The 72089-nt window shown below is 44.8% G+C and overlaps 1 protein-coding gene and 1 long non-coding RNA gene across 2 annotated transcripts; one reads left to right on the forward strand and one right to left on the reverse strand.

The window, feature by feature from the left end:
• Positions 1-14380: 14380 nt before the first annotated feature.
• LOC109769382 (ATP-dependent Clp protease proteolytic subunit 3, chloroplastic) lies at positions 14381-37180 on the reverse strand. Its single transcript, XM_020328129.4, has 5 exons — positions 36813-37180; positions 35610-35724; positions 23261-23436; positions 14979-15074; positions 14381-14893 (listed from the first exon to the last, which is right to left on the reverse strand). Exons 1-5 carry the CDS (start codon positions 37068-37070, stop codon positions 14615-14617), a joined length of 924 nt encoding a protein of 307 aa, XP_020183718.1. The 5' UTR covers positions 37071-37180; the 3' UTR covers positions 14381-14614.
• A 1847-nt stretch (positions 37181-39027) lies between these two features.
• LOC120976654 (uncharacterized) lies at positions 39028-41187 on the forward strand. Its single transcript, XR_005772722.3, has 2 exons — positions 39028-39312; positions 41005-41187. It is a non-coding gene; the product is annotated as an uncharacterized lncRNA (long non-coding RNA).
• Positions 41188-72089: the final 30902 nt, after the last annotated feature.

The following is a 72089-nucleotide window of genomic DNA, read 5'->3' on the forward strand; positions in this document are numbered from 1 at the left end:
GTTTTTCTAGATAAAATTTCAACACTACAACTTCTTCGAAAGTGAGAGGTGAATGGAAGGTTATACATTGAAGAAGTGGGAGTCGACCTTGAACTTTGTGTTCATGCCCATGGACACGATGTAGATCCTACCATAGAAGCTTCTTGTAATAATAACTATTTCGTTGATATAATATCATCTGGTATCTGTGAACTGATCCTATGCAATCGTGGTTTCGACCATATTTTTTCTTTGATCCCATTTCTCGGACAAGTTAAAGCACTTGTCTTTTGCAAGTCAATACACCAGTCCAACCTCTACCTTGATCTACAGTCGAGTATTACCCTCTGGTATCTCGAGTATATCTAAGAACTGTGTTGCATCTTATGAGTCTCCATCAGCTATTATTTCTCACCGATTCCAATTTTTTCATGGGTTCTGAGTTGTTAGTCGCTCAAGAACACCGGTAAGTGAACCGATTCCGCACTCTGGTTCGATAACTCTAAGTAATCTTCATTTCTTATGAGTTTAATAATTCTTCAAGTCATTCCAAGCCAGATCTGCCATATCATTATCGTGCTGTTTTTAACTGTGCTACCTGGTCCTTAATCTCGAAGCACAACTTTCGACGGTGAGCTAAGCTTACATCGATCTTCCTTGTCATATCATTTCACCTTGAACTACAAGCTTGATTTCGAGTTTGTGTCATACCCATGGTTTCAATAACTTTTCGCTTCACCATTCCGTTGACTTGATGTCATCGCCGATCGGTTACATCTTCTTGAAACCTCTCGCCAAATGTGTCGTGATCATCATCAACATTCTGAGGTCTTCCAAGATATCTATCGAATTCTTGATGAGAAATACCATCCTTGCCCTCGATGATTTGTGTTTGTCATCGACCACTTTATGGCCTTCCCTCCAACACAAACTTGTTCGTGTTCTGTGTTATACCTTGAGTTCCTTGCTATCCAGCATTTGTTCTTCTTTACCTTGGAGTATTACCATCTTTTATGTCAAGAATGTCATGAGGATTACTCCAACTCTTAAGAATTCTTGGTATAAGTGATACTTATCACCATCACCATTCTTTCTTGGTCCCTGTGTTGATTCCAACAAGTGAACGATGTTGTTTGGATTCTTTCCTTCTGGCAACCCTATTGCTTTGAAGTTAATTGTCGACATTTCATTCTTAGACCATTGGTTATCGAATCACCATTATAACATCGGTCATGCTACCTAAGCCCATATTTCGGGTGCACCTTTCAACCAATGTTTAAATTGGGTATGTTCTCCTCGAGCATATCCCCTTATATCAATTGATCTGACAAATGTTATCTCTTTGTTCACATGATTGTGGAAATCCATCTTTTGGAAATCTCAATGAATTGTCGTTTAGTTCATCAGCCACCCTCTCATCCTATCCTTGGTTTACTGATGAACTCTTGTTTCGGAACTCGCTTCCGTGGTTCATTTTCGAGAATCTTATAATGTCTTCTCCTCAAATTGTCGCACCTTTTCTTCTCAAGCATCCTGAGTCTGACATATCCTGACACCAATCATATCTGAATCTCGAGCAGATATGATGGTTGGAACTCTGTCCAAGAGTCATAACATTGGTCTTTAAATGACCCGATAAGGTGATGTCATGCCTAGCACACCTGACCAGAGGACCTAGTGTTATAGTTTCCTTTTTAACAAGGTTAACCATTTTTCCATGAGGAAATTGAATGCCTTGTTTAATAAGTTTATCCTGATGGATCCTTCGTGTATCCGAAGTCCGACCTTTGCTTGAAGACCATGTCAATGCTATCTCGAAGCATGTATGTGGTACTCCTATCATCAATAAGAACACTTGAAGCACAATGCTAAATTTTCTTAATCAAATTATCCAAACATCGTTGTATGGGTAATGTCATGAAATTTCTTCCCCCTTTCCTAAAGAGTTTTCTACATTATATCCTGTCATGGTTATCATGCTCTGCTGTCCTTGGGAAGGATATACCCTTGAAATATGTGTTTAAACACATTTTCCTTTCCATTGTTCTGCTTAAACCTGATAATCATATTTTCCTTTCCATTGTTCTGCTTAAACCTGATAATCATATTTTCCTTTCCATTGTTTGGTTTAATCTTTCTTGTGATCTATATGATCTAAGCAGTAATATTCTCCTACTTTTGTAAACACCTTGGTGTACAATTCTGTCACAAAGACCCTGTTACTTTTGTTGATGACATTCCGGTAACCACTGATGGACGAGAACTTTGCCTACTGGTCCGCCTCGTTCAACGAGCGGGAAAATGGTTCTCTTCGTCCCTCGCCCTTGGTACCGACGTTGTTGCCGACATAACTGACAGGCTACCCTCTGACATGCCTTGCTTGCATGATCACGCAAGACGTCTCCGCCTTCCTACTTTTAACCCACATGGTGGGCCCATAACCCACAGTTCCACAGGATCGAAACCTGACTCTCCTGTACACCTTGTTACCAAAGTTATTCCTAGAGCTTGACTTTGTATGTAGTTCACGGGCCACCTGCCTAGTGATCTATTCTGGTATCAGACGCAATACTTATTCCCATTGCTCTGAGCCCCTTTCACATTTTCGTATCAGGCAACGAACGATTGCCTATGCACTTGAAACTTCTACATTGGACCTTCTTACTTTGCTCTCGATAATTTCTTAAGTTTCAATTCGAGAGTTACTTTTCGCCACCTTCCCTAATGTTATCTACCGGATAAGCAACCGTGGAGAGTTCCATTCTTTCGAGTTACCCCTTATCATTTTACGTAAGTACGATGGAGTTCCCGAAGAAAGGATGTCGACTTCATCATGATGACCTGAAGCAGAGAAATGAAGACATCAACGTAATGGATCGACCTCTTCGAGAAGAGCATCCAAGACCAAGAAGACTCGTTAGAATTTCGTAACCAGAACTCCCCCCCCCCCCTACACAACCTCTTAAATCTCGGGACGAGATTTCTTGTAGTGGAGGAGAATTGTGAAGCACGGATAATTAAGCTACAGTAATCCCTTGCTAATGGTGGCACGTCACTTCGATTACTGTTGCTAATCTCGCGTTAGTTCGAAACCGATTCAAAGTCAAATTCAAAATCAGGCAAACATCAAAAGTTTTCAAACCATAGAACTAAAATGTTCGGATTGTGCCAAATAATGCATAGGTAATTATGATAGAGAACCCACACTTTTATAAAATATTTAAATAATAAAAGATGAATAAAACATCAACAAAACTATTATTTAAATGCTTTTAAATATTAAACCGTTACAAAACTATTTCTAGTTTGGGTAGAAAATTGATGTGGCATTGCATAATTGGTAACCCCAATTTAGGTGCCACTTTGGTATATTATTGAAACTATAATAGATGGGAACAAAAAAAACAGAAAAGTATAAATAAAAGGAAAAGCCAAGGGAAAAGGAAAAGGGCCCCCTGGCCCAACTGGCCCAGCTAGCCGATGAACCGGCCGGCCCAGCCGACGCCTCCTTATCCTCCCCTGCCCACTACCAAACCCTAACCGCACCCACTTCCTCCCCCACGAACCCCACTCACTCCTCCCTCTGCCCCCGATCTGGATCGGGAAAACGGCCCCCCGACCCCCATCGCCTCGACGTGCATCGCCGCCCCACCGCGCCTCGGTCCTCCACCGTGGCGCCACCTCGCCGCCGCCGCACCTCCCGGCCTCCTTCCTCTCCCTCGTGCACCGCGTCGTCTTCCCCGAGCTCCGCGCGCACTCCGTCCATGGCCGCCTCGACCTCCCGCCGCACGTCATCGTTGTCGGTCTACTCGCCTCCGGCCACCTCTCTGACCTACCGGCCTCCCCGAGCGCTTCCCCGACTCCTCCCCAGCACGCTGCCTAACCCCTACAATCATGATGCGAGCCACAATCCGTTCCGCCCTTCTCCCCTGCTTTCGTCGCCGTAGGCCGAGCCCCTGGCCGCGCCCACTGCCGCCCTGTCGCCGCACACCTTGGCCAGTGTCTGCGCCCGAACACGCCCCTGCACCGCGGTCGCCGCTTCCGACTGCGTGCGTCGCGCGCCCCTGGCGCATCCATGCCACGCGCCCCGCCGTGCCTCTTCTCCCCCCGCTGCTCTGCTGCTACCGCCGCTCCCTCTGGCCGCTACTGCCGTGCCGCCCCGCCTCAACCGTTGCGTGCCGCCGGCCCCGCCCGACTGGCCGAGCTCCGCCGCCTGGCCGCGCGCCCGCGTTGGGGCCAGCACCGTGCGCCCGCATCGTTCAGGCGATGCCTGAAACCCGCATGCCCAGCGCCCGTGAGCCTCCCCCAGAGCCACTAACTAGGAGGCCCCACCCCAGAACAAATTAAAAAAAAGAGTTAAAATAAATAAATTAGTAATTAATTAATCCTAATTCACTAATCTAATCAAAATGAATTAACCTAATCATTTAGTTAACTATTTAACCATGTTTAATTAACCTATGACTATGACAAACGGGCCCCACGTGCCAGGGTTGACCTAGTCAACCTATAGACCTGCTGACATCATGCTGATGTCACGCTGACCCAATAATTACCTTTTCTAATTAATTAAAATCTATTAATTCCAAAATTGAATTAAAACATTAAAAATTAATATAAAATAAACCGTAGCTCGGATGGAAAAACTTTGTACATGAAAGTTGCTCAGAACGACGAGACGAATCCGAATACGCAGCCCGTTCGTCCGCCACACATCCCTAGCATAGCAAACACGCAACTTTCCCCCTCGTGTTCATCTGTCCGAAAACGCGAAACACCGGGAATACTTTCCCGGATGTTCCCCCCCTTCGCCGGTATCACCTCCTACCGCGTTAGGGCACACCTAGCACCGCGCATTGTCATGTCTTCCGTCGTCATGCTTATGTTTGCATTATATTTATTGTTTCTTCCCCCTCTTCTGCCGTTAGACACCAAGACCGACGCCGCTGCTACCCAGTACGACTACGGTGTTGACGACCCCTTCTTGCCAGAGCAACCAGGCAAGCCCCCCCCCCCTTGATCACCAGATATCGCCTATTCTTCTCTATACTGCTTGCATTAGAGTAGTGTAGCCTGTTACTGCTTTCCGTTTATCCTATCCTGATGCATAGCCTGTCCTTGCTACTACTGTTGTTACCTGTACCTGCAATCCTAAATGCTTAGTATGGGATGCTAGTATTCCATCAGTGGCCCTACATTCTTGTCCGTCTGCCATGCTATACTATCGGGCCGTGATCACTCGGGAGGTGATCACGGGTTTATACTATATACTTTATACATGATTCATGTGGTGACTAAAGTCGGGTCAGCTCGTGGAGCACTCACGAGTGATTCACGGATTGGGGGCTGAAAGGACCTTTGTCCCAACGGCCCTCTGTGTGGATCTTTGTGGCGGAGCGACAGAGCAGGTTGAGACTACCTAGGTGAGAGGTGGGCCTGGCCCTGGTCGGCGTCCGCGGTTACTTCAAAATAACACGCTTAACGAGTTCTTGGTATTTGATCTGAGTCTGGCCATTTGGTCTATACGCACTAACCAACTACGTGGGAAAGTTATGGGCACTCGACGTCGTGGTATCAGCCGAAGCCTTCGTGACGTCAGCGACTGAGCGGCGCGCGCCGCATTGGACCGTAAGCTCGCGCTTGTATTAAGGGGGCTAGATCCGCTTCCGGCCGCATTCGCAACGTGCAGGTGTGCAATGGGCGATGGACCCAGACCCCTGCGCCATAGGATTTAGACCGGCATGCTGACCTCTCTGTTGTGCCTAGGTGGGGCTGCGACGTGTTGATCTACCGAGGCCGGGCATGACCCAGGAAAGTGTGTCCGGCCAAATGGGATCGAGCGTGTTGGGTTATGTGGTGCACCCCTGCAGGGAAGTTTATCTATTCGAATAGTCGTGATCTTCGGTAACAGGACGACTTGGAGTTGTACCTTGACCTTATGACAACTATAACCGGATACTTAATAAAACACACCCTTCCAAGTGCCAGATACAACCCGGTGATCGCTCTCTCACAGGTCGACGAGGAGAGGATCGTCGGGTAGGATTATGCTATGCGATGCTACTTGGAGAACTTCAATCTACTCTCTTCTACATGCTGCAAGATGGAGGCTGCCAGAAGCTTAGTCTTCGATAGGACTAGCTATCCCCCTCTTATTCTGGCATTCTGCAGTTCAGTCCATCGATATTGCCTCTTTACACATATACCCATGCATATGTAGTGTAGATCCTTGCTTGCGAGTACTTTGGATGAGTACTCACGGTTGCTTTTCTCCCTCTTTTCCCCCTTTCCCTTCTACCTGGTTGTCGCAACCAGATGCTAGAGCCCAGGAGCCAGACGCCACCGTCGACGACGACTCCTACTACGTGGGAGGTGCCTACTACTACGTTCAGGCCGCTGACGATGACCAGGAGTAGTTAGTAGGATCCCAGGCAGGAGGCCTGCGCCTCTTTCGATCTGTATCCCAGTTTGTGCTCCCTTCTTAAGGCAAACTTGTTTACTTATGTCTGTACTCAGATATTGTTGCTTCCGCTGACTCGTCTATGATCGAGCACTGGAGGCCCCTGGCTTGTATTATGATGCTTGTATGACTTATTTATGTTTTTAGAGTTGTGTTGTGATATCTTCCCGTGAGTCCCTGATCTTGATCGTACACGTTTGCGTGCATGATTAGTGTATGATTGAATCGGGGGTGTCACCCCTGTAGAGCACCTTTATAATCATCCAGTTACGTTGTGACGTTTGGTAGCACACAAAGTGTTCCTCTGGTATTCGGGAGTTGCATAATCTCATAGTCATAGGAACATGTATAAGTCATGAAGAAAGCAATAGCAATATACTAAACGATCAAGTGCTAAGCTAACGGAATGGGTCAAGTCAGTCACATCATTCTCTAATGATGTGATCCCGTTAATCAAATGACAACTCATGTCTATGGCTAGGAAACTTAACCATCTTTGATTCAACGAGCTAGTCAAGTAGAGGCATACTAGTGACACTCTGTTTGTCTATGTATCCACACATGTACTAAGTTTCCGGTTAATACAATTCTAGCATGAATAATAAACATTTATCATGAAATAATGAAATAAATAATAACTTTATTATTGCCTCTAGGGCATATTTCCTTCACATCTATCTTTTCGTGGGTGTGTCTTCGTGTGCCACATATTGCTATTGGTCTACTTGTTGCATTTGTGAATTTGCAAATCTTTTTCAACATTATTGAGTCTTGCTAACATTCGCATCAAATTATATGCCACCATCCTCACCAAGATCCACAAAAGGCTTTATTTGTGTAGGTGTGAGAGATTGACGAGATACGGTACCAATTGTGTTATTTCCTTGTTACATCATTGAGTGATCTTTGATCCGTTCTCAACATCGGTCAAGGTACATTTGGTATAGTTCTTTTCTTTCTCCCACTCACACATTTACTTGAAATGTTGGATAGGCCAACTACTTCTACCAACCCACTCTTCATCGAGCAAGACTAGGACCCAAATACCTACGTCACCAAGAACCACCTCTTCGGCGCAGAAAGGCTTTGCATCAAGAACAACAAGCCTTGATCGACCGCATTGACAATCTCGCCACCGACTTGCGACATTTCAAGCAATGTACAAGAGACTACTTCAACAACAAGCTTGACGAACAAAAACAAGAAAGCAACACAAGAATGGACGAGATTCGTGCCTTGTTGGTCAACCGGTCTTCTACCTCTTCGTGATATTCAAGATGAAGTCACTCAAGTCTACATTCCTCCGACACCATCTCTGACTCAAGTACACCGACATCGAACACTCTTCATCGAGCCGCACACCACGACCGTCAAGCAAACCGCAATCCTCTACATGGCACCGATCCTCAAGAGCAACTTGTAGAGCAAGAACATCAGCATCGTCAAAATCGAGCTACCCTCGAGCAAGCATAAGAAAGGCAACGCTTACGCCGCCAAGAGGAAGAGCGGGCGCGCCAACACCAAGACGCACAAGATGCCGAAGCACAACGTCAACAACAACAACGGCGTGAAGCTCAAGCACTTGAGGCGCAATGTGCCCTCTGAGACACAAGTCGCGCCATCGCCGCACGCAACTGGCATACTCGTGAGCAAGAAGAAGCACTTTGCGACGAAGTTCAAGAGAGGAACTATCAAGCACGATTGCACCGACAAGTTCCACGAGATCCTACACAAGCTAGACAAGAACCACAAGTTCGTCAAGAGCAAAAAGACAATGTAAATCCTCCACGCCAAGAGCAACTAGAGGGCAACAATCCTCCGCGTCAAGGGCATCATCACCCCCGACCCCAACACAATGAAGAGCAATGCTATGGCAAGCTCAAGTTCACCATGCCCAAGTTCTCCAGAATCAATGACCCCGAAGAGTACCTTTCATGGGCATTGAGGGTTGACAAGATCTTTCGTTTGCACAACTATGAGGAAGAGAGGAAGATCGCCATGGCATCCCTTGAGTTCCAAGACTATGTCCTCGTTTAGTGGGAGCAAGTCATTGAGCGCTGAGAAGCAAGAGGTGAACCACCAATCACAACTTGGGATCAAATGAAGGATGTCATCAGAGCGCGCTTTGTGCCAACATACTACAACCGCGACCTCTTCAAGTGACTACAACTCCTCAAGCAAGGAACAAAGAGCATTGAAGAATACTACAAGGAAATGGAGATTGCCATACGAGTCAATGTCACGGAAGATGATGAGCAAACTATGGCACATTTCTTGAATGGACTCAATCATCCTATCAAGAAAATCGCTGACTTACAACCTTACTCCAACCTCATCGAGCTAGTGCATCAAGCTACCAAAGCGGAGCGACAAGTGCAAGATGACTTCAAGTATGCCAAGTACTCTTCCAAGAGCTACGACCCCTACAACCAAGCTTCAACGACTCCACCAACTTCTACCTCAACCAAACCTTCTACAAGCACCGGCGACAAGTCAAGTTACAAGAAAACGTCGACAACCTCAAGTCATCCTCCTACTACGAGCAACTTCAAGCCGACAGCTTCATCATCTACAACTCCACCGGATGAGACCATCAAGACAAGTTCCATCAAATGCTTCACATGCGGCGGCCGAGGCCACAAGTCCTTTGAGTGTACCAATAAATGCACCATGATCCTCAATGACGATGGCACATACAACTCCATGAGTGAAGGGGAAATGGAAGCCCTTGAGCATGTGGCTATGCACCGGCAAGTGAACGAAGATGAAGATGACCAAGGCCATTGTGACAATGATTCGAGCCCCGCTCTTGTTGTCTCCAAGGTCTTGACACTTCAACACCAACAAGACGAAGACCAAAGATGCCATATCTTCCACACAAAGGCGGGCATCAATGGAAGGTCCGTGAAGGTCATCATCGACGGAAGAAGTTGCCATAACTTGGCAAGTGAAGAGCTATGTTCCAAGCTACAATTGGTCAAGATGAAGCACCCTCATCCCTACAAGGTCCAATGGCTTAGCGACTCCAGCACTATTCAAGTGGAGCACATGGTTCAAGTTTCCTTCAAGATCGGAGCATATGAAGGCACTTTGGAATGCGACGTGGTTCCTAGATCCGTATGCCACCTCCTACTTGGACGACCTTGGCAATTCGACCGCGGCGTTATCCACCACGGGCGAACCAATCACTATAGCTTCAAGATGAAGGGAAAGGAGTACGTGCTATGACCTATGTCACTAAGTCAAGTGATCGCCGACAAGCAAGCAACCAACCATCATGGAGAGAATAGTGAGAGAGCGAACCACCCAAAAGAGAGTGAGCGCCACAAGCCCAAATTGAGTGCCTCCACGATGAGTGACAAGAAAAACTTAGTGCTATTCGCTACCAAAAGTGAGATGAGAGAAGTGTGTGAGAACCCATCAAGTGTTATGCACTATGTCCTATTGTGCAAGGACGGGGCACCTAAAACTAACACCTCTCACCATCTACCTTTAGTGTTATATTCTCTATTGCAGGAATTCAAGGATGTTTTTCCCGATGAGCTACCTCCGGGACTACCTCCACTACGAGGCATCGAACACCGCATCGACCTCATACCCCGAGCACCTCTTCCTAACAAGGCTCCCTACCGCGTCAACCCCGAGGAAACCAAGGAGATTAACCGGCAAGTATAACAACTCATTGACAATGGGCATGTGCGTGAAAGTTTAAGTCCATGTGCCGTACCGGTAATCCTTGTTCCCAAGAAAGATGGTACATATCACATGTGTTCCGATTGTCGTCCTAATGATATCACCGTCCGCTATAGATATCCTATTCCTTGCCTTGATGACATGCTAGACGGACTTAGTGGAGCCACTATTTTCTCTAAAATTGATCTTAAAAGTGGCTACTATCAAATACGCATCCAAGAAGGTGATGAATGGAAAACCGCTTTTAAAACCAAGTTTGGCTTGTATGAATGGTTGGTCATGCAATGGGTTTATCCGAAGCACCCGGCACCTTGATGCGTGTGATGCATTTTGTTCTTCGCCCTTACATTGGCGTATTTGTTGTGGTCTATTTTGACGATATTCTTGTTTTTAGCAAATCTCTCAAATATCATGTCACCCATCTTAGAACCGTTTTGCAAACTCTTAGAAAAGAGCACCTTTATGCTAATATGGACAAATGCCTTTTTGGTGTTGATATGCTAGTTTTGTTCGGTTTCGTTGTCTCTTCTAAGGGTGTTCATGTAGATGAATCTAAGATTGAAGCTATTAAAACTTGGCCCCAACCAACAAACTTGCAACAAGTGCGTAGTTTTCTTGGTTTAGCTGGATTTTATCGTCGTTTTGTGAAGGATTTTAGCACCATTGCTTTACCTTTGCATGCCTTGAGTAAGAAAAATGCACCATTTGTTTGGGGACCATCTCAAGATACCGCATTCAATGAGCTTAAGAATTTGCTTACACATGCCCCTTTGCTTGCATTACCCAACTTTGATAAACCATTTGAGATACATTGCGACACTGGTGGCTACAGCATAGGAGGTGTGTTGATGCAAGAGAAGCATCCAATTGCTTACTTTAGTGAAAAACTTTCCGGAGCACAACTTAACTACCCCATCTATGACAAAGAACTGTATGCCTTAGTAAGAGTCTTGCATGTTTGGGAGCATTATCTCTGCCCTCATGAGTTCATTCTTCACATGGATCATGAAACACTTAAGTATCTTAAGGGTCAAAATAAGTTGAACAAGATTCATGCTAAGTGGAGTGAATTCATTGAGTCTTTCCCTTATGTCATCAAGTATTTCAAAGGCAAAGAGAATGTTGTGGTGGATGCGCTTTCCCGTAGATGCATGCTTGTTACCCAACTTGAATTGAATGTCATTGGCTTTGAGCACATACAAGACATATGCGCATGATCCTACTTTTGCTATCCCTTATGCCAAATGTTTGACGCATACATCTTTGGAACGATATTACATCAAAGATGATTATCTTATGAGAGCTAACAAATTATGTATCCCCGAGTCTTCTCTTCGTTTGTTACTTTTGCAATAATCTCATGGAGGAGGACTTATGGGACACTTTGGACGCGACAAGACATTTGCCACGCTCTCCAAGAACTACTTTTGTCCCAAGATGTTCCGCGACGTCTCACGCTTCGCCAACCGATGCTCTACATGTCGCAAAGCTAAGTCTAAAGCTCAATCACATGGTCTATATATGCCACTTCCTATTCCATATCACCCATGGGAAGATATTAGTATGGACTTTGTGCTTGGTTTGCCTAGAACTCGAAATGGCAAAGATTCCGTGTTTGTTGTTGTGGACCGATTCTCTAAAATGGCTCATTTCATCCCATGCAACAAGATAGACGATGTTTCACATGTTGCAAATCTTTTTTTAGGGAAATCTTGCATCTACATGGAGTGCCCAAGACTATCGTATCGGACCGCGACGTCAAGTTCCTTAGCTACTTTTGGAAGACCTTATGCGTCGAGCTCGGAATTAAGCTTTTGTTCTCTTCGGCATACCATCCACAAACGGAGGTCACAAACCGGACACTATCTACTCTCCTACGCGTGTTGATCAAGAAGAACATCCAGGAGTCGGAAGAGTGTTTACCCATCGCCGAGTACGCCTACAATTGAGCACGACGCTCTACTACCGGCAAGTCCCCGTTCGAGGTCGTCTACGGCTTCAATCCGTTGTCCCCATTGGACATTCTACTTCTACCACTACAAGAGCGCACCAACATGGACGCAAGCACTAGAGCGAGCTATCTCAAGAAGGTGCATGAAGATATAAGGCACACCATCGAGCACCAAGTACAACGCCTCGCGACCAAGCTCAACATCCACAAGCAAACTATGGTACTCCATATTGGAGATCTTGTGTGGCTACACCTTCGCAAGGATCGCTTCCCCAATGAACGCAAGTCAAAGCTTCTACCTCGAGTCGATGAACCCTTCAAGGTGTTCAAACGCTACAACAACAACGCCTACAAGATCGACATCCCACGTGACAAGTACAACGTGAGCGATATCTTCAACGTCAAGGATCTCTCTCCCTACCATGGCGATGAGGATTTCGACCTGAGGTCGGATCTTTCCCAAGGGGGGGGGGGGGAGATGATGCGGAGCATCCCAAGGTCATCTCCATGGACCTATCATCGTCTCACCAAGTGCCAAGTGGACCTATGACTCGTGCACGTGCAAGAGCTCTCGAACCCGAGGTGACATCTCTCCTCTCGCAGTCCCCCTTCGATGCACATGAGACATGGCCACTACCTCAAACGGAGACACTATACATACTCAGGTACCAAGGAGTTAGCCATGGAGAAGCTAAGGAGCAAGAAGGATCGAAGCAGGAAGACATACGCGAAGACGGAGAAGAAAACTGCCAAGTTTGCACTTGCCCGGACAATCCGGACCGTCGTCCGGATGATCCCGCCTCAGCCCGGACCATCCGCACCCGGCCCAAACGATCCGGATAAGTGGCACCCGAGACCAGCAAGCCTCCTCACGAAGCCGGGCGATCCGGATCGACGCCCGGACCATCCGGAACCACCCGGACGTCTGGACCAACTCCCGGTCATCCGGACCCCCCTCGACGGCTGTGACACATCCAGACAATCCGGACGGCTGCCCGGATCATCCAGACTCCTGACACCCTGATCTTCTGGGCCACCATCGGATCATCCGGACAACCACTTGCATGTGCGTTTTCGGCCGAAGCTCGTGTACCCCTTCGTCCCCCTAGCCTATATAAACGACTCCATCTCCACCTTTCTAGGTTAGCAATGTGATAGCTTATTTTTGGAGATAGAGCTTTGCTCATCCACTTGATACTTTTTCCTTCGGAGACCGCGGCCTCTACGGAGAAGATCCCCCAAGTGGATTCAAGACCCCTCACGGGAAGACCCCTCAAGACCTCCTCACGGAGAAGAACTACCGCCTCTTGTATCGTCCTTTGTTGCGTTTGGATCTTGTATCACTCTTTATGTTCATGGATTTAGCACATGTGTGATTGTTCTCGTTGATTTGAGTGTCTTTCTCTCGTGTTTTCCCCTCGTGTTCTTCGTAGGATCCTCTCCAAATCGTGAAAGATCGGCCCTAGGGTTTCCACCCTACATCTCTCCCTCCCTCCCTTTGGCGCCAAATCCACCAAATTCGGCCGGCGATTTCCGCACGCACAGCCCCTCTTCGACCGCCTCGATGTCGAGCGAAGGACGCCGGCGTGGTGGCCGAGGGGGCCGCGGCGGCTCGCCACCGCACAAGCGAGCCCACCACAACAACGAGGCCAAGAGCTTCATCCGGCCCACGTGCAAGAGAGGAAGACCACGCCCGAGAGGGCCTCAGCGCCTCGCTGCCGCACAAGCAAGCCTGCCACAACGATGAGGCCGAGAGCTTCATCACCCCCCGATCGAGGAATGGCGCCGCGTGCAGGCGAGGGAGTGATGCGCCCTCTCCTGCAATGGCGGTCAGAGGGAGTTCAACTGCCTCGATGACATCCTTTGGCCGACCACCAAGCACTTCCGCAAGGTGGAGCGTGAGCTTGCCGAGGCGAATGAGGCAGTCACGGCCAAAGAAGGTGCCGCCGCATGGCTCGAGGCAATAAGGAGTTCAAGCTCGCCTTCTTTCTCTCCAACTCCACAATGGAGTTTCGTCTCCATGTCAAGGACTAGAGCAGTTTAGATTAGGTTATGTACTATATTTATGTTTGTGCGATGAACTTCCAGTGAACTATGGTGGCAGGAACTATGTTTATCTACTATGTGTAAATTATGCAGCATGGTAAGAAGGATCCGCTCTGCCATGCCTTCCGCTGTACCGCAAAATGGTTTTACAGTAGCCATTAAACAAAATTTGCGGTACCGCGGTTTACTGGATCTGCCAAAGATGCACGTGTACCCCATGACAAAAACAAGTATACATCAAGGGCACAAAATAAGCAAGGGATGCTATATTCTCCTGCGAAATGATGGTTGCACTGCAAGATCAATAAATCAACCGTATACAGGAAAAATAATACAATACAGCAAACAAACAGCACTACAGCCAATCTTCGAGTACCGGCAAGGCATACAGACCTGCACCCTGAAAATTGCACATTGTATGCTCTGGCCTGTATAGCAAGCCACATCTTTGATCCTAAACCCATGTTGATGCTGTAAGACATATCTCAAGTTGATGAGGCCTCCTTCAGCATTCCATCAGCTCCACTTACACTGCCATTGCCATTTCGAATGAGCTTTTCCTCTGAAGGTAGATTTTTCATTATTTTTCTAGTTGGTCCTGAAGCGTTCCACAAGTACCACACACGTGATTTTGGGGGTGGAACAGCTCCCGATACAGGAGCTACCAATCCAAGTTTCCCCTCATCTATAATGCTGTCAATTATTCCATAATCCTTGGCCTCCCAAGGACTCATGAAACAGTCAAACTTCGTGTCCTCGTCAATCTACAAGAAACAGCAATCAGCACAATGCAGTTTTCTGTTGCTGTTGGATAGGCAAAAGCATGGGCAACAAGTTCTGAAGGACTACCTGCTCTTCAGGCTTTCCAGTGATCCTTGACATTATCTTGTTGATCTTTATCTTCTCATAGAGCATTTCTGTTATCTGCAATCCCATCTCTGTGGCCTGCCACATGCGTGAATCAACATATTACACTTTTGAAGAAAGAATGGCTGTGAACTTGCAGATCAGGATCACCTGCCAGGATAGCACTTGCATGCTAGTCAGAAATGAAGATACCCCATCCTGATTTCTAAAACGTAGGCCATCTGGCAGCCTTGTTCAGATACTAGGAAGTATAATGGCACGTTGTAACTAATACTTTCGAGTCTCAGTTTTTCCACCAATTTCATCTCAAGTGAGCTATACGTTGCTCACACTAGGCCTCCCATCTCAGAACTTACAAAATAAAACATCATTTGAGGAACAACGAACAACTTGAATGATGAATAAAGATAGCATATTATCGATACTCTCCATACTTTACCAGGATAGTAGATCACTAACCACTGGTCTAAGGAACCTGCATGTGCGTCCAGCATAAGACCAACCACTGGCTAATATGAAACTGTTTCACTAATCTTAGCCAGAAGCAAATTGGATTATAACATGTGCACACTAATAAAGGATAATAATCAATGTAATGCGTAGTGTATGTTTGTATTGAGCCTCTCCGGCGGTCTATATGGAGTACCAAATGATAAATTTAGGTGCTTCCGGGTGTATTTATCAAGTATATTGCACATCCTACATCTAGGTGGGGTTCTAGTGCATCGTCTTCAAAAAGTAATGCATGGTTATGAAAAACTTCAATTTACTTTCTGGAGACAAGTTTACACTGAAATCTATTTATTTTTTCAATGAGTTTGTATTAATGGAAATGCTATTTGGCGAACGTTCACCTGGAGGCTGATGCTGGCGAACACCCTTCCTGCCATCTGATTTGGCCACACGGATCTTGGCGCAAATTTGACACCACGTCAGCTCCCTAAAAGAGTTCGCTGCAACTACTCTGCTGGCGAACGACCTTTTTATTTTATTTTTTTCTTCAAAAAAAGTGCGGATCGAACTCATGCCCTCCTACAGTATAGCTACGCGCACTCACTAGTTGGGCTACAGAGGTGTCTGTGAACACTTTGCGCTCAAACACCTTTTATGTATTCGAGTTATTTTGTTTTTATATTCATTTTTTATTTGAAAAAGAAAAAAAAATCCCGAAATTTCCCATTGTTTGAAAGAACAAAAATCCTTTATTTTTAGAGGTGATTTTTCCCCCTAAACTTGCCATGTGCATTTTTATTATATGTAGCATGGTAATTTCCATGTCTTTTTCAATGCACCCATGAAATTTTTTATTAAGAGCATGGCATTTTAATAATTAGTAACATGACATTTTTATGATTAAGAGCATGGCATTTTTATTACTAATAATATGGCAGTTTTCTTATTAACAAGGGGCATACTTATTTTTTAGAGCATGTCATTTTTATTATAAAGAGGATGTCATTTTTAATTTCAAGAGGATGATGTTTTTAATGTTGAGAGGATGGCATTTTTTTTATTGCATGGCAGGTTTTTTTGGGGGCTTATCCAGATAAAATATTTTCTCTAGAGGATGTCAGTTTTATAAAGTAGCACGGCAATTTTCAATATTTATTCAGAGCATGGCATTTTTATAAATTTGTGCATTTTTTTTGTTCATATGGCATTTTTTATATGAAGGATGGCAGTTTAAAAGTTTAGCATGGCCGAAAATATCTAGATCACTCGACATATTTTTGTTTCAAAGTTTAACGTGGCAGTTTAGAAAAAACACTTAAACGGGCCTTAGGTCTCAGGGTCGCCCTGACACCCTACCCTGGCGAACGACCAGAAACGGTCGCTGGGAGCTGCTCCCAGGGCGAACTAATCGTCACATGGGAGCTCTCCCCTAGCGATCACTCAATATTAGGGTCAAGTGGGAGTTGCCAACAAAATGGGTCAAAATTGGGTTAAGGTGGTCGAAGAGTATGGTGGGTGGTGTATGCGGAAAGGGAACAAAGATGGCAAAATGGCAAAATTTTGATGGGAGTCAAATGGTGGTGGAACCTATCTAGATTGAAGGTAGATGTCAATAGCTACGCAACGAGCTAAAGAACACGAAATCGGACTCTGGATGTGAAAGTTATGACCGAAACGATGAAGCGGTGGCAACTGATTCTTGGGGGGGGGGGGGGGGGGGGGGTCGTGCGCACGGGGTGTCCAGAGACTTTTCGGGGGCCGTGCGCATGGGGTCGGGAGGCCGTGGGCACAGGGGTGGCTGAAATTTTACGATTTGAACCACAGATTTGAAGGGGAAAAGAAAATTTGGGGTGAATTTCGTGGTAGGGAGATGGGGAAGGCCAAGATCTACTTGCCAAACAACAAAATCATGGATCAAACACAACAAAATCTCACAAGAACCAACAAATGGCAAAAATATTGGTGAGACTATTTTTGGTGGGGATTTTTGAATTGGGACAAAACAAACAAAATTAGGCTATAAAATGAAGGAGGGAGACTCCAAATTTGCGAGAACCTAAGCTCTGATCCAAGATGATGTAGGGTGGAGACCCTAATTGCTGATCTTTCACGAATTGGAGGGGAAATACACGAAGAACACGGGGAAGAACATGGAGAAATCACAAGAGGAACAATCAAGAACAAGCCCAATCACACATCCACTAGATTAACAAACACATAAGATCCATGAGGTACATGAACAATCAAAGGGAACAAGGATACATGGTAGGGTTCATCCCAAATCCAAGAGGACATGAGGTCTTGATGATCTAGAGAGATCCTTCTCCCATAGGAGGTCTTGATGATCCTATGATGGGGATCCTTCTCCCTTAGGAGGTCTTGATCCAAAAAGGAGGTAGATGAGCAAAGCTCTCTCTAAATCCTATCATATCCTTTGCTAACCCTAACAAATGACCTAGGTACGGAATATATAGGTGGCTGGAGGTGAGGGACGAAGTGGAAGGGTAAAAGGGGCATTCCCCGTTCAGCTCACGGGCAGGCCCGTGCGCACGGGCTAAAGTACCCCCGTGGACACAGGGTCCCGCGTGCATGGTACAGGCCCGTGCGCACAGGGAGGTCAGCAGCTCCAGCGGGTGCCCGTGCGCACAGGGTATCCAGAAAGTCTCTGGATAGCTCGTGCACACGGGGTCCAGAGGGGTCGTGCGCACGGGGTCGTCTGTGCGTCGCTTCTTCTTCCAGCTGCTGGGCTCCTCCTTCCATGTGCCCTTCTAGCTCCTCTTCTCGGACTTCGCGAGGTTCCTTAGATCCTTGGCGGGGGTCGTCCACGTACCTAAAGACACATGTGGTTACACGATGAGGTAGTAACCAAGTCCAATGGATATTCATGCCAAGCTCGATTGAGTTGATGTGCAATGGCACATGCATGAGCTCTCATGCTAGGTCTACTTGGGGCTTGGGGAGATGTTGAGGTGTACATGGAGATGACCGTAGTTAATTACCAAAACAAGGCTAAAACCGATACACCCGCCCTCGCTGAGCGTCACGGAACATGACAGTCTCAAGGACACCATCAGCCGACTGAGCACACAACAGAAACAACACATACACACCATCAAGGATAGAAATACCACTAAGATAGCACACATCGTCATCACTCCTCGAGCAAGTGACTCAAACTTTGTTACCGACAACAACAACCGTGTGAAGCCATACTAAGAAAAAACATTCAACAGGCCACAAACGCTAGTGATAGGACTCAAACACGTCGAGGACAAGGCAGCTCCGACTTCGACGATGAGCCTCGTATCAGAAAACTGCAAACTTTGTGCTAGAGATCGTCATACAAGAAAACCGCCTTTCTCGAGGCATCGTTGCCGCAATGTTGCCCGCAACACCTGTAGCTCTGACTTCACCGCCACACGACAAAAACATTGCACGGACAACCCAGAAGACCGACAAGCGATCAACGACAAAGGTCATACCGCGACCCAATTCCGCTCGTCACCACCATCATTGCCACACAAGTCGCTCAACTCCATCATCTTTGCTAGACGACGCCAACAAAGCAGCCTCAAAGTATTGGACCCACCAGCCGGATCCGAGCCAATGCGCCCAAGAGGTAACACAACACCGAGCGTTGTCAATGTCCGATCTTGTCCTGGTATTTTCCTGACAATATCCATCTAGGGGTAGCGCAGGTGTTGGAGATCCGAATGGTGCACACGAGGAAGATTTACCCAAGTTCAGGCCCTTTGGTCAAGGTAATATTCTACTTCTTGCTTGTCTGTATTGATGATCTCGCCTCGTATGAGAACTAGGGTTTGTATCTACGAAGGGTTAGATCGCGAGATCATATACGGGCTTTGTCATAGATGATTTTGTCCTAAGACGTAGTGTAAGAGATACCTATCCGCAGGGGGGGGGGGGGGGGGGGTTAACTGCCACGCCTTATATGTCGGTCGTGGCTAGGTTTATAGGAGTCCCAAGTTGGTTAGTATATGCCTAAATACAGAAGAACTGGCTACATACGTAACAAAGTTCTTGTCTTGCCCACCAAGGTGGCGATGCACCCTGTATTGCCAGAGGAGTCCAAGGAATAAAGTTGGGGCACCCTGTGGTTGTTGGGCCTCTTCTGTCCTCTGGGGTATGGAATTGTCAGTAGCCCCAAAGCTCTTCAAGATGTCAGTTGTTGATACTTTGTCTAAATTGAGGTTTAGAATCGTTTTCGGACTGAGCGCACCTGCGCCTTGTCGTCGATCGGCGGACTAGCCTTGATGAGCTCAAGAAGTTCATGAAATAAGATGATTAGTAATTCATAGGTCTAAACAACCTCTATCCTCGGACGAAGAAGCCCGCGGCCGTTATGTGAGTAACAAGTTAATCGTCTGACTTTATTCTCACCAGTTATCCTGAGCACGCCATGAATTCAGACGGAACTCCTGCAAGGTATCTAGCGTAGGAGTCGATCATGTTGCTAGCAAAAGCCTATGGGAGGGATAACCAAAGAACTCTCATCCTAACCAAAATAGAAGTCAAAATGCTTCTTGATCAAATTTGTTATCGTCTAACCTTTCGCTCGTAGGGGAGCAGACACTATGGATTCCCTTCACAAGAGAGCTTTCCAAGACTGTTGTAGAACCCTTGGTGGGTTGCCACCAATGGTTTTCCGAACAAGCAGAGCTATTCTCGTACCTTTAGAGCTACGCTCTGAAAGTTTGACGTCATCGGAGCGAGGCTCTGGCGATTTAACCACCATTAGGGTGCCCTGAAATTTGCATAGCTATTAGAGCTCGACTCCGAAATCTGCGTTTTATCAGAGTTGTTGCTCTGACGAACTAATTGTCGTCAGGGTGATGCACTGGCATCTATGTCCCCGCCAAAGGTGCTCCGTTGGTTGTGAAACCGTCAGAAGTCTTTTGGGCCAAGTTCAATCAAAGCGAACGACGGCGCGTGACGCCCCAGGGTTGGGCTTGAATAGATTGAACTGGTCTAAGCCCGTTCCAAGCAACCGGGAGCTCTAAGAGTCACCAGGTCTAGTTGAAACAAGTCAATGTTGGTCAAAGGAGCACCAAGAGACGTGCCAGTTGTGTGTGACGTCAGCGGTTGCCATGCATGCCCATTAACCTCCTCGATCTTCGCACGTCATGGGATGTTTCGGAGAAATAGTGGGGCACATGGCAAACAATCGGTGACAGACGCTTCAATGTCTTTGGTCATGGATAACAAAGAGGGGATTTTTACCTTTTACCGCGCTCCATTGCTCTTGCCTGGGTCTTCCTCGCACTGCATTAGCAAGCTTCGAAATTTTGGCTTCCACCAAATCCCGCGCTCTCGCCACCCAACTCTTGCTCCGCTCGGATGCACTGCAGCAAGGGCAAGGAGCAATTCAAGTTCCAGATCAAGGAGGAGCCGCTTTGGGACTACAAGGAGGAAGTTATCCCATGGGAGACACTCGACCTTCTGGACTTCATGGCGTCGAACTTCAAGGAGTCCACGGTGAGCATCCACGATGTTGACCTCCACCAGGCTTCTGTCGCTGGCGATTTTGGCCCTATGGCACTCTGCACGGGGAATTGTTGCTTCGGCACCTCGCCCTGACGAGGCGGCTTCTCCACCGCCGCCGCCGTCTATGACCATTCGTAGCCCGTGCACAACTTGCGGGGGCTGCCCTTCTTCAACGTGTTGGAGCTGCACAATCTCAACCTCAGCTCGATCCTCCATGTGGCGATCTTCATCACGTCTTGCAAGTGCCTCATCAGCATCCGCCCCCACTTCAACTTTTGGCGTGCCTGCGTGAAGCCGCAGCTCCAAGTGGACAAGACGAACGTCTCTGATGGCGCTATCTTCCAGATCCGGTTGGATCTAGGGGACAGGACAGACATCAAGATAGAGTATTTTGGAGTATACTGTGAACAAGTCGGTGAAGAATTGGCGGGCCACCTGGTTCTACATCGCCAACGGGACTCCAAGTCTGCCAGAGTTCACCATGACTCCTTCGAAGCCAAGGGACTGCTTGCCGAGAAGCCAGCGACCAAGGTACTCCTCAAGATCAAGCGGCTAAAAGAGGGAGTGACCGTGTATACACTCCTAATGACATTTCTGCATCGCCGAATCCGGCCCCTAAGGGTCAGGTACGACTGCATACCAAAATATCCTAGTTAGGAAGACCCTAATACAATGATCAGCACTCCTACGGACAAGGAGGCCGTCAAAGCTAGGATCGCTAACTTCCTGGAGATCCCCAAGGAGGACCACGGCCACCTCTACGAGCTCGACGAGGGACGTCATGGGTTCAACACAGCCAATCCACCGCCACAACCAAGTATTTTTCCCTCCGATTGATTTTTGCTTCCTCCATCAAACTTTGACTTGGTTTTTACTCCCTTGGACTTTCAAAGGTCTTGCCTCTAACCCTCCACTGCCGACTCGTGCTATGTTGCACCACCCCGGTCATGCATCAAGCTGTGCTGGCGCCGGCGGCGGTGAAGCCGAGTCCAACAGTGGTGCTAGGAAGGCGGCGTCATGAATAGTCTACGAGGAAAACTACCGCTAGCGCGACTGGCGAAGGGAAGGCGGCCCCTCCTATCAATGCACACAAAAGGAAGCCTACTGTGGGATCCGCATTGAGGAACCCATGGAGGCTGTCCCCATCCGCCAAGCGTCCCTGCAAAGCCACTCTACGGCGGCCGGAGGTGAGCCTGCGGGCTGTGCCAGGCCGACAAAGCCCTCCTCCACTCTGAAAAGGAGGTAGAGGTTGGGCTTTAACCCGCCCAAGGCATCGCGCTATAGCTGGCCAAACGGGCCGGGCCAAACAGGCCAGCCCGCGAGCACGCCGGCATGGCCCGCCATGGGCCAGGCACGGCACAGGCTAAACGGGCCGTGCCCGGCACGCCTTGGGCCGTGCCTGGGCCTGGAGCCGGGGCACGCGGGCCGGCACGGCACGGCCCGTTTAATTTTTTATATAATTTTCAGAATTTTTTTACATATGTATACCTAAAATATAGCCCACTAGGCCAAAAAACTAGCCCAACAGGTTGAAAATGTACAGCCCAGCGTGCTAAACGGGCCATCAGGCCGGCCCGTTTACTAATCAGGCCGTGCCTGGGCCAAGGAGCAGCGCCCGTGGGCCGGCACGGCACGGCCCGGCTATTAAACGTGCCACGGTGGGCCGTGCCGGGCTAGGCACGATTAGCACAGGCCGTGCATGCCGTGCCGGGCCGGCCCGTTTGGCCAGGTCTGCATCGCGTAAGTACTTTGCCTCTTGTTTGATATTTTATGTATTAATCGTGAATGACTAACACTTATTCTGCTCTGACAGCCTCGAAGAAGAGGAGACCGCTACGTGGAGCGGCAGCGTTGTGGCCGAGGAGCACTTGCAGACCAAGCTGCTGCCTCGAAGAGTTTAACTTTGATCATAGCCCTCTATATCACACAAACTGATCATAATTTTCTTCTTGGCACATCTACCTCGAAGAATTTAACTTTGAAATCACACTTGTTTGCCTCAGTCACATCACATTGTAGTGTATATTTTTTAAACTTCATTACATATTCAAAGCACATAAGGAATGCACGGATTATGCCCCCACAAATTTGACACCTCACGAAACAGTCAAGGTACTGTATCAGAAATAAGGTTTGTTAGTTCAATCGGTACTAGGCCATTTTAGTTTCCAGACTTCAACATAAGCTGTTTGATAATACGACACTACATCCATTAATCAAAAAACTTACATATGGTTTTTTAGCAAGCTAATTCATGATTCCATCACTAACTATTTGCAAAAATGAACTATATTATGAAATCCTACCTTCCCACCAGCTCCCCCTGATGGCTGATGGATCATAATTCTCGCATTTGGCATGCAAAATCTCTTTCCCTTTGTCCCAGCAGCTAACAAAAATGCACCCATGGAAGCCGCCAATCCAAAGCAAACAGTTGAGATATCAGCCTTGCAAAATTTCATGGCATCATAAATCCCCATTCCTGGTAATTGATGTGGCAGAAGTTATACTAGAGCATACAACATCAATTAGAAAAGACAGAAATTTGGGAAATGGTTACAGAAGTTATCAACGAGTTGTAATTTCAGTCGGTTTAACTGTTAAGGCAGGCTAAGACACTCTAACGTCATACAAAAGGAAGGCCAAGAAACTTTGAACTAGAAAAAAAATCCATGTACAGAAGGTAGGCTAAGACAAGCTGAACTAAACAGATAAAGAAAGCTCAGTGAGCTAGCAAGATTTCGATCAAATAAGTCGAAACGGTTAGCTTCAAGGAACCGTGCGGAGACGCTGAGCTTTCTAAAAACAGCCTAAAAGTTGTGATGCTGTTCAGCAACTGCACTTGACATTCTGGTAAACAAGTCATGCGCTCTGATGTTTCAGGACATGCTTTAAATGTATTGGCATCTTGGCACCTCTGCAGCTAGTGATGGCCACTTCGACGAGGCCTTGGAGACATCCTCGAGCCAGCGCCAAAGTACGCCCAATAGAGACCATCAGCTGGCGGTGATCACGCCATGTACTACTATGGCAGAACCTGTGTGTACTGACTGATTAGTTGTTTCTGTACTTGAATTTCCTGGGAGCAAAAGGAAGGATAGTCAAAGGATGATGCATCCAGCAATAAATGTGAGCCATCAGCCACTTGCAAGACATGCAGGATATGGTGGATGCTGACATCAGCTGACTGACGGATGAATCGGAAGGGGGAAGGGGGAAGGGGCAGCGATGATGCAAATTGCAATGTATTTTTACTCACATATAGGGAAAGAGTTGATCGATAAGATTATTTCTTTATCCGCAAGTTGGTGCCCATGAAAGAAATGGTCAGCTGGGGCAATGGAGTTGATAAAAATATCCTGAGTTGATACAGGTGTATTGACACCATGGCTTGGATGTTGCCAGTTTGCCACGATAGAGAGGTGGCAGGAGCTTGTGTTACTGCTACGTGAGAGACTAAATGACTTGGTGATGAGAAAACCATAGTGATGAGGTGGCAGTTATTGATTGGAAGGCTAAGAGCAAATAGGCGTGCTACAAATTTTATACTTCACCTATGTTGTCATCTTTGATTGGAAATTCGTTGCAAGCTTGCAGTGTTCTATTTCAACAGCAGTGGCTATGGTTGCCTGGCTGCTGGTTTAAAGATTTTCATTTTGCTCCTGACAATGTATAAGGGTAATCTCAGCACATCTATATCTATACCTACTAATAAAAGGGCTATTGCTTCTTACCACCGTAATTTCGTCCGCGTTTTCGTCCGTCCATCCGTCCCACCTTTTTCGTACATCGCGCGCCACTGGGCCCTCAAATTGTTGCACTGTCGATCTTTTCTAATGGGCCACGGATGGGCCTTTTCGCAGGCACGCAAAAAAATCGCCAACATCAGGGTTCGAACTCGGGACCTCAATTGTCGTCGAGAGCTGCAGCAACCAGCTGAGCCATCTATATTACATGTTCAATTATCCCACCTCGCTGCTTTAGACAGGATTCTACCAGTTTATAGGACCGCAGCTTCCCTGCAATATCAGCAGGGCGTCCTAAAAAGGAGAATGGGAACAGACTTGAGGCTAAACGGAATTGTGGGCTGTCTTTCACGGTATTAAAGGAAGGAACTATGGATTTCCATAGTTGAAAGGAATTGTGGGATGTCTTGGGGCTATTAAAAAGTAAGGATGAATCTCGGTTGACGCCGATGGCGACGCAAGCGAGGAGACAAACAAGACGATAAGCTTGGAGGAACGGAGGCAACCACCTCGCCAGAACATGCATAGGGTGAGATGTATGGGGGTCTCGATGGGGGACATTGGCTTCTGAATCGGCACCGCCGGGGAAGTGAAGAGAGGAGGAGCGGGAACATGCGCTCCATTGCCATGGATGCGGAAAACCAGACGACAACAACGGCAGGCCGAGAGTCCAGCGTCCAGAGCTATGGGAAGCGCGGCGCCGAGCTAGCCGCCGCTCCTCTCGGCGGCCCCGAACTGACTGCCGGCGGCGCGTCCGAAGCCAGGCCCGCTCCCCGAACATCGTGGCGAGACCCTCGGTGCCGGCGCCCCAGAGCGTCTCGAAGAAGCCGGCGACCCGTGCACTCCACACACGGGGGTGCATGGAATCAAACATTCAAACGAGCAGGAGCAGCGCAGTTGCTGCAGTCTGCACGACCTCCGACCGACCGCATGAACACGGGGTCGCGGGCGTGGACCCAGAGGCCGAGCACACCCAGGCTCCTCCAGCCTGCCACACGCTCGACGTCGGCCAGCGGCCGCTTTGACGAACAAGGAGCAGATAGAGCGGTGGCTGCCTAGAAGAGAATAAGGTTGGCCGTCTAAGTGTATCGATGTGAAGAGATAAGTCTTCTCTGGAAGAGGTCAGGATGTGTCCACGCGCTTGAGCTAAAACCATTCACCAATGGAAATCAATATATGTACATACTACGTACTAATATCTTTACTTTCAGGAACGCGGATGGGACGATAAAATGCATACTAAAAGGATGGACTGATTGCCAACTCATGCTCCCATATAATCCCTCTGTTTCTAAATATAAGTCTTTCTAGAGATTTCAATATGAATTACATACAGATGTATATAGACATATTTAGAATGTAGAGTCACTCGTTGAGTATTATATAAGGTCCAAAAGGCAAATGCAATATATTTATAAGTGTATGTGTCACTCATCCTAATATACTCACACATTTAAAATAAGTGCATATATGATCTACCACTTGCTATTTGCTTACAAATCATGACACATAATTTTTGGTTTTTTATCGACTTATATCTATATGGGTTCATGAAAGGGGAGTAAATTTCCCAGTAATACTACTCTAACCTTTTGCTACATTTATACAAGATGTGCTTGGTGGACCATGAAGATGACAATAATTTTTCCCACACCTTCCCTCTGGTTGGTGGTCGTGCCAGCAGGAGTAAGATGTGTCAGTTGGCTATGGCGGGAGCAGCAGATGGGCGGGTGTTGCGCCATCATCTTGTGGAGAACATGTACAAGATGTGTGTAGTGTGCAATATGCCACCACGTCTTCATTAGCGATCCAGTTATCGCTTGTCACTGAAGCGTTCCTCTCCTGGGCACTGCCAGATAGAAGCTCGCGTCACTGAGGAGTGAAGGTCTTGAGACACTATTATCAGGGCTAGAGTCTGTGATATTCTCCCGTTGTAACGCACGGGCCTTTTTCCTAGTTTAGAAAAAAGGTCATCACAAGAACTTAGGGTGTGTTTCGTTTGAGGGATAAGCCAGGGTGGGCTGGGGCCATCCATGGTTTTGACCCGCATCCACCTGTTTGGTTGGGAGAATCAAGTGGATGGTGCGGCCAGAAGAGGAATATTCTACAAAAATTCATGATGGGGAGAGCCATATGAGGTTGCTACCATCACCAGCATCTTCACGTGATAGCAAGTGAAGCTTAAGCCTCACCTTAAAAGCACATGAAGCATATGTCTCCTCTTTCTCACCACCATCGTTGAGATGGGGTCCAAAGCGATGGCACCGGAATCAGGCCGTGGCTACACTTCTTTTTTGTAGTCTCTGCATCACTGCGATGCAAACAGCCATTGTTATTAATTATTAAGTAGAGTACAAACCTAAGACAACTACAACATAACCATTACAAGAAAAATGAATAAAACATCTATTACTAAGTCGACTTCTTCCGTAGCAGCGCCTTCAAGAAGGGTACACGTCCTTGCACCGTCGTCGCCACATCCGACATTGTCAGGACAAGGATTTTCATCCTGGTTGCCGAGACCAAGCACTAAATGCCAATAAATCAGACAAGGAGGCAACGCCTTCAACAAAGTAACGACCCAAGTTCGTTGCTGTTGAGCCCAACCAGTAAAGGCCAGAACAAGAGTTTTCACCCCGGATATGAAGCGGTGTTTCAACCAACATCTTGATGACGGGTCTCTTGACAGTCACCCTTGCCAGTACTCCACTGCATACGGCATAGTTGCGCTAGCTGATGGGTGGGACGTCTTCCCACCAAAAAAGACGGCCCCTGCCGTCGGGGGGCACCCATGTCGCGGCGCTAATCTGACCACTGTCACGCCACAACGTCGTGAGCTGACGTGTAACATCCACCACATTTCCGGGACCGTTGCCCCGGCATCCTCCATATGTACAGAGGCAGATGCCGTCAAGCATGATGTTGATGGGGGAGCGTTGTTGCACTCCGTCCCTATCAACAAACGGAAACCTTGTCGAGCAGACGACAAGTGTCCGCCCTCGGGCCGAACGTCCATCCCAGGGACACCGACACACCACCGTTGAAAGCCATCAACTGCGGGATCAAACACCTCGCAAGTCAACAACAAATTGTCCTTCACCGATGTCATGGCCTAGCCACATGCCACCAACACCGGCACATATGTGCATTCTCGCAACCAACTTGAAGCTATGCCCGGGCACATCATTCCACCACCCTCCTTGTCGGGGCCGTTGCCCTAGTCTCCCCGTCCTGTACCTCGGCCACAGTGTCACTCCCCGGCCGCCGCTAGGGGACGCACAACAGCCATTGCACAAGGCCGCCACTATCGCAATCTTGTTTTTCTGTGATGCACCATCGTGCTCCTGCGACGATGATGACCACAAGATGGTCCGTTCCGCCACACCTACACCACATGATTGGACCTCCAAAGGTAATAATATAGGTGATGGTGATGCTCTTGTCCCATTACCGGACATGGATTGCTCGCATGATATTAATGCCCCTCTTGCTATGTCGCATGCTATTATGCCTTTTACATGCTTTGATTTGCCACCCGTTCATGATGAGCGTGATCATAAGTATGTGATGACTAGAAGTTGTGATGCCATGCTTCATAGGATATCTTGTGATAATTTCGTATGTGATATCATGTTTGCAACTCCACAATCCTTGTCATATGCTATGAATGAGATTTCCGATATCAAATCTTTGAGCTCATTTAGTAGTGACTATGTCATTTCCATTAAAATGAACTTGATATGTGAATATGGCATAGATGACAAATTCTTGGTTAGTGGTATTTGCATATGTTGTGCTAATATTGCCATGCTCCCTTTACATAATTTGCGCAATTCTTCACATATCCCATACCATGACCGCCTTGCTTTGAATATGCATAGTTTTGATGTTGTTCAATTTCTCCATATAGCACTTGTCTTGATTGCAACCATGCCTATACTATTGCTCATGAGGAAGCCCCCATAGTTTCCTCATACATGTTAGGAGATTTGATTCATCCTATGCACTGCATGCTCCCCATATTTGTGTGCACAATATGCTTGACTTTGATATGAATGATACAAATATTAATATTGATGCACCATATACTTGCTACCCTTTGCGTCCAATCATGTTAAGCATAATAACTATCAATGCATGATGGATGACATTCTTCTACCGTGCATCAAATTTCTTTGAGAATTCCATCGTTTGTTCTAACCCTCACGCAGTGGCAGAGCTAGAAGAGAATCAAAGGGGGGGCAAAGAGAAAATATGCACCTTTGGGGGGGGGCAAATGACAACAATCTTTTTAATTTAAGGCTCTTATTTCCTTCCTTCGGTAAATATGCTACAGCTGGGGGGCAGCGGCCCCCTCAGCATTGCACATAGCTCCAACACTGCTCTCGCATGCACATACACATCATGATGGATGATATGTACATATACCACGTGCACACATTGTTTCTTTTTCAATGTTGTGTAGGTACCACACTTCCTCGTCAACCTCGCAAGCGCACGAGTTGACAAAAAGAGCTCTAGAGAGCAACCAAGTTGTGCATCACCATGGAGTGCTTATTCTCCACCATTTCTCTTCACGCAAGGATTTCACGCACCTCTTCGGCTATTGTCCAGTACATATCTTGTGCTCATTTACCATGTTCACATGGCATGCTTTGATCATTTCATTTCGTTGCCATGCCTTTGTGACCCATGATTTGCATTATACATGATATACCCCTCTATTGCTTGTATGTGTATTTGCAAGCTTGGTGGAGATATTACTTGTTATTACCATGTCCCATCCTTCATCCATGCTATTGATGTTGATTGTATTGGGAGAGTCATGTTGACCAACTGTTCTTTTCATAGGACATCTCGCCAATACGATGACGATGATTTTGCCATGATTTGCTTTAGAGCTTGTGATATGTCAAGTGCATTACTTATGCCCACTATTTGCTCACATGACATGATTAATACTTGCTCTTTTCATGCGGTCGATGGCACCTATTTCCATGCTTTGGACATGATTGTTATCGAATGTTGTCATATGTCCCTTTTAGTTGTCTCTATCCTGTTTCTATGTATTGAGTGCAACCATGCTATTAATCTTGCATATGAGAATGCCCCCATAGCATTCTCACATATAATTGGAGCTTTTGACATTTTTCATGTGAAGCATGCTTGTTGTCCTTCTTTGCACAATATACCTAGTGCCATAAATATAAACATTGTTGCATCAAATTATTTATGCACTTTTGATCCTAATGGTTATGTGCAAGAGAAGCGACACATCGTGATGGATGATGTGTTTATCTACCATGCGCATACATTCTTTGCTTTGTTGTGTGCATGTGTAGGAACCTTGGAACACTCGACAACTCCTACTCACCATGAGGTGACCATCGAAGCTCTTGAGAGCGGGCCACATACACCCTCCACCGACACGCTTCTACAACATATTTGCTTGTGCATCGACATTGGGAAGAACACACAAGGACAAGCATTCAAGGTGACATCCTTCTCTTTCGAGAATCCCAATACATTGAGCACGGCTATTGTGGATCATACTACATGTGTTGTTTGTACCATGACACATATTGGTCATCTTCGACCACATTGCTTGCACACATGATAGCAATTTTTGCTTTGATTTGTCATTGCCACTTTTCCATGTTTCTTGATATATATACCTTGTGTGTTGCATCAAACTTATTGATTCCATGCACTTACCATATGTTTGATTGCAACAATGTTTTTTTTCTCACATGCTATGCACTCTTGATTGCCACTCCCCTTGATCTATATTAATTATGGTTGTACTAAATCAAGTACAACTTTGTACTAAATCAACAACAATGAATATGGACCGGAGGGAGTACATGATTCACTTGGTTGCCTCACGTATGTTGAACAATTGCTCTTTCATTTGTGTTAAGTGTAACAATACTTTCACCACACCCTATGCACATTATGCTTGGATTATCTTGCACTTGAGATTGCCTATTGCACATACTCTCATGCACTTGTTGACCCTCTCGGGTGTGTTTGCTTTGTGTCATCGGGTGGAATGTAATGGGTCGGTTCCATCCCGAGGGCCCGTTCCCGTGTTTGGTCCATCTAAGGAGCCGGAACCCACTCGTTCCATGGAACAGCATATTCGCTGAATATGCGGAACGAAGTCATACCTCCAAATCGGCCGGACGACATGGAACGGCTCGCTCTCACCCCTCCCGCGACTGTCACTCACCCCCAAACCCTTTCCTTCTCAGCGCCGCCACCCCTCGTCTGTCTCGCGCTCTCGATCTAGGACGCCGCCGGGCAGTCTCACCTCTCTCCCTCTCCCGTGTATGGTGGCAGCGGGACGGAAGGAGCTGCGGCGCTCCCACCCACAGCGGCGGCGGGCTAGCAGCGACGCTCCTAGCGACAACAGCGGCTCGAGGTAAGAGAGAGACAGGGAGGAGTGAGAAGGAATTATGGCGGCGGCGGCTCGCATGGAAGAGAGGCACAGTGGCCAAAAGGGGTAGCCGGCGTGGGCGTTCGATGGTCTGCCAATTGGGACCTCGGCAAGCAGTAGCACCCGCTCCATCTGTATGCGCGTGTATGAACACCATTGTATGTCTGCGCCGGCCGCTCAGTGCCAAGAAGAGCTGTTGTGCGGCCGCTCTAGGTTGATTCCGAGCGATTTTTGCTCCAGCGTATGTGCATGCTGCATTGCTGCTTAATCTTGCAATTTTGAAATTCAATTCAATGTTTATAGGATTTTTTTTGAGCAATTTGCAGTTGATGATTTCGACCGTATGCGTCATTAGATGTCAAAGTTCATCAAATTGTTATAAGCACAAGCATACGAGTGATAATATACACCAAATACATTCCATTCCGTCTCTCGTACCAAACAATAAAACGTAACCATTCCATTCCGTCTAATTGCTTCTACCAAACGCAGGAAAGGAACCGACCCATTCTAGAGGAATGGAACCATTACATTCCGTTCCACTTGGTTCCTCAACTAAACACACCCCTCATTGCCACTCCCCATGCTCTTACCAATTTATAGGGCTATAAAGCCCCCCTCTAGAGACTTGGAGATCATCGAGACATTTCTAGGGTTTCCCCCTTCCGCCGCCAGTGTTCCCGGTTGGCTAGTTCCTCTTGTAACGCGCTTGTAACCTCAAATCCTTCCTCTGAAAGTGCCATGATAATGCAAACTTAGCCTGAATGTGTGAACTTAGTTCATCCGTTCTACTCGGGTCTGCCAATTGGTAATCATATCTTGGTTTAGTCCTTGGCGGTGGTTGGATCTGGGTGCCGAGGAGAAGTTGGAGGAGCTGTAAAATCCTTCCCCTCCCTCCCAAATCTCGGCGACGGTGTGTTCTTGGTGGCGCAGATGGCGGCAACTCATTCAGGTGCAGGTTTGGGAGGCGGCACCTAGATCCGGTGTACCTAGGCGGCGGGCGCAGGCGGCGGCGTAGCACGGCGGCAGGATCGGCAACAGCAAGATCGGGTTGTAGCTTTTGCTGTGGTAAAATTCCTCCTTTGTTTCGCTGATTTCTTCAGTTGTGAGGTGCTCAGTTCTCTGCCAGAGCGTAAACCCCCACAGCTTTAGGGTGTACTCACTATGGGAGGCCCAGCAAGTTCCACAGATACTTCTCAATTGGAGTTGCAGTCCCTTCAGCTTGATGTGCAAACTTTGCAGTCCAATAGAGAGGATGATAGGCAGGAGTTCTTGGATTTCAGAGAGCATGTCAACACTAACTTCCAAGACCCTGGGAGATTTACAAACATCTCTGTCCCAGTTCATCACAACATTCCCAGCCCCAAGAACTAACCCTCCCCAGTACTCCTGAAGTAGCACAGGGTAGTGGTCAAAATGCAACACCACAGGGAACATTACACACCCCTCCAACAGCTAGTTCTGCAGCACTACAAGATGTTCTTTCTGGCAAAGAACTCAACTTGAGTGTGAATCTTATCCTTGTTGAGTGAATCATCTTTGTTTGTTTGTGTTTTTCTTCCTTACATCCATCTCCAATTCATGAAGATCGGGCCACCCTGATACGGAGCATCCTACGGACATCACCATGTCCAGAGCCCCTTCGCCAAGTGACACGTGCTACATCTACTTCATGCATATAAAGGTGAATCATACTCACGTCCACTTGTACCCTTGAAGGATGGTATGCTACTTGACCCATCTCTCGTGTGCATACATAGGTGTGAGCGGAGCTACACATTCACTGAGGAGTCGTCCAAGCTCAAGAGGACATGTACACCATCATCGAGGTTGACCACATCGAGGGAGCCGATGAGCCTCACCAAGTACAAGAGGAGGAATGAGAAGGCTACACGGAAGGAGGCCGGCAACTGGAAGAAGTGCCCAGGCGACCCCGTGTGCACGGCCTCCCCGGACCCCGTGCGCACGAGCTATCCAGAGCCTCTCTGGACACCCCGTGCGCACGGCCCCCTTGGACCCCGTGCACACGGGCCCTCGTTGTAGCTGCTGGCATGTAACATGCACACGGGACCCCCGTGCCCACGGGGTCCACTTAGCCCGTGCGCACGGGCCCTCCTGCGAGTTGGCCGGGGAATGCCCCTTTTGCCCCTCCACTTCGTCCCTCACCTCCAGCCACCTATATATTCCGTCCCTAGACCATTTGCTAGGGTTAGCAAAGTACATGATATGATCTAGTGGAGCTTTACTCCTATCTACCCTCTCCCATGGATATCAAGACCTCCTAGGAGAAGATCCCTAGTGGATATCAAGACCCCATCTAGGGAAGGATCTATCTAGATCATCAAGACCTCATCTCCTCTTGGGTTTGGGATGAACTTTACCATGTATCTTGTCTCCCTTTGATTTTTCTTGTACCTTGTGAATCTCTTATGTTTGTGAGTCTAGTGGATGTGTGATTGGGCTTGTTCTTGAGTGTTCCTCTTGTGATTTCTTTGTGTTCTTCCCCGTGTTCCCCGTGTTCTTCGTGGATCCCCCTCCAATTCGTGAAATATCATCAATTAGGGTTCCACCCTACAACATCTTGGTATCTAGAGCCACGTCGATCACGAATTTGGAGCCCCCCCCCCCCACACACACACGCACACCGTTTTCTAGCCTAATTTTGTTTGATTTTGTCCCAATTCGAAAATACCCACCAAAAATAGCCCCCCAAAATTTTTGCAATTTGTTGGTTCTTGTGAGATTTTGTTGTGTTTGATCCATGATTTTGTGGTTTGGCAAGTAGATCTTGGCTTTCCCCACCTCCCCACCACGAAATCCACCCCCAATTTTTCTTTTTCCCCTCAAATCTGAGCCCCAAAATCGCGAAATTTCCACCACCCCCGTGCCCACGGGCCCCTGACCCCATGCGCACGGCCCCCCGAAAAGTCTCTGGACACCCCGTGCCCACGGCCCTGTACCGTGCGCATGGGACCCCGTGCCCACGGCCCCCAAACCCCGTGCACACGTCCCCCCTCCCTCCCACCCCAGTTCAACCACCAACACTTCACCGTTAAACTTGTCATATGCTATGAGTGAGATCTCCCATATTGCATCATTTCAATCTCAACATAGTAACTATGCATGCCCCATAGAAATAAATCCCATTTGCACTTATGGCATAAATGACGAGATGATGGTTATTGGATTTTGCTTCTCTTGCGATGATATTGCTATGCTACCTTTGCAAAATGCGTGCAATTCATCCCATACGCCATGCCATGAACATGAATGTAGTTCGCATGATTCCATCCCTTGTGTGCACCATATGCATACCATTCATGACAATGCTCTATACATTACTAGGGATGCATCTCACACTTTGAGTCTCCATTATGCTATACATATACCACGCGCACACAATTTTTCATATCACCCAGGACACCTATCCTCTGCTAAGCTTCATAAGTCCTCTATATGCTTTCCAGACTTAGTCTAATTCTCTGATTTCCCAATCTCTGCTCCAGCCACCGGACATGGCGCCTACCCGTCACCAGTCACCACCGGCCTCGTCCTCCGATGAGTTACGCTTACAACCCCCAAAGTAAAGGGCATATCGACCATATTGTCAGGTCTTATACATCCGAAGCTCTCTAATTAAAATTAATCATTGCAGACAACCCAATGTCCATCCTCATCGCTCAAACCAAACAAAATTTAGGCTCATCCTAACTAACTGTCATTGCTCCAACCAAACAAAAAATTGGCTCATACCACTCATGCAACCAAACAAGAGAATCGGTTCATCCCATCCACAAAAATCTGGATGGCCCCAACTTATCCATCCTTGCACTACAATCAAACAGACCCTTATACGTCCTCACCCCTTCAACAAAACAGAGGGTTAATTGTGTCCAACTCTTATCTTCCCAACCAAACTAAAAAGGGGGCTTGGCCCATCCATGGGAACCTACCTAAATGGCCGCAACTAATCCCCCTTGACCTCAAACCAAAGACATCCAAACTATACCCCCTGCTTGGGTGAATAATGATATCATCGCATGAATGCATGACCACCCACGATTTTTCCAATTAGATATAAGATGTCGGTTTTTTCTAGTCTCACTAAATTATGATCCAGTTAGCATGCCCTATCCCTTGTAAATTCTGACGTCATCAAGTGACAACGACCCACAACCAAATCAAGAAAGAGACAAACTACATTGTATGCATCAAATATCCAAATTTGATCGAGTGAGCTTGCTGCTTATTCGATTTACCGGCAGTGTATTCCTAGTTGTATTCAGGATATTGTACTCTCTGAATCTTTTATCTGAATGAACGAGCCAACCTTTACCTCAAAAAAATCCAAATTTGATATGAAAAGTTTGAATTTTTACATGACAAGATCATTAAAATTGAAATGTTGTTAAATTATTTTCAACAAATAGTGCCAGGAATAGTTTTTACAGTAAGATTAAGAGTGCCAACCTGCAGTAATGGAGCCTCCAGGTGAATTAATAAACAACTTGATATCCTTTGTGTGGTCCTTTGCATCCAATAGTAAGAGTTGACTAGTGATAAGATCCGCATTCAAATCATCCACCTGCTCAGCAATCAGCACAGGGCATTCGAAGAAACAGATGCATAAATATCTGGTTTAAACTCCATTTTAGGGGATTGACATAAGTACTTTAAGTTTTAACATGTGCACAGGAAACAATAGCTTGCAGACCAAGCATAATTTGATAACTGAGACAAATTGAATGGTGGTATTATTAGCTTTGACTTTTGACACCATCCCACTCCGTAATATCAAGAACACATGTCCCATGTCCTATCATGGTAGTGGCGAGTTCCAACTAAAAATTATTCTACCGCGGGTATGCTGTTTAAACCAACCGTGGAATTGGACCAGATATATGATAATCATCCTCAAATAAGTAGTTCTATTTCAGATCTGTTTGTGGTAAGGAAGATGAAAAGGGGAAAGGATGTACACAAAAAAGAATATCCCAAGGAAATAACCCCTGTTTATATTAGATTTCCCAATTATCATCAGTTGACAACAATGGTAACAGGTGACTCAAAATTATTGCAAGCATGTAATGTTTTGCATATGGTGCAACAAGGTAACATCTAATCCATCAATAAACATCACTCATATGATCACATGACTTATGCTGGACAAAGCTTGTCCACAGTGCAGCAAAAAATACAAAAATATATTCCATTTACCATTTTGATGCCTATTAGAAAGAACTAATGATGATTACAACAACTGGAATAACCATGACGACAGCCAATAAAGGTCACACAACGTAGACATGTGATGAACTTCTACCATATGCACATAAAATGGCAGAATCCCCAAGGTAAAATGTTAGAATGCATAAATGAAACAAACCTACTGTGTATGTTCAGGTTGAAATGATTTACTGGTTAAATTCAATTGTACTGCCATTCTTTTCAATACCACTCAAAATTTCCAGCAATCATTCTATTTATCTTGACTTATTAAACACAAGATTTATTTTATGGGGAAAGACTAGAGGATCTCTCTACCTAAAAAAATACTTCAAAACACATGGAATTTCCTGCTTTTAAGCATTTATCACGAGAAACTTGACCTGGAATGCAAGAACCACATACCAGAAAGTGGGATTTGGGCAAGAAGTAAAGAAGGAAGCTAACCGGGGAGCCGAGAAAGATGATTCGCTGGCGGAGAAGCATGTCGCTGGTGTCCAACTCCTCGAGACGGGCTTTTCTAGCTGCCGGTCGCGCTCCCGACAGCCCGGACAGGTCCCATCCGGAGGAGAGCGTCTGCCGGGCCGCCGCCACCGCAGATGAGCGGATGGCCGCTCTTGGCGCCGACCTCGAGCAGCAATAGCTGCGGGTGAGGAACATACACGATGGAGAGGAGGAGCAGGGAGGCGCCGTGATGGTCGCCATGGCTGCTTCACCTTCCACTTTTTGTTATCCGGGAAGGGCTTACGGGTGAAAGCAACAGATGGGGATATGGGGATTATTTGTATATAAATGACCCTTCCCAAGTTGGATTGGAGTCCTGGGGCACATTAGTCTCCCCTGAGAGCATCTCCAACAGCACGCGCTGCATGCTAAAAATTACTTTGCCGCGTGCTCATTGCTTGATTTGACGCGGCGGGCAACGCTGGCTCCAGTAGCGTGCGCGCAGCTCCAGCAGTGCGCAAAAATGCAGCGCATGCGACTCTCGCACAAACAACATATGCATTTCAAAACAGAAGAAAAAAATCAAACACAAACAAAAATAAATCAAAATAAATAGCTCAATTTCATTATTACAACTCAAACAAACAGTTTATCGTCCAATACAGCAAATAGTGCAATAAACAGAACAAATAGTTCAACAATACAATATCGAACGCACAAATCATGATGCTCTTTGTCGTCCATTCCATGCCCACCACTCCTCAATGAGATCCTTCTGAAAATCATTATGTGCTGCGGGACGTCGAATGGCATGATAGGAGGCAACAAAACGGGCTACCCTTCTTTCAGCCCTCCGTCGCACTCGCACGCGATGTCCCAAGAGCTCATACTGAGAGTAGTGTACATCTTGGCCACGCTCATTCTCGATGATCATGTTATGCATGATCACACAAGCGTGCAAGATGTACCAAAGCATTTTTTGATCCCAAAATCTAGTCGGTCCTCTCACAATAGCAAATTGGGCTTGCAAAATCCCAAAAGCTCTCTCCACATCTTTTCTAGCCGTCGCCTGAGCATTGTGAAAATCAAGATTTTTCTTACCTTCCGGCTTTTTCAACGGCTTCATAAAGGTTTGCCACTTTGGATAGATGACATCCGCTAGATAATAGCCATAGTTGTATGTACGGCAATTTGCTACAAACTGCACCGGTGGCAAATCATCATTTGCAATCTTATTCATCAGTGGTGACTGGTTGACAACATTGATGTCATTCAAAGATCCAGTCATTCCAAAGAATGCATGCCAAATCCAAGTCTCTTGATCGGCCACCGCTTCAAGGATTATAGTGGAACTCTTTTTTTGGCCGTGGAATTGCCCATGCTATGCCTTTGGATAATTCTTCCAACTCCAATGCATGCAATTTATTGAGCCAAGCATACCAAGAAAGCCGCAAGCTTTGTTCATCTCCAATAGCCTTGCGACGTCTTCAGCATTCGGCGCATCAACCCTATCCCTCCAAATTTTCTACCGACCCATAACCGAAGCACCGTGCTTCGATTTTTTATTGATGTGCATAGCTAGGATCATTGCAAGATCCTCCTCCTCTTCCATATCAAATTCTTCTTCGGAAGAATTATACGACGAACTCATCTACAATGTTCAATACTATGCTATAAAAACTACAATCAACATGCACCAAATTCCTTGCAGGCGTTTTATCGAACACCTTGCGGGCTCCGAGTGGCAGCGAGCGCCCGGGCGCTGTTCTCGGAGGACGGACGCGCGCGAGGGGCGGCGGTGACTAGAGGGGGGGCGGAGGAAGCCTCCGCGGCGCGGGGATAGGCCGTGAAAGCGCCGGAACGGTCGCCGGATGGCGCGGGCGGCGGCGCCGCCGCGGCTGGAGGGGGTGAGTTGCGAGCGAGCGCCCGAGAGTCCAGCGCGCGGGAGCGGGCGCAACAAATAAGCGGCGCGCGATGGAGTTTCGGCCCACGCGCTGAACTAGATATGCCGTGCGCGCGGTTTTTGCGCACCCGCTGGAGCCACTATACCGGTTGCGCGCGCGTTAAAATGGGTAAACCCCGAGGACAAAATTTAAGCAGCGCCCGGTCACAGTGCGGGCCGACGCACCCAAGACCCAATGATCAGCGGACGTTCGGAGCGCGGATTTGGGAACGACGGGGCTGTTTGGTTGACACCCTCAAATTGATAGGTCAATCCCTCAAATTTCGCCTAACCCATCTCGCGAGAGGGAGGCGACGGCGGCGCGCGAGGACCTGGGGTGCACTCGATTGTGCTTGGTCATAGCGGTCGCGAGAGGAAGGGGCGATCGTGAGGACCTGGGAGGCGGCGGCGCAGGCGCGAGGAGCTGGCCGAAGACGCCGGTGCGAGGCCCCGGGCTTTGTCATAGTGGTCACTCCCCCCACGACCTCGCCGACACTGGCGCGAGGTCCTGAAAGCGAACCCCTGGCTGGGCTTGGCGTAGTGGTCAACCAACGGAGCAAGGTATCTCGCCCCCTGTTGTCATCTCTTTCTTCCCTTCCTCCCTCCCTGCACCTTCTGCCGGCGGTCGACCAACTGCTCCTTGCACCACCTTGAAATAAACATTCAGTTACTATTTTGGTTTGAGCAGACCACACCTCGTGTAGCTATTGCATTGAATTGAAGGGAAAAATATTGACCTCTGTATTGACTATCGTCGATTACAAATGTTGGTAACATAGTATCATTTTCTTCATAGACTAGTCTGTGCTCGCCATCTCTCGGGGTCTTAGTTAGGATGGCCGATTGCATCTGGTAAAGTTATTTGTAAAGCTTCAAATCTTATCTGCTAGAAGAGTGTTTGGAACAACTGTTTCAAAATAAACTTTATGTCTAGTGTGGTTGTATTTGTCCAACAGCTTTTGCACGGTTTTGTTAAAACATGTTAACTTTCGATTAATGTCTTCACTGAAAAGGAGAAGAATTATGTATGTTTTCTAGTTGAGCCTTTGGGTAAGGCTATTTCACCAGGGCATTCAAACACTATTCCACCAGTCTCTAGTGGTAAGATGAATTGAAGTAAAACTAGGATGTCCACCAGGGTGGTCTCTTTTGGTTAGGTCCACAACCACGTTTTCTCCTAGTACTATTCTCTTGTCAGAACCCAGGAAGATAAGTTAGTCGAGACTGTCAAACTGCGTATGTTGTACTTCCTATTTACACTGCAAAATAAATAAATAAATAAATAGTGTAGCACAAATCTAGTTCTGTTTACTCCAGTACATGCTCCCAAGATTTAGGTTGATTTGCCATGAATGTCACCTATCTTGGCTCATGAAATGGTGGATATGGATGTGAATTGCTTGGATATTGGGCTATGTCCATAGTTTCTATGTGGTTGTAACTACTGAATTTTTCGAACTTAGGCCAATGTTCGACTAAAATGCAATAATATTTCTTCAAAGATGTGTAAGTATGTTCATTTAGGACAGTACATATAGAGCTAGGAGTCTTAACTGTACATCTAGTGGCCGGACACTTCAAATAGTTGAGTAAAGATACTCTCAGTTGATTCCTCGAGAAAAAAGGATACTCTCGGTTATTGTGTAGTGTATAAATATTTGCCAGGTGCTACAAACCTGAATAGTTCATTTCGATTGTTTGATACCAGCTTTCTGCCTTCCATTTTATGCTTTGTGCTAGTTTCGTCCTCATATTAAACATCCCAAATTTTCAATTTGGAATGTTTTACAATTATAGTTAAGCATCTATTGCATTTTGTTTGAATTGTAGTGGAATTTGAAATTTTCAGAGGCATTTGAATTTTCTGTTTGAATTTGAGTTCACTTCAAACTGTGGCATGTTTAGATTCCTTTCAAAAATCCCTGACAAATACTTTAATCAAAAAGTATGAGAGGAGGTAACATGACACCTCAAAAAGTCAGAAGAAAATAATGCCAAAAGTATTTGGATTAAAATTTGGTTTTATTTGAATTTTTTTAAAAATGATCTGTATAAAGTTCGTATTTTGCCTCTGGAAAATAGTTCATCGTTTAGGATTTATTTTGATGAGGGCATGGCTACCTTGAATATGATCACAAATATTGCATACGTGTATTTATTTGAGGTGATTTCTGATAAAAGTTATGCAATAATTTATTTATGCTATACGAAACAAAAATACTTCACCTCTGTTTGTTTCATGCCCAATTGCAGAACTATCGGACACTTATAGAATCCACATATGAAGATAAGGAAAAAGGAGACGTTTAGGTGTTGTTCAAGAAAAAGTTCTCTCACGTCACTTTTAGCACAAGAGAAGATAGAGTCCAAGTCTCTCACGTTCTGGACTCAGATTCAGACTGCACAAACATACCTGACTCAAAACGTCAATATCTCTTCTATCCGGACTCCGACTTGGGTGATTCTGTTTTTGTTGAAAAGTAGATTTTGTGCACTTTCCAACCCAATTGGATTCACCTTCAAATTCGTTCGGAGCATTGAGATATTGATGAAACAATATGACGCTGCAATAGAATCCGACTCAAACTACAAGTCCAAAGGTGTTGCATCACCTCTATTTGGGCCCATGAGCCCTACACTACCTAGGTTTAGTTTTAGGCCGCCTTGGGACGTCCTCCCACCTCCTTGGCCGCCACCCCTTGCTCCTATATAAGTAGGTCCATCTAGTAGCTTTTTCCTTGGGATTTGTTTAGTTAAAAGTTAGCCATTGCAACTTCATGTACTTCGATTGTGTCCAACGAGCAGACCAAGACCGTTTTTGGATCCCCACCTTTATAAATACTTCACCTATATTTGCAATATTCAGATTGCATTATCATATTCTTGCTTGTTCTTCGATTGCATGCAGGAATAGACCTTCGTGGTCAGGCTGATTGTGTTTCCGACATCGTCAGTAACCTCAGGAGATTGGTTTAGCGATTGCTAAGGTGCAACGCCATGCACGTTTGTAGTCGGATCATCAAAGTCGACTCCACTGAATCGATAGTTATCATCTCATTAAAAGATTGGGACACCCTCGCCTCTGTCAAGTGGTGTCAGTTTTTAGGTTGCTCGGTGAGAATTTTCAGTTTTCCCTAGATTAGATTTATTTACTTACCTGTTGTCCAAGACAAAGCCACAAAAAAATTAGATCTATTCATCCTTTGCCCAAGCCAGTATGAGACTTTGCAATTTTCTTTTCATTGTTTGCATTATTGAATTATCGGTTGCATCCTCGTGTCGAGTTGCTGGTCTTAGTGTCTAGTTCGTTTAGCGTTTCGAGTTCTGTTCACATTAGTCATGCCGCTGCTGCATCGTTATCCCTTCCGCTGTCCACTGTCCCATCCATCAATTTCCACCACGTGCTACCCGCCCTTCATTGTCATAATTATAGTTGAGGTTGTTCACATCTTCGCTTGATCCAATATGCATCTTATATAGTTTGTTTTGGAAAGAGAGAGAGAAAAACAAAAGAGATAGAGAAAAAAAGCAATAAAGAAAGTCAGAGAAAAAAAATCGGATCTATCTAACTCAATCTCGTAGCTGAATTAGGATTGGAATCTGTTTTGTGCACTCTTCAGTAAAACAGGCATATCTTCCTCATACGAAGTCTGTTTTGGCTCCACGAGTACTCAAATTAAAGCTAGCGACGAGCCGTGTCTAAATAGTTGCAGTAGCTTGTTTAATATTTGATACCGCAAAATCTTCTTCTAAATAGGTCTTTTTACCCTCCGAAGTTTGTGAACACAGCTGTTCCAGTTTTCAGGCCAGTTTTTAGAATTTTTTGACTCCTCATATCAACTCGGAATTGAGCGATTCTTTTTGTGTTTGAAAGCTTGAGTCAGTGCCAGTCTTGCGAAAAATTATCATAAAGTTGGCACTAAATTTTTCAGAGAAAAGTTGGAGAGAGAGTTGTTGGTATATCCTGCTTGGCAGTTATTTCTCATCATTATCTTTACTGCCATTGTGATCTTCACTTATATCTTGCTGTTCAGAGCTACTTCATATCCTTGATTGATGCTAGTTGTGCTACACCGTGACCTCATTAGTGTTCTAGGCTCGCGTCTCTAGTCCGGTCTAGACTAGGACCAGCACAATACCGTTGTTAAGCGTTTATTCACCATTGCATCTCTGAATTGATTATTGCTAATCTTTTGCTACCATATATTTAAGCTTTCCAAGCTCCACATATTTCTACACCGTGTATACATATGTTCCCCTAGCAATCGCTTTACTCAATCTTCGGAGTTATTTGACACCGTTGGTTGCCTGTCACCACCTGCTGCATGGTAAGAACTTGTAAGATATTGATATTTGCTTTACCGTGAGCGCTCTACCACCACATCCCAGTAGTTCATAGGAACATTATTCTCGAATTTTGTTTCTTATTTCTACTAATCATGACAGGTTCCAGAGATAGAAGTTCTTGGATGACGGATACATCTTCACCATCACGAGGTGGGAAAACACACACAAGCACATGGTCAGGTTATCTCTTTACCGTCATTTGAGGGTAGATTTAATTCTGCTATTTATCTAGCTTGGGAGCTTGAAGTGGAACAAGTTTTTAGTCACCATTATTTTTCTGAACTTGAGAGAGTACGAGCTGCCACTGGAGCATTTACTGGTTTTGCTTCTATTTGGTGGAGTGTACATTGTAAGAAAAACATTCATAACCAACCCACAACTTGGAAAGATTTGAAAGCTGTAACGAGACAACAATTTTTCCTCCTTACTATCGTCCTGAATTGCTTTGCAAATTGGAACAATTAAAACAAGGCAGTAACACTGTTAATGCTTACTTCCAGGAGTTCAAATCTTATATGCATCATTGTGACATAGATGAATCTGAGGATGACATTCACGCAAGATTTCATTATATTCTGCGTTGCATTACTGGTATGTATGTTCATGCTTGTACCTTTGAGAGACGGATGCAGGAAGATGCGTTGGGAGACTATGACAACTACTATTCCAGTTCATGCTCACCAACACTGGTTGTATCCTCCCTCGCGCACCTGCTACAGCGGCAACACCTTAGATTGTGAGTGCACCATCGCCTCAAGTCTATGGTACATTACCATCATCTCTACCTACATCATCTGAGTCATTTCGACAAGGTAACGCTAAAGGTATTGATGACATAACTTCACATGAGGATGATGAATGCCTAGTTAACTTGAATACATCATGTGTTGAGTTACCTGTTCACTTGAGCATAACACCTATTTTAGAGAATTTTTTTACTATTATGAATGAGTCATGTGATCAAACAACTGAAATGCCAAAAAAATTGAGTGGACCCATTGAACTAATTGTGGATGCAACAGAACTATGTGTATCAGGGAATAAATCAGATTTGGATCAAATACATTTGAAAATAATTTTGCCAATGTTTAATCATTTGATATGACCTCTAATCTTGGTGACGATTCTGTGTTGAATGACTTGTTGCATGTTTGCTTATTTAAGCATGTTGTAGAATATAATTATGAAACTATTAACGCTTACTAACCAACAATGGGATGGTTTAATGATGAGCATTGTCAATCTTTTTATATGAATAAGAGCTTCACTAATACATGCAAACTAAGTTGCAATATTTTCATGCCTTTTACTTCTTGTGGAAGTTACTCACTTATAAATGTGTCACATGTACAACAGTTGAGGGAAATAAAAATGGATGACATATACATATACAACATATACACCTTGTCTCTTTTGTTAGCAACATTTCAGATTAAGCAACGCCGAGGACTGCTACTTCTTGAGCTTGCGTTGATTTTTCCCTTAAAGAGGAAAAGGTGATGCAGCAAAGTAGAGATAAGTATTTCCCTCAGTTAAGAACCAATGTGTCAATCCAGTAGGAGGCACAAGAAAGTCTCCAATCTATGCACCTGCACAAACTAACAAACACTTGCACTCAACTCGAAAAAGGGGTTGTCAATCCCTTCACGGTCTCGAACAAGAGTGAGATCTAATAGAGATATGTATAAAAGATAAATAAAAGAGCAAATTAAAGTAAATCTAAATAAATTGCAGCACGGTATTTTTGGGTTTTTTGGTTTATAGATCTGAAAATATATGATGGAAAATAGACCCGGGTGCCATAGGTTTCACTAGAGGCTTCTCTCTTAAAGGAAAACATACAGTGGGTAAACAAATTACTGTTGAGCAATTGATAGAAAAGCGCAAAGTTATGACGATATCCAAGGCAATGATTATGAATATAGGCATCACGTCCGTGTCAAGTAGACCGACTCCTGCCTGCATCTACTACTATTACTCCACACATCGACCGCTATCCAGCATGTATCTAGAGTATTAAGTTCATAAGAATAGAGTAACGCCTTAAGTAAGATGACATGATGTAGAGGGATAAACTCAAGCAATATGATGAAAACCCCATCTTTTTACCCTTGACGGCAACAATACAATACGTGCCTCGCTACCCCTACTTTGTCACTGGGTGAGGACACCGCAAGATTGAACCCAAAACTAAGCACCTCTCCCATTGCAAGAAATACCAATCTAGTTGGCCAAACCGAACCGATAATTCGAAGAGAAATACAAAGATATTTAATCATGCATAAAAGAGTTCAGAAAAGAATCAAATAATATTCATAGATAATCTGACCATAAATCCACAATTCATCCGATCTCGACAAACACACCGTAAAAGAATACTACATCGGATAGAACTCCAAGAACATCGAGGAGAACATTGTATTAAAGATCAAAGAGAGAGAATAAGCCATCTAGCTACTAGCTATGGAACCATAGGTCTGTGGTAAACTACTCACGCTTCATCGGAAGGGCAATAGAGTTGATAGATGCCCTCCGTGATCGAATCCCCCTCTGGCAGGATGCCGGAAAAGGCCCCAAGATGGGAACTCACGGGAACAGAGGCTTGCGGCGGCGGAAAAGTATTTTGGTGGACGCTTCTGGTGGTTTGGGAATATTTGGGAGTTTATAGTGCAAGAATTAGGGTTGGAGGAGTCCTGAGGGGCCCACAAGCCCTCAGGGCGCGCCTAGCAGGCTTGTGGCCTCCTTGGAGATCTTATGACCCCCTCTCCTAGCTCTGTGGATGTCTTCTGGTCCAAGAAAAATCATCGTAAAGTTTTATTCCGTTTGGGCTCCGTTTGATATTCCTTTTCTGTAGAACTCAAAAACAAGGAAAAAACAGAAACTCACACTGGGCTCTAGGTTAATAGGTTAGTCCCAATAATAATATAAAATATCATATTAATGCATATAAAACATCCAAAATAGATAATATAATAGCATGGAATAATAAAAAATTATAGATACGTTGTAGACATATCAAGCATCCCCAAGCTTAATTCCTGCTCGTCCTCGAGTAGGTAAATAATAAAAATAGAATTTTTGATGTGGAATGCTACCTAACATATTTATCCATGTAATCTTCTTTATTTTGGCATGAATATTCAGATCCATAAGATTCAAAACAAAAGTTTAATATTAACATAAAAATAATAATACTTCAAGCACTAATAAAAAAATCATGTCTTCTCAAAATAACATGGCAAAAGAAAGTTATCCCTGCAAAATCATATAGTCTGGCTATGCTCCATCTTCATCACACGAAGTATTTTATCATGCACAACCCTGATGACAAGACAAGCAATTGTTTCATACTTTTGTTATTCTCAAACTTTTTCAACTTTCACGTAATACGAAAAGTGGTGGTTTTGGAGAAGACAAAAAGGAGAAGATGCCCATCAATAGATATCAATGGGAGTGAGTAGGGATTGCCATGCTACGGATGCACTTGAGCTATAAGTGCATGAAAGCTCAAAAAGAAACTAAGTGGGTGTGCATCCAACTTGCTTGCCCACGAAGACCTAGGGCAATTTGAGGAAGCCCATCATTGGAATATACAAGCCAAGTTCTTATAATGAAAAATTCCCACTAGTATATCAAAGTGACAACATAGGAGACTCTCTACCATGAAGATCATGGTGCTACTTTGAAGCACAAGTGTGGAAAAAGGATAGTAACATTGTTCCTTCTCTCTTTTTCTCTCATTTTTTCTCTTTTTTTATTTGGGATTCTTTGGCCTCTTTTATTTTATTTGGGCTTCTTTGGCCTTTTTCTATAAAGTCCGGAGACTCATCCCAACTTGTGAGGGAATCATAGCTTCCATCATCCTTTCCTCACATGGGACAATGCTCTACTAATGATGATCATCACACTTTTATTTACTTACAACTCAAGAATTACAACTCGATGCTTGAACAAAATATGACTCTATATGAATGCCTTCGGCGATGTACCGGGATGTGCAATGATCTAGCGTAGCAATGACATCAAAAAATGGACAAGCCATGAAAACACCATGCTAGCTATCTTACGATCATGCAAAGCAATATGACAATGATGGTGCGTGTCATAATAAAATGGAACGGTGGAAGTTGCATGGCAATATATTTCGGAATGGCTATGTAAGTGCCATAATAGGTAGGTATGGTGGCTATTTTGAGGAAGGTGTATGGTGGGTGTAATGCACCGACAAGATTTGTGCGGTACTAGAGAGGCTAGCAATGGTGGAAGGGTGAGAGTGTGTATAATGCATGAACTCAACATTAGTCATAAAGAACTCACATATTGCAAAAATTTATGAGCTATCGAAATGAAGTACTACACGCATGTTCCTAGGGGGATAGATTGGTAGGAACAGACCATCGCTCGTTCCCGAACGCCACTCATAGGGAAGACAATCAAAAAATAAATCATGCTCTGACTTCATCCCATAACGGTTCACCATACGTGCATGCTAGGGGAATCACAAACATTAACATAAGTATTTCTACCAATCCACAATTAGTCACTAGCATGACTCTAATATCACCATCCTTATATCTCAAAACAATCATAAGGAATCAAACTTCTCATAGTATTCAATGCTCTTTGTATGAAAGTTTTTATTATATCCCTCTTGGATGCCCATCATATTAGGACTAAATTCACAACCTAAGCAAATTACCATGCTGTTTAGAGACTCTCAAAATAATATAAGTGAAGCATGATGATTTAGGGTAGAAACCCTAGGGCCGATCTTTCACGAAATGGAGGGGATCCCACGAAGAAACGAGGGGAAAACACGAGGTAAAAACACCCGAATCAATGAGAACAATCACACATGTGCTAGATCCATGAACATAAAGAGTAATACAAGATCCAAACACAAGAAAGGACGATACAAGAGGCGGTAGTTCTTCTCCGTGAGGAGGTCTTGAGGATCTTCTCGTGAGTGGTCTTGAATCCACTTGGTGGATCTTCTCCGTAGAGGTCGCGGTCTCTCAAAGGAGGAGAACCAAATGGATGAGAAAAGCTCTATCTCTAGTATAAGCTAAACCAATGCTAACCCTAAAAAGAGGGAGGAGGAGGAGTATACATAGTCTAGGGTCACGAAAGGGTACATGGGCTTCGGCCCAACACACAGCACGCACACAGGTGTCGGACGTTCGACAGCTACGGGACGTTTGGTGGCTCGTAAGGGTCCGGCCATCCGATACTTGTTGGAAGTCCGGCAGTTTGGCTCGGGTGGCTTGGGTGATGGAAATATTCCCTAGAGGTAATAATAAAATGGTTATTATTATATTTCCTTAATCATGGTAAAGGTTTATTATTCATGCTATAATTGCATTGATCAGAAACTTAAATACATGTGTTAATACATAAACGAAATACCGTGTCCCTAGTAAGCCTCTACTAGACTAGCTCGTTGATCAAAGATGGTTAAGGTTTCCTAACCATAGATATGAGTTGTCATTTGATAATGGGATCACATCATTAGAAGAATGATGTGATGGACAAGACCCATCCGTTAGCCTAGCATTATGACCGTTCAGTTTTATTGCTATTGCTTCATGTCAAATACATATTCTTTTGACTATGAGATTATGCAACTTCCGGATACCGGAGGAATGCCTTATGTGCTATCAAACGTCACAACGTAACTGAGTGATTATAAAGATGCTCTACATGGATCTCCGAAGGTGTTTGTTGAGTTGGCATAGATCGAGATTAGGATTTGTCACTCCGAGTATCGGAGAGGTATCTTTGGGCCCTCTCGGTAATACACATCATAAGCTTGCAAGCAAACGACTAAGGAGTTAGTCATGAGGTGATGTATTACGGAACGAGTAAAGAGACTTGTCGGTGACGAGCTTGAACTAGGTATGAAGATACCGACGATCGAATCTCGGGCAAGTAACATACCGATGGACAAAGGGAATTACGTATGTTGTCATAACGGATCGACCGATAAAGATCTTCATAGAATATGTAGGAATCAATATGGGCATCCAGGTTCCGCTATTGGTTATTGACCAGAGAGGTGTCTCGGTCATGTCTACATAGTTCTCGAACCCGTAGGGTCCGCATGCTTAACATTCGATGACGATATAGTATTATATGAGTTATATGATTTGGTGATCGAATGTTGATCGCAGTCTCGGATGAGATCACGGACATGATGAGGAGCCTCTAAATGGTTGAGAGGTAAAGATTGATACATAGGACAATGGTATTCAGACACTGGAAGTGTTCTTGGGGTACCGGGTATATATCGGGGCACCGGAAGGGGTTCCGGGCAGCCCCGACAAAAGATATGGGCCAAGAGGGGAAATACACCAGCCACAAGGGGCTGGTGCGCCCCCCATATGGGCCGAACTAGGGGGAGAAGGAAAGAGGGGAAGGGAAAGGAAAGGGGGGATTCGGCCTCCCCCTTCCCTTTCTTCCCCCTCCTCTTTCCTCCCCCCTCCGACAAATATGGCAGGGGGCGTTGGCCATGGGGAGACCCCAAGTAGGATTCGGCCTACTTGGGCACCTCCTGGCTGCCTCCCCTCCCCCTCCTACCTATATATATGTGGTGGGGGCGGCCCTAGCACACACCAGATCAATTGTTAGCCGTGTGCGGCGTGCCCCTCCACCGTTTACACCCCCGGTCATATTTTCGTAGTGCTTAGGCGAAGCCCTGTGAGGATCACTTCACCATCACCGTCACCACGCCATCGTGCCGACGGAACTCATCTACTACCTAGACAACTTGTTGGATCAAGAAGGCGAGGGACGTCACCGAGTTGAACGTGTGCAGAACGCGGAGGTGTCGTGCGTTTGGTACTTGATCGGTTGACGTGAGAAGAAGTTTGACTACATCGACCGCGTTGTGAAACGCTTCCGCTTACGGTCTACGAGGGTACGTAAACACACTCTCCCCCTCGTTGCTATGCTTCTCCATGGATAGATCATTGCGTGTGCGTAGAATTTTTTTCCATGCAATGTTTCCCAACAGGGGCATCCGAGCCAAGTCTATGCGTAGATGATATGCACGAGTAGAACACAAAGAGTTGTGGGCGGTGATTAATACGTCTCCAACGTATCTATAATTTTTGATTGTTCCATGCTGTTTTATTATCAATCTTGGATGTTTTATAATCATTTTATATCATTTTTTTGGTACTAACCTATTGACATAGTGCCAAGTGCCAGTTGCTGTTTTTTCCATGTTTTTTACATCGCAGGAAATCAATATCAAACGGAGTCCAAATGCCACAAAACTCCACGATGATTTTTTATGGTCCGGAAGGAAGGCAATGGGCCCTAGTTGCACCCGGGGGTGCCCCGAGGGGGGCACAACCCACCAGAGCGCGCCAGGAGGTCCAGGCGCGCCCTGGTGGTTTGTGCCCACCTCGGGTGCCCCATGGACCACCTCTTTGCTCTATAAATACCCCAGAAATCCACAAACCCTAGGGGAGTCGACGAAATATTCATCCAGCCGCCGCAGAGTCCAAAACCACCAGATCCAATCTAGACACCATCACGGAGGGGTTCATGTTAGAAATCGTAGCATAATTTTAAAATTTTCCTACGCTCACGAAGATCCATCTATGGAGTATACTAGCAACGAGGGGAAAGGAGTGCATCTACATACCCTTGTAGATCGCGAGCGGAAGCGTTCCAATGAACGTGGATGACGGAGTCGTACTCGCCGTGATCCAAATCACCGATGACCGAGTGCCGAACGGACGGCACCTCCGCGTTCAACACACGTATGGTGCAGCGACGTCTCCTCCTTCTTGATCCAGCAAGGGGGAAGGAGAGGTTGATGGAGATCCAGCAGCACGACGGCGTGGTGGTGGATGTAGCGGGTCTCGGCAAGGCTTCGCCGAGCTTCTGCGAGAGGGAGAGGTGTAGCAGGGGAGGAGGGAGGCGCCCAAGGCTGTAATACTACTGCCCTCCCTCCCCCCTTTATATAGGCCCCCTGGGAGGGGGGGCGCCGGCCAGAACCCATCTGGAGGGGGGGGGGCGGCGGCCAGGGGGTAACTTACCCCCAAGTCAAGTGGGGCGCCCCCCACCCTAGGGTTTCCAACCCTAGGCGCGGGGGGGGGAGGCCCATGGGGGGCGCCCCAGCCCACTACGGGCTGGTTCCCTTCCCACTTCAGCCCATGGGGCCCTCCGGGACAGGTGGCCCCACCCGGTGGACTCCCGGGACCCTTCCGGTGGTCCCGGTACAATACCGATAACCCCCGAAACTTTCCCGGTGGCCGAAACTGGACTTCCTATATATAATTCTTCACCTCCGGACCATTCCAGAACTCCTCATGACGTCCGGGATCTCATCCGGGACTCCGAACAACTTTCGGGTTTCCGCATACTCATATCTCTACAACCCTAGCGTCACCGAACCTTAAGTGTGTAGACCCTATGGGTTCGGGAGACATGCAGACATGACCGAGACGCCTCTCCGGTCAATAACCAACAGCGGGATCTGGATACCCATGTTGGCTCCCACATGTTCCACGATGATCTCATCAGATGAACCACGATGTCGAGGATTCAATCAATCCCGTATACAATTCCCTTTGTCAATCGGTATGTTACTTGCCCGAGATTCGATCGTCGGTATCCCAATACCTTGTTCAATCTCGTTACCGGCAAGTCTCTTTACTCGTACCGCAATGCATGATCCCATGACTAACGCCTTAGTCACATTGAGCTCATTATGATGATGCATTATCGAGTGGGCCCAGAGATACCTCTCCGTCATACGGAGTGACAAATCCCAGTCTCGATCCGTGTCAACCCAACAGACACTTTCGGAGATACCCGTAGTGCACCTTTATAGTCACCCAGTTACGTTGTGACGTTTGCACACCCAAAGCACTCCTACGGTATCCGGGAGTTGCACGATCTCATGGTCTAAGGAAAAGATACTTGACATTGGAAAAGCTCTAGCAAACGAAACTACACGATCTTTTATGCTATGCTTAGGATTGGGTCTTGTCCATCACATCATTCTCCTAATGATGTGATCCCGTTATCAATGACATCGAATGTCCATAGTCAGGAAACCATGACTATCCATTGATCAACGAGCTAGTCAACTAGAGGCTTACTAGGGACACGTTGTGGTCTATGTATTCACACATGTATTACGATTTCCGGATAACACAATTATAGCATGAACAATAGACAATTACCATGAACAAAGAAATATAATAATAACCATTTATTATTGCCTCTAGGGCATATTTCCAACAGTCTCCCACTTGCACTAGAGTCAATAATCTAGTTACATTGTGATGAATCGAACACCCATTGCGTCCTGGTGTTGATCATGTTTTGCTCTAGGGAGAGGTTTAGTCAACGGATCTGCTACATTCAGGTCCGTATGTACTTTACAAATATCCATGTCTCCATTTTGAACACTTTCACGAATGGAGTTGAAGCGACGCTTGATATGCCTGGTCTTCCTGTGAAATCTGGGCTCCTTCGCAAGGGCAATAGCTCCAGTGTTGTCACAGAAGAGAGTCATCGGGCCCGACGCATTGGGAATCACCCCTAGGTCGGTAATGAACTCCTTCATCCAGACTGCTTCCTGTGCTGCCTCCGAGGCTGCCATGTACTCCGCTTCACATGTAGATCCCGCCACGACGCTTTGCTTGCAACTGCACCAGCTTACTGCTCCTCCATTCAAAATATACACGTATTCGGTTTGTGACTTCGAGTCATCCAGATCTGTGTCGAAGCTAGCGTCGACGTAACCCTTTACGACGAGCTCTTCGTCACCTCCATAAACGAGAACCATATCCTCAGTCCTCTTCAGGTACTTCAGGATATTCTTGACCGCTGTCCAGTGTTCCATGCCGGGATTACTTTGGTACCTTCCTACCAAACTTACGGCAAGGTTTACATCAGGTCTGGTACACAGCATGGCATACATAATAGACCCTATGGCCGAGGCATAGGGGATGACACTCATCTTTTCTCTATCTTCTGCCGTGGTCGGGCATTGAGCCGTGCTCAATTGCACACCTTGCAATACAGGCAAGAACCCCTTCTTGGACTGATCCATATTGAACTTCTTCAATATCTTGTCAAGGTATGTACTTTGTGAAAGACCAATGAGGCGTCTTGATCTATCTCTATAGATCTTGATGCCTAATATATAAGCAGCTTCTCCAAGGTCCTTCATTGAAAAACACTTATTCAAATAGGCCTTTATACTTTCCAAAAATTCTATATCATTTCCCATCAATAGTATGTCACCCACATATAATATGAGAAATGCTACAGAGCTCCCACTCACTTTCTTGTAAACACAGGCTTCTCCATAAGTCTGTGTAAACCCAAACGCTTTGATCATCTCATCAAAGCGAATGTTCCAACTCCGAGATGCTTGCACCAGCCCATAGATTGAGCGCTGGAGCTTGCATACTTTGTTAGCATTCTTAGGATCGACAAAACCTTCCGGCTGCATCATATACAACTCTTCCTTAAGGAAGCCGTTAAGGAATGCCGTTTTGACGTCCATCTGCCATATCTCATAATCATAGTATGCGGCAATTGCTAACATGATTCGGACGGACTTCAGCTTCGCTACGGGTGAGAAAGTCTCATCGTAGTCAACCCCTTGAACTTGTCGATAACCCTTAGCGACAAGTCGAGCTTTGTAGATGGTCACATTACCATCCGCGTCCGTCTTCTTCTTAAAGATCCATTTGTTTTCTATGGCTCGCCGATCATCGGGCAAGTCAGTCAAAGTCCATACTTTGTTTTCATACATGGATCCTATCTCGGATTTCATGGCTTCTAGCCATTTGTCGGAATCCGGGCCCGCCATCGCTTCTTCATAGTTCGAAGGTTCACCGTTGTCTAACAACATGATTTTCAGGACAGGGTTGCCGTACCACTCTGGTGCGGAACGTGTCCTTGTGGACCTACGAAGTTCAGTAGTAACTTGATCCGAAGCTTCATGATCATCATCATTAACTTCCTCCCCAGTCGGTGTAGGCACCACAGGAACATTTTCCCGCGCTGCGCTACTTTCCGGTTCGGAAGGGGTCACTATCACCTCATCAAGTTCCAGTTTCCTCCCACTCAATTTTTTCGAGAGAAACTCCTTCTCCAGAAAGGACTCGTTCTTGGCAATGAAGATCTTGCCTTCGGATCTGAGGTAGAAGGTATACCCAATAGTTTCCTTAGGGTATCCTATGAAGATGCATTTTCCCGACTTGGGTTCGAGCTTTTCAGGTTGAAGTTTCTTGACATAAGCATCGCATCCCCAAACTTTTAGAAACGACAGCTTAGGTTTCTTCCCAAACCATAATTCATACGGTGTCGTCTCAACGGATTTCGACGGAGCCCTATTTAAAGTGAATGCGGCAGTCTCTAAAGCATAGCCCCAAAATGAGAGCGGTAAATCGGTAAGAGACATCATAGATCGCACCATATCCAATAGAGTGCGATTACGACGTTCGGACACACCGTTTCTCTGAGGTGTTCCAGGCGGCGTGAGTTGTGAAACTATTCCACATTTCCTTAAGTGTGTACCAAAATCGTGACTTAAATATTCTCCACCACGATCTGATCGTAAGAATTTTATTTTCCTGTCATGTTGATTCTCAACCTCACTCTGAAATTCCTTGAACTTTTCAAAGGTTTCAGACTTGTGTTTCATTAGGTAGACATACCCATATCTACTTAAGTCATCAGTGAGAGTGAGAACATAACGATATCCTCCGCGAGCCTCAACACTCATTGGACCGCACACATCGGTATGTATGATTTCCAATAAGTTGGTTGCTCGCTTCATTGTTCCGGAGAACGGAGTCTTGGTCATCTTACCCATGAGGCATGGTTCGCACGTGTCAAATGATTCGTAATCAAGAGACTCCAAAAGTCCATCTGCATGGAGCTTCTTCATGCGCTTGACACCAATGTGACCAAGGCGGCAGTGCCACAAGTATGTGGGACTATCGTTATCAACTTTACATCTTTTGGTATTCACACTATGAATATGTGTAACATCACGTTCGAGATTCATCAAGAATAAACCATTAACCAGCGGGGCATGACCATAAAACATATCTCTCATATAAATAGAACAACCATTATTCTCGGATTTAAATGAGTAGCCATCTCGAATTAAACGAGATCCAGATACAATGTTCATGCTTAAAGCTGGCACTAAATAACAATTATTGAGGTTTAAAACTAATCCCGTAGGTAGATGCAGAGGTAGCGTGCCGACGGCGATCACATCGACCTTGGAACCATTCCCGACGCGCATCGTCACCTCGTCCTTCGCCAGTCTCCGTTTATTCCGTAGTTCCTGTTTTGAGTTACAAATATGAGCAACCGCACCGGTATCAAATACCCAGGAGCTACTACGAGTACTGGTAAGGTACACATTAATTACATGTATATCACATATACCTTTGGTGTTGCCGGCCTTCTTGTCCGCTAAGTATTTGGGGCAGTTCCGCTTCCAGTGACCACTTCCCTTGCAATAAAAGTACTCAGTCTCAGGCTTGGGTCCATTCTTTGACTTCTTCCCGGTAACTGGCTTACCGGCGCGGCAACTCCCTTGCCGTCCTTCTTGAAGTTCTTCTTACCCTTGCCCTTCTTGAACTTAGTGGTTTTATTCACCATCAACACTTGATGTTCTTTTCTGATCTTCACCTCCGCTGATTTCAGCATTGAATATACCTCAGGAATGGTCTTTTCCATCCCCTGCATATTGAAGTTCATCACAAAGCTCTTGTAGCTTGGTGGAAGCGACTGAAGGATTCTGTCAATGACCGCGTCATCCGGGAGATTAACTCGCAGCTGAGACAAGCGGTTGTGCAACCCAGACATTCTGAGTATGTGTTCACTAACAGAACTATTCTCCTCCATTTTACAGCTGAAGAACTTGTCGGAGACTTCATATCTCTCGACCCGGGCATGAGCTTGGAAAACCATTTTCAGCTCCTCGAACATCTCATATGCTCCATGTTTCTCAAAACGCTTTTGGAGACCCGGTTCTAAGCTGTAAAGCATGCCGCACTGAGCGAGGGAGTAATCATCAGCACGCTGCTGCCAAGCGTTCATAACGTCTTGGTTCTCTGGGATTGGTGCTTCACCTAGCGGTGCTTCTAAGACATAATCTTTCTTGGCTGCTATGAGGATGATCCTCAGGTTCCGGACCCAGTCCGTATAGTTGCTGCCATCATCTTTCAGCTTGGTTTTCTCTAGGAACGCGTTGAAATTGAGGACAACGTGGGCCATTTGATCTACAAGACATAGTGTAAAGATTTTAGACTAAGTTCATGATAATTAAGTTCATCTAATCAAATTACTCAATGAACTCCCACTCAGATAGACATCCCTCTAGTCATCTAAGTGAAACATGATCCGAGTTAACTAGGCTGTGTCCGATCATCACGTGAGACGGACTAGTCAAGATCGGTGAACATCTCCATGTTGATCGTATCTTCTATACGACTCATGCTCGACCTTTCGGTCCTCCGTGTTCCGAGGCCATGTCTGTACATGCTAGGCTCGTCAAGTCAACCTAAGTGTATTGCGTGTGTTCCGAGGCCACATCTGTACATGCTAGGCTCGTCAACACCCGTTGTATTCGAACGTTAGAATCTATCACACCCGATCATCACGTGGTGCTTCGAAACAACGAACCTTCGCAACGGTGCACAGTTAGGGGGAACACTTTTCTTGAAATTATCATAAGGGATCATCTTACTTACTACCGTCGTTCTAAGCAAATAAGATGCAAAACATGATAAACATCACATGCAATCAAATAGTGACATGATATGGCCAATATCATTATGCTCCTTTGATCTCCATCTTCGGGGCACCATGATCATCTTCGTCACCGGCATGACACCATGATCTCCATCATCATGATCTCCATCATTGTGTCTTCATGAAGTCGTCACGCCAATGATTACTTCTACTTCTATGGTTAACGCGTTTAGCAACAAAGTAAAGTAATTTACATGGCGTTATTTAATGACACGCAGGTCATACAAAATAATAAAGACAACTCCTATGGCTCCTGCCGGTTGTCATACTCGTCGACATGCAAGTCGTGATTCCTATTACAAGAATATGATCAATCTCATACATCACATATATCATTCATCACATCTTCTGGCCATATCACATCACATAGCACTTGCTGCAAAAACAAGTTAGACGTCCTCTAATTGTTGTTGCAAGTTTTTACGTGGCTTGTATAGGTTTCTAGCAAGAACGTTTCTTACCTACGTAAAACCACAACGTGATTTGCCAATTTCTATTTACCCTTCATAAGGACCCTTTTCATCGAGTCCGTTCCGACTAAAGTAGGAGAGACAGACACCCGCTAGCCACCTTATGCAACTAGTGCATGTCAGTCGGTGGAACCTGTCTCACGTAAGCGTACGTGTAAGGTCGGTCCGGGCCGCTTCATCCCACAATACCGCCGAAACAAGACAAGACTAGTAGCGGCAAGAAGAATTGGCAACATCAACGCCCACAACTGCTTTGTGTTCTACTCGTGCATAGTAACTACGCATAGGCCTGGCTCATGATGCCACTGTTGGAAATCGTAGCATAATTTTAAAACGCTCACGAAGATCCCTCTATGGAGTATACTAGCAACGAGGGGAAAGGAGTGCATCTACATACCCTTGTAGATCGCGAGCGGAAGCGTTCCAATGAACGTGGATGACGGAGTCGTACTCGCCGTGATCCAAATCACCGATGACCGAGTGCCGAACGGACGGCACCTCCGCGTTCAACACACGTACGGTGCAGCGACGTCTCCTCCTTCTTGATCCAGCAAGGGGGAAGGAGAGGTTGATGGAGATCCAGCAGCACGACGGCGTGGTGGTGGATGTAGCGGGTCTCGGCAGGGCTTCGCCGAGCTTCTGCGAGAGGGAGAGGTGTAGCAGGGGAGGAGGGAGGCGCCCAAGGTTGTAATACTACTGCCCTCCCTCCCCCCTTTATATAGGCCCCCTGGGAGGGGGGGGGGGGGCGGCGGCCAGAACCCATCTGGAGGGGGGGGGCGGCGGCCAGGGGGTAACTTACCCCCCAAGTCAAGTGGGGCGCCCCCCACCCTAGGGTTTCCAACCCTAGGCGCGGGGGGGAGGCCCATGGGGGGCGCCCCAGCCCACTACGGGCTGGTTCCCTTCCCACTTCAGCCCATGGGGCCCTCCGGGACAGGTGGCCCCACCCGGTGGACCCCCGGGACCCTTCCGGTGGTCCCGGTACAATACCGATAACCCCCGAAACTTTCCCGGTGGCCGAAACTGGACTTCCTATATATAATTCTTCACCTCCGGACCATTCCAGAACTCCTCATGACGTCTGGGATCTCATCCGGGACTCCGAACAACTTTCGGGTTTCCGCATACTCATATCTCTACAACCCTAGCGTCACCGAACCTTAAGTGTGTAGACCCTACGGGTTCGGGAGACATGCAGACATGACCGAGACGCCTCTCCGGTCAATAACCAACAGCGGGATCTGGATACCCATGTTGGCTCCCACATGTTCCACGATGATCTCATCGGATGAACCACGATGTCGAGGATTCAATCAATCCCGTATACAATTCCCTTTGTCAATCGGTATGTTACTTGCCCGAGATTCGATCGTCGGTATCCCAATACCTTGTTCAATCTCGTTACCGGCAAGTCTCTTTACTCGTACCGCAATGCATGATCCCGTGACTAACGCCTTAGTCACATTGAGCTCATTATGATGATGCATTACCGAGTGGGCCCAGAGATACCTCTCCGTCATACGGAGTGACAAATCCCAGTCTCGATCCGTGCCAACCCAACAGACACTTTCGGAGATACCCGTAGTGCACCTTTATAGTCACCCAGTTATGTTGTGACGTTTGGCACACCCAAAGCACTCCTACGGTATCCGGGAGTTGCACGATCTCATGGTCTAAGGAAAAGATACTTGACATTGGAAAAGCTCTAGCAAACGAAACTACATGATCTTTTATGCTATGCTTAGGATTGGGTCCTGTCCATCACATCATTCTCCTAATGATGTGATCCCGTTATCAATGACATCCAATGTCCATAGTCAGGAAACCATGACTATCCATTGATCAATGAGCTAGTCAACTAGAGGCTTACTAGGGACACGTTGTGGTCTATGTATTCACACATGTATTATGATTTCCGGATAACACAATTATAGCATGAACAATAGACAATTACCATGAACAAAGAAATATAATAATAACCATTTATTATTGCCTCTAGGGCATATTTCCAACAGTTCACCACTTCCATTGGTGCCTCTCCGATGATGCGTGAGTAGTTCTTTGTAGACCTTCGGGTCCGTAGTTAGTAGCTAGATGGCTTCCTCTGTCTCGCTGAATTCTCAATACAATGGTCTCTTGGAGATCCATATGATGTAACTCTTTTTGCGGTATGTTTGTTGGGATCTGATGAACTTCGAGTTTATGATCTGTTATATCTTTTATATCCATGAAAGTTATTTGAGTTTCTTTGATCTCGTATATGCATGATCTCTTATAGCCTCGTATTTCTTCTCTGATATTTGGTTTTTTTTGGCCAACTTGAGCTATTTATCTTGCAATGAAAAGAGGTGCCCGGTAGTGGGTTCGATCTTATGGTGCTTGATCCCAGTGACAGAAAGGGAACCGACACGTATGTATCGTTGCTACTAAGGATAAAAAGACGAGATCTATATCTACTGCCATATAGATAAACGGATCTTGTCTGCATCATGCCATCGTTCTTATTGCATTACTCTGTTTTTCCGTGAACTTAATACACTAGATGCATGCTGGATAGCGGTCGATGTGTGGAGTAATAGTAGTAGATGCAGGCAGGAGTCGGTCTACTAATCTTGGACGTGATGCCTATGTAATGATCATTGCATGGATATCGTCATGATTATTTGAAGTTCTATAAATTGCCCAACAGTAATTTATTTACCCACCGTTTGCTATTTTTCTCGAGAGAAGCCACTAGTGAAACCTACGGCCCCCGGGTCTTCTTTCTCATATATTTGCCTTGTGATCTACTTTTTCTTTGTGTTTTTATTTAGATCTATTAAACCAAAAAATACAAAAATACTTTGCTACACTTTATTTTATTTGCGATCTATTACTTCAATCTATTACAATTTTATCCCATCAACTAGCCATTTTTGGTGCCGTTACCCGGAAGGGATTGACAACCCTTTTAACACGTCGGGTTGCGAGTGGCTGTTATTTGTGTACATGGGTTGTTTACGTTTTGTTGCTTGGTTCTCCTAATGGTTCGATACCTTGGTTTCAGAACTGAGGGAAATACCTACCGTTGCTGTGCTACATCATCCTCTCCTCTTGAGGGAAACACCGACGTAGTCTTAGCAAACATCATCAAGGGAATTTCTGGCGCCGTTGCCGGGGAGGATCTTCAACATAATCAGGTTCCTAATCACAAATCTCATCTCCTCGCAATTTACATTATTTGCCATTTGCCTCTCGTTTTCCTCTCCCCCACTTCGCAAAAAAATGCCGTTTTATTCGCCTCTCTTTTTCCGTTTGCCATTTTCTTGCCTGATCTGTTTTTGAGTGCGATCTTGTTGTGTGGTCATCATGACTTAAGAGAACACCGAACTATGTGATTTCTCAAATACCAACAACAATGATTTTATTGGCACTCCACTTGCTCCTCCCGCCACTAGTGCGGAGACTTGTGATATTAATACTGCTTTGCTGAATCTTGTTATGAAAGACCAATTTTGTGGTACTCCTAATGAGGATGCCGCGTCCCATCTTAATACCTTCATGGAATTATGCGATATGCAAAAGAAAAAAGATGTGGACAATGATGTGGTCAAGATGAAATTATTTTCGTTTTCTTTGCGTGATTCTGCAAAAATTTGGTTCTCTTCTTTGCCTCGCAATAGTATCGATTCTTGGAACAAGTGCAAAGATGCTTTCATCACTAAGTATTTTCCTCCCGCAAAAATCATTTACCTTAGAACCCAGATCATGAATTTCAAGCAACTTGAACATGAGCATGTTGCACAATCTTGGGAAAGGATGAAAATGATGCTAAGGAATTGCCCAACTCATGGGTTAAATCTTTGGATGATCATACAAAAAAATTATGCGGGGTTGAATTTTGTTTCTTGTAATCTTTTAGATTCCGCCGTGGGTGGAACTTTTATGGAAATTACTTTGGGTGAAGCCACCAAATTGCTTGATAATATCATGGTAAATTATTCACAATGGCATACCGAAAGAGCTCCTACTAGTAAAAAAGTTAATTCAGTTGAAGAAATTTCTTCTTTGAGTGATCAACTTGATGCTCTTATGAAATTGGTTGATAGCAAAAGTGCTCCTATTGATTTTAATGATATGCCTTTGTCTACTTTGATTGAGCAAAATAGTGATGCCATTGATGTGAATTTTATTTCTCGCAATAATTTCAACAACAATGCTTATAGAGGAAATTTTAATCCTAGGCCTTTTCCTAGTAATTCCTCTAATAGTTATGGTAATTCCTATGGAAATCAATCTTACAATAATAATAGGAATACCTCTGATCTTGAGAATAATATTAAAGAATTTATCAACACTCAAAAAGTTTTCAACACTTCCATAGAAGAAAAGTTGAGTAAGATTGATGATTTATCTAGAAGTGTTGATAGAATTGCTCATGATGTGGAAAATCTCAAGTTGAAAATTTGTGTGCCTAAAGTTGATGAATCAATTAAATCTCTTTATGTTTCTATGGATGAAAGTAAGAAATGAACAGCTATGCTTAGAGCTAAAAGAGAATTTTTAGAGAAAGCTTTTTCTAGTGATTATCTTACAAAAGTGATGAAGATCTTAAAATGATTGGTGTTTCTTCTATTGATTCCTTGTTTACTAAAGTTAAGAATGATGAAAAATGGACTGGAGAAGAGTCAACTTTAGGTAGAAGGCGTCCCAATATTTCAGAGGGTGAAAATCTTGTTGAGAAAATTGATGAAAGTGGGTTTGGAGAGGTCAAAAATTTAACTAGTAATGCACCCACTATTTTGGATTACAATGACTTTAATTATGATAGTTTCTCTTTGATTGATTGTATTTCTTTGTTGCAATCCATGCTAAATTCACCCCATGCTTATGAACAAAACAAAGCTTTTACTAAACATATTGTTGATGCTATGATGAAAGCTTTGAAAGAAAAGTTGGAATTGGAAGTTTCAATTCCTAGAAAATTGCATGATGAGTGGGAACCTACTATCAAAGTCAAGATTAAAAATTATGAGTGTTTTGCTTTCTGTGACTTGGGTGCTAGTGTTTCTACAATTCCGAAATATTTATGTGATGTGCTTGGTCTTACCAATCTTGAAGAATGTTCTTTGAATTTGCACTTGGCGGATTCTACTATTAAAAAGCCTATGGGAAGAATTAATGATGTTCTTATTCTTGCAAATAGGGATTATGTGTGCCCATAGATTTTATTGTTCTTGATATTGATTGCAATCCGTCTTGTCCAATTATTCTTGGTAGACCGTTTTTACGCACTATTGGTGCCGTGATTGATATGAAAGAAGGCAATATTAAGTTCCAATTTCCTTTGAGGAAAGGTATGGAACACTTTTCTAGAGGGACAATTGCATTTTTACCCCTAGTTGGTTCCTACCCACGGGTTTTGCCCTTACTTTTCGAGCTTGCTCAGTTTTGCCCTTACTTTTTCCGTCGAGGTCCCTCCAATGCCCTTTGACCGTTTGACCAAAACTTTGAAAATTCATAACTAATTCGTATGAACTCGGAAAAATGCAAATAAGATATCAAAATGTGTAGATAAACATTACCTTTATGTGCATATCATTTGCATTCAGGACAAAAGCAAGCTTTAACTACCTGAGGTAATTAATATTATTAACATTATTAAAAATAAAAAGGTATAAATAATATTTTTTCATGAATAAAAATTACATGCAAATGTAGGTGATGTTTTCTGAACATCCTAATATCTTATTTGCATTTTTCTGAGTTTGTATCAACTTGTTATGAAGTTTCCAAATAATGGTCAAAGTCATTAGAACATTCTTAACAAGATGATACGAACTCAGAAAAATGCAAATAAGATATCTGGATGTTCAGAAAACATCACCTACATTTGCATGTATTTTTTATTCATGAAAAATATATATTATTTATACCTTTTTATTATTGATAATGTTAATAACATTAATTACCTCAGGTAGTTTAAAGGGTGCTTTTGTCCTGAATGCAAATAATATGCACATAAAGGTAATGTTTATCTGAACATTTTGATATCTTATTTGCATTTTTCCGAGTTCATATGAATTAGTTATGAATTTTCAAAGTTTCGGTCAAACGGTCAAAGGGCATTCGAGGGACCTCGACGGAAAAAGTAAGGGCAAAACTGAGCAAGCTCGAAAAGTAAGGGCAAAACCCATGGGTAGGAACCAACTAGGGGTAAAAATGCAATTGTCCCTTTTCTAGAACAAAAGTCAGGCCACCTTATGAATCAATCATGAGGGCATCTTATGGATCTCGAACCAAAGATGATAAAACTTAGATCTTTGCCTTACGCCTAACTAAGGGCGTAAAACTATAGCGCTTGTTGGGAGGCAACCCAATGAATAAATTTAGTTTTGCTTTTTGCTTTCTGTTCTTGAGTGTTTACACAATTATTCTACTGGTATGATTGTGCTTTTTATGTTTTAATTAGTGTTTGTGCCAAGTAAAACCTATAGGATCTTTTTGGTTGATAGTTGTTTAATCTTGCTGAAAAAGACAGAAACTTTATGCTCACGAAAACAATTGTTAAAAATCACCAGAACGTGATAAAATGCCAATTATTTTTGCAGAAGATTAATATACAAATTACCCAGGTCGTCCTATTTTGGTAGAAGTTTTTGAGTTACATAAGTATTCGCCAAAGTCAGATTACTACAGACTGTTCTGTTTTGACAGATTCTGTTTTGTTTGTGTTGTGTGCTTATTTTGATGGCTCTATGGTTTTCTTTGATGAATTTTTGTCATAGAAAAGTTGGAATACAGTAGATATAATACAAAAACAAAATATGAATTGGTTTGATACAACACTTATAGTAGTGGTTTGCTTTCTTATACTAACGGATCTCACGAAGGTTTTGCTGAGTTTTGTGTGATTGAAGTTTTCAAGTTTTGGGTTATCTTACGATGGATGAAGGAAAGATGTAAGAGCCTAAGCTTTGGGATGCCCCGGCATCCCAAGCTATTATCCAAAAATGAGCAACCAACTAAGCTTGGGGATGCCCCCGAGTGGCATCCCCGCTTTCTTCCAACAACTATCGGCATTTTACTCGAGGCTATATTTTTATTCGTCACATGATATGTGTTTTGCTTGGAGCGTCTTGTATGATATGTGTCTTTGCTTGCTTTATTTTGTGTTTTAAGTCATCAATCCATGCTGGACACACCTATTTGAGAGAGCCAAAATTATATCATGATTTGTTAGAATTGCTCTCTATGCTTCACTTAAATCTTTTATGAGCTAGGACTTGCTCTAGTGCTTCACTTATATCTTTTTGAGCACGGTGTGCTTAGTATTTTTGAAGAAATGCTCACTTGCTTCACTTAGATTTATTTGAGAGTTAGTAAAATTTTGAAGAAATTCTCTCTTGCTTCACTTAAATTATTTTGAGAGAAAGAAAATTTGTTATGCTCATGGTCTTCACTTATATTTGCTTGAGCTTATGAAAAGCAACACATAAAAATTAGTCCCAAAGTGATAGATATCCAAGAAGGATAAAGTAAAAAATGTCATGAAGATCATTGGACAAAATAAACTTGATTCTTAGTAATAGTTTTGAGATATGATGATGTGATATGTGAGTTATGTTGATGAGTAATTGTGCTCTAGTAAGAATATTGGTGTTAAGGTTTGTGATTCCCTATGCATGCACGAAAGTCAATAATCATGCAATGACAATTATATCCTACTTGTGGTGCATTATTTGGTGTTACTTATGCTTAATGCTTGCTTTACGAAATTATTCGTTTCTTGGTTGGTCGCTTCTCAATCTTTTTGCTAGCCTTCATTTTGCACTAAGTATGATCTCTACTTCTGCACCCAAAATCCTTTAAACCAGTTTTGCCACATGAGTCCACTATATCTACCTATATGCGGTATTCTTTTGCCGTTCTAAGCAAATTTGCATGTGCCATCTCTAATTTTCAAAATAAACTTCTCTTTTGTGTATTTGTTTCGCTCGCGGAACGGTAACGGGTGGCTAATATTTTCCATGCTGGATGTGTTATTCTCACGATGAGTGTTTATTCACTTGTCATTGCACGAGAGTAAGGAAAAGGTTTTAGGGATTCCCAGTCCCGAAATGCAAAAATGAATTTACTTTATGTTGTCAAATAATAAATTCCTTGGAAAGTGTTGGTATGGAAGGCACCCGTGGATACGGCTAGCCATGGAAAGTGAAAGTATGGTGGAAAAAGGAATAAACTTTATTTTCTGTTTGGGAACCGCCTATGGCATATATAGCATGGAAAGTGTTCATAGCTCTACGTCGTTTTCGTTGCTGGGATGGATACACCTCCTAAAATATTTTTATCTCAAATTTTTTGCTTTGAGCTCTGGCACCTCTACAAATCCCTACTTACCTCTGCGAAGGGCCTTTCTTTTACTTTATGCAATTTTTATTTCGAGTCTCCATCTTCTCTTACAAAAGCACAAACTAAGAGGCAATATGATTGTACTTAAGTATTGGGTGTAGCTAATATTCGAGTGTGTTTCATGAATGGATCAATGTTTGAGCATGATGGGCTAGGGATAACTTGTTTTAGCATTGATATTTTGAAAGACATGGTTGCTTGTTGATATGCTTGAGTATCTAAATCATTATGTCAAAACTAGACTATTGCTTTGAATCACATAAAAGTCCAATTGTCCATGCTATAAAGAAAATAATATGATATGACTTGATGAACAACACTCCACAACAAAAATTCTGTTTTTATCACTTACCTACTCGAGGACGAGTAGGAGTTAAGCTTGGGGATGCTGATACATCTCCAACGTATCTATAATTTTGATTGTTCCATGCTGTTTTATTATCAATCTTGGATGTTTTATAATCATTTTATATCATTTTTTACATAGTGCCAAGTGCCAGTTGTTGTTTTTTCCATGTTTTTTACATCACATGAAATCAATATCAAATGGAGTCCAAATGCCACGAAACTCCATGATGATTTTTTATGGGCCAGAAGGAAGGCAATGGGCCCTGGTTGCACCTGAGGGGTGCCCCGAGGGGGCACAACCCACCAGGGCGCGCCAGGAGGCCCAGGCACGCCCTGGTGGGTTGTGCCCACCTCGGGTGCCCCCCGGACTGCCTCTTTGCTCTATAAATACCCCAAAAATCCACAAACCCTAGGGGAGTCGACGAAATATTCATCCAGCCGTCGCAGAGTCCAGAACCACCAGATCCAATCTAGACACCATCACGGAGGGGTTCACCACTTCCATTGGTGCCTCTCCGATGATGCATGAGTAGTTCTTTGTAGACCTTTGGGTCCGTAGTTAGTAGCTAGATGGCTTCCTCTCTCTCGCTGTATTCTTAATACAATGGTCTCTTGGAGATCCATACGATGTAACTGTTTTTGCGGTGTGTTTTTTGGGATCTGATGAACTTCGAGTTTATGATCAGTTATATCTTTTTATATCCATGAAAGTTATTTGAGTTTCTTTGATCTCTTATATGCATGATCTCTTATAGCCTCATATTTCTTCTCCGATATTTGGGTTTTGTTTGGCCAACTTGATCTATTTATCTTGCAATGGGAAGAGGTGCCCGGTAATGGGTTCGATCTTACGGTGCTTTATCCTAGTGACAGAAAGGGAACCGACACGTATGTATCGTTGCTACTAAGGATAAAAAGACGAGGACTTTTCGCGGTTTTCATATTTGACTTTTATCAAATAATGAAACGAGGATTTTTGGTTTTAATTATTTTTCTCTCGGAAAAATATTTCGTATTAAAATAAATGAGAGGAGAAAATATGACTTCTCCAAAATAATTGAAATATTGGAGGAAAAATATTAAAATCAAATATTTGATTTTATTCGGATTTTATTTGCATTAGAAAAAATTGCACGTTTTCAAAACTGCATTTTTGGGCCAAGAAAATGTTCATCTCGTCCTTACTATTTTAATTAGACGGTGAAAATTTGTTTTGGCATTTTTGGATTTTTATTTATTTTTCTATGATTTTTTTAGGTTCGGAGAAATTATTAAAAATAAAACGCGCGAGCGCCGACTGGGCCGAAGCCCAGCCGCGCGGCCCAGCCCACCCCGCGAGCCGTCTCCCTCCTGGAGACCGCCGCCGCCGAGTCCCGATCGGGGACGACTCCCGCCGCCGCCCGTCGCCCCCTCCCCCACGGCACCCCCTCCCCCTCTTAAATACCGCACCCTGCCGCCCCTCTCCTCACCCCGCCCCCGACCCGAAGCCGCCGCCGCCGAGAGGAGCCGCACCGGAGCTGCCCGACCCCGCCGCCGAAGGAGCCCGACGCCGCCGCCACGGGAAGCCGCCGTCCCGCCGCCCCTCGACGCCCCTCGCCTCCCCGATGACGCCCGCACCCCGCCGCCCCTCGCCGCACCCCTACGACCCCGCCGGAGCCCCGTCCCGAGCCTCGCCGGAGGTTAGCCGCCGCCGCCATTCGCCGTCCGGTTTTTTTAAAAACCGCCTCGGTTTATTTTTTTTCCGAACCCTAGGTTTATTTTTTTTACATCGTTTTTTTCTGTCGGTTTAGTTAGTTAGTGAGCGTTCGCCCGATCCGTTCGTTTTAACGAACGTGTTCGTCGGTTAGTTGCAGTTAACGAACGTCCATTCGTTTAACTGTTCGTCAGTTTTCTTTTTCGCCGGATTTTCTGGATATTCCAGATCGCGATTTCTGATCAGATTTTCATTCTGGTATATCTTTTAGCTCGTTTATCGGAATCAGGCGATTCAAGCGCCTAGAGTTTTGTCTCGAAATTCTCTTTCCGTTTAACCAACTTAAACAAGTTTACGCTACTGTAAAATTTTACCTAGATCCAGATTAGTAAACGAAACTTGTTTCTTTCACCGTTTGACTTTCGTTGCTTCGTTTGATTTGATTCTTTTTGCTAACCGGAGTTCTTAAGTTGAACTTTCTGGTTGGATCTTTTATTTGAGTTTTACCTGTGCATTAGTGAGTGCTTATTGTATGCTTGTTTGTTTGCGATAGAGTACCCGGAGTGCACCGCTTGCTACTTCGAATCTCTAGGTTTCATGGATCATCAGCAAGGCAAGTAACACTTTGATCATACTTATTTTACTACCCAGTTTTATTGCATTAGACCAATCCTCAAACATTGCATGATTAGGATCTAATTAAATTGTGGGTATTGGGAAGTAGTTGAGGTAGTACCTATTGCCCTGTTTATTATCAAACCTTTGGGAGTTACTTCTACGTTTGCTTATATTGCTATGCTATGCTCGTAGACGTGGATTGGGTTTGAGTGTTACCATGACAGATGTGAGATTGTTAATTAATGTTTAACCTTAAGGTGGCAACTAAAACTCACATCTGGGTGGATTGAGGTACCTGGGTATTCCAGGATTGCCTGCTTTTTCTTTTGGACCGCCACCCAGGCTCAAAGGGATCATGAGATTATTCATGCTAGAAACTTCCGTGTGCAGCCACAAGCTATTATGGGCTCTAGCATAGTTGAGTAGGTTACATGATCTCTTGAAGAGGTGGGCTAGCAGATGTAGGGGAAAGTAGGTGTAACTTTCCACCCGGAGTAAAGAGTTATTGTTTCTGAAAGACTGTGTCTCGGTCATCCGTTTCTCAAACATCATGTAGTGCGAGAATCAAGCGGAGGCGATCGAGTCTTGTGGGGAAAAGTGCGCAAACCTCTGCAGAGTGTATAAACTAATCATGGTTAGCCGTGTCCCCGGTTATGGACATCTTGAGTATCTAGTACTTGGATTATCATGTGAATCTCATCATGTTACTTTAATTAATTTTGTTGGGTTTGATGATGATACTTAATTGGGATTGAGAATGCTGTCAACCATTCTCAATGTTTAACAACCACCATGATAGTTAAATAAAATTTATTCCTTTGCAGTAGGGAAAAATTGGCTTTTCGCAAAACTGTAACCATAGAGCCTTCTACCAGCCATATATGCATGTAGTATAGCATTATTATGTTCATTACTCTCTATGTGTTACATTGCCAGCATATTCCATGTGCTGACCCGTTTTCGGGCTGCAACGTTTCATGTTGCAGACTTTTCAGACGACGAGTAAGGTGCCTTAGGTCGTGGTCTTATACTCAGTGATGCCGTTGGAGTTGATGGACTCACTTATCTTCCAAGTCTTCCGCTGTTATCGTTTTAGATGGCCTTAAGCCATATTTGCCATACTTATTTCTCTTTTGAGATACTCGTTGTAATAAGTGTGTGATTGCTACTCTGTTATAAATCCTCCATTTGTACTGTGCGTGTCAGCATTACTGATCCAGGGATGACACTGGTGCACAGCAGCACAGACTGTTTGAGGTCTAGTCGCTACAATCAATCATCGTGTGTAATGCAAAGCATGGGTCACAAATGCATGGCAAAGGCATAGGAATGAGCATATCATGCAAAGTGAACATGGCAAGATGGCATATAATATGTAATGGACAATAACCATAGCCAAGTGAGGGCCATGTAGAAGAAATGCGCGAAGACTTCGCGTGAAGAGAGCGGTGGGGAAGGCAATCCATGTGATCCCAAGTCATCATTGCTCTCTAGAGCTCGTGTTGTCAACTCATGGGATTGTGAGGTTGACAAGTAAGCATGGGTACCTACACAAAAGAGACACAAACCAAAGAAATTGTGCGCGTGGTAGATGTACACATCATCCATCATGATGTGTATGTTCTCGTGTGAGTTAGTACAGGGTAAGCATCGCTCAAAGAAATTTGATGCATGGTATAAAAACATGTCATCCATCATGAAAGAATAGTTATTGTGTATGACACAATGGGGATGCAAATTTAACATACAATTATATGGCACATCAATAGCATGTTTATTCATGGGAAACATATGGTGCGTACAAGTATTGGGATCATGCAATGGATAGGATGAATCAAAATCTCCTAAAATGTATGAGGAAACTATGGGGGTCTCCTCATGAGCAATATCGTAAACATCATATGGAGAAAATGGACAACATCCAAAACAATGCATATCCGAAGCTAGGTAGTCATGGCATGGCATATGAGGTAAATGTTGCAAAGGGAGCATATCAATATCATCACAAGAAAAACAAATGCCAATAACCATGGGCTTGTCATCTATGCCATATGTGCAAATTGGGTTAATTTTAATGGCATATGCATAGTCACTATGAAGAGATTGCAAATATGACATATGGTTGATCTCATGCATAGCATATGACAAGTCAAGCGGATTGTCAAACATGATGTGACCTAGAGAATTGTCACAAGAAATCCTATGTAACATGGCATCACAACTAATAGACTCCACATGAGAATCATCATACTCATCATAAATGGGCAACAAATCATCACATGAGGAAGTCGCACTAGCATGAAGCATGGAAATAGGTTGATCAACATCATGCAAGCAATCAATGTCAAGAATGTCCACTAGTGGGACTAGAGCATCACCTTCACCTATGTTACCATTCTCATTCCACTCATGTGGTGTAGGTGAGGTGGCAAAGACCAAATGGTGGTCATCTTCATCTTGATGGAACCTTGTGGGGGGGGGGGGGGGTGCATCATATTCCACCATGGCCATCGTCTTTTCCAAAGGGAGGACGAAGTCGTCGAGGTTCGGCGTGTCATCATAAATGGGACCTAGCACCAAATGAGAAGACACAATAGAGGTAGAGGTTCAGTCGTTAGAAATTGAAGTGGCCTCACATGCCCTATCAACTATCACACTCTCTCTATGTGGTGGTTCACTCACTCCCTCAAAATAGGTGCACTCAAACTCACATATGGTGGAGTCACTCATCTCACTTAAGTGGTGGGGGTTGTGGCTCTCCTCACATGGGAATTGGGGCAACACATCATATATGGGGCTAGTGGTGAACTCGCTCTCACTCTCAATATGGTGGCTAAAGTCACTCAAGTCATCATACGTCGCCGTGGTCGAAGTGAAATACTCAACCATCTCATCGCCGTCACCATGGATGAAGGCCGAAGATGGCACATCATCGCTCTCCTCCATGACTGAAGGGAAAATCCCATGCTCGATCATCTCGTCATCGTCGCCATGGATGAAGGCCGAAGATGGCACATCATCACTTGTGACGCCCGGATAATCAAGCTACAGTAAAACTCTGCTAACGATGCCATGTCACCATGATCACTTTAGTTAACCTCGGGTTAGTTCAAATTCAAATTCAAGCAAACAATAAAACTTTTCAAATGTCAAAACTAAAATGTTCTAAAAGTGACAAATAAATCATATGTAATATTGGTGGAGGAACCAAGTCTTTATAAAATGTTTAAATGCACCAAACTAATTAAATCAGTAGCTAAAACCATTAATTAAATGCCTTTTGTATTTTGTAAAATATTAAACTATATTATTTTGGGATGAAACTTTTTGTGGTTGTGACATAATTGGTAACAACAAATTAGGTGCCATTTTGGTATTTTGCTAAAACAAAATAAAAGAGGAACTAGAAATAAAACAGAAAAGAAAAATAAATAAAAGGTAAAAAGAAAGCAAAAGGAAAGAAAACCCCCCCGGCTCCCCAAGGGCCTTGGCCCAGCCGGCCGAATCGGTCCAGCGGCCCAGCACCTCCCCCCTCCCCTTGTCGTCTTCCCCCCTCCTCGTCTGTTAAATCGACCGAGGGCGCACGCCCCTCGCCGTCCCCGCCGGACCTGCTCGCCGCCCCACGCCGCCACATCGCCGAGGGGATAAGGACGCCAGCGACGGCC

The sequence above is a fragment of the Aegilops tauschii genome, chromosome 3 (assembly GCF_002575655.3).
Source record: "Aegilops tauschii subsp. strangulata cultivar AL8/78 chromosome 3, Aet v6.0, whole genome shotgun sequence".
Lineage (NCBI taxonomy): Eukaryota > Viridiplantae > Streptophyta > Magnoliopsida > Poales > Poaceae > Aegilops > Aegilops tauschii.

Bases quoted from the DNA above. Each gene is read 5' to 3' on its own strand.
- LOC109769382 (XM_020328129.4), bottom strand. From the start codon at position 37,070: ATGGCGACCATCACGGCGCCTCCCTGCTCCTCCTCTCCATCGTGTATG. The intron at 35,725-36,812 runs GTTAGCTTCCTT...ATTGCTGAGCAG, and splicing joins TCATCTTTCTCGGCTCCCCG to GTGGATGATTTGAATGCGGA. The intron at 14,894-14,978 runs GTAGTCCTTCAG...TGTTTCTTGTAG, and splicing joins CTGGAAAGCCTGAAGAGCAG to ATTGACGAGGACACGAAGTT.